Source organism: Barbatula barbatula (genome assembly GCF_947034865.1).
Source record: "Barbatula barbatula genome assembly, chromosome: 5".
Lineage (NCBI taxonomy): Eukaryota > Metazoa > Chordata > Actinopteri > Cypriniformes > Nemacheilidae > Barbatula > Barbatula barbatula.
Window position 1 is genome coordinate 993,815 of NC_136769.1, and position 72,089 is coordinate 1,065,903.

General features: G+C 43.6%; 2 protein-coding genes and 1 long non-coding RNA gene across 6 annotated transcripts; all 3 read left to right on the forward strand.

Moving 5' to 3' along the window:
• Positions 1–30,794: 30,794 nt before the first annotated feature.
• Positions 30,795–36,197, forward strand: LOC306894090 (uncharacterized protein). Of its 2 annotated transcripts, none has more exons than XM_079456332.1 (3): positions 30,795–30,916; positions 31,490–31,765; positions 34,659–36,197. In XM_079456332.1, exon 3 carries the CDS (start codon positions 34,661–34,663, stop codon positions 35,849–35,851), a length of 1,191 nt encoding a protein of 396 aa, XP_079312458.1. In that variant the 5' UTR covers positions 30,795–30,916; positions 31,490–31,765; positions 34,659–34,660; the 3' UTR covers positions 35,852–36,197. The 2 variants fall into 2 exon arrangements, with proteins under 2 accessions (XP_079312458.1, XP_079312459.1); XM_079456333.1 differs by having other exon boundaries at positions 31,557–31,765; positions 34,659–36,182.
• Positions 36,198–37,816: 1,619 nt separating this feature from the next.
• On the forward strand, positions 37,817–40,780 carry LOC306894860 (zinc finger MYM-type protein 1-like; the record flags this gene model as incomplete). Its single annotated transcript, XM_079457699.1, has 3 exons — positions 37,817–39,024; positions 39,614–39,722; positions 39,923–40,780. 3 exons carry the CDS (start codon positions 37,817–37,819, stop codon positions 40,448–40,450), a joined length of 1,845 nt encoding a protein of 614 aa, XP_079313825.1. The 3' UTR covers positions 40,451–40,780.
• A 22,059-nt stretch (positions 40,781–62,839) lies between these two features.
• LOC306893752 lies at positions 62,840–66,820 on the forward strand. 3 transcript variants are annotated; one of them, XR_013786619.1, is made up of 4 exons: positions 62,849–62,932; positions 63,573–63,781; positions 63,993–64,068; positions 64,954–66,820. It is a non-coding gene; the product is annotated as an uncharacterized lncRNA (long non-coding RNA). The 3 variants fall into 3 exon arrangements; XR_013786617.1 differs by lacking the exon at positions 63,993–64,068 and having other exon boundaries at positions 62,840–62,932; positions 64,954–66,816; XR_013786618.1 differs by lacking the exon at positions 63,993–64,068 and having other exon boundaries at positions 62,843–62,932; positions 63,506–63,781.
• The last annotated feature ends 5,269 nt before the right edge of the window (positions 66,821–72,089 follow it).

The window sequence follows — 72,089 nt, forward strand, 5'->3', positions numbered from 1 at the left end:
TGTCACCCGGTGTAATTTTGTGAAAAAAAAGGGTCAAAACATGCATCATGCAACAAGACAAAAGTAAAAGTACAACACTGCCCACCTCTGTATCAGCAGTTCTTTGTGCAGACTGTTCTGTGAGCCTTTCTGTAGACCTTTCTCTAGGTGTGGACTCCTGCAACTCATGTTGCAGACAGAAAGAATAGGTACACAAGTATATACAAATTATAGTTAAGTTATTTATGCACTTACAGGTTCTTCCTCCAAAGGACAGTCATCTGAGAGGATTTCTTCACAGGACGTGCAATGGAAATAAATGGGTATTACAATGTGTTGCACTCTTGGGGGGGGGAATAATGTCATTACAATTAACTACACTGTAAAAAAATAATGTGATCAATAACTCATGGCAACATATTTTATATGAACTAGAAGTTTATTAGTTTTCACTTTCACAAACATTTGAAATGACTGTACCAAATTCATTTAATGCAGCAACAAACCATTTTACAGTATACTAAGAGAAATAAAAGCTCATTTAGCCTAACAGTAATGTAGGTGTTGCTGCTACTGGTCCCTGGCTTTGGGTCTAAGGAAGAGCTGCCCCCAGGGATGCCCTCCACACTGGGTCGGTTTGAATTCAACCCAAGGGCCAGCCCTTCTGCTGGGGTATATTGTGGGGGTGCAGGACCACCACCTGTAATCTTTCAGCCTTTTTCTTGGTGGCTGTCATAAATAGACACATCATTTAACAGTGGCTTTTAAAATAAGGACTGTATAAGAAGTGTAGGCTACAATTTTGTAGAATATTCTTGTACTTTACTTTTACTTGTTCCCATTTTCTACTGGGTCCGTGGTGGCTCTGACATATGTAAATAAATATGTAAAATATGAAATAAATAAAAAATGCTAAAATAAATACTGTAGAAAGTGATAGAAACATCTGACATGGACACCACTTAAGCATTTAATTAGTTTGAATTTAACGTTCAAATTGGGCATAACCTTCCATTAAAAGCTCTTGTTCTGCTTGAGAGGAAAACTGGGCGTGTTCTTTAGCCATGCTGAACAGCCAATCACAGCGTTGCTGATCATTGTTTCTAGTATCGATACATATCCCCTTTTAAACCAACGCAAGAGCGCGCAATGATCTCAGATAACTCAATCCAGCGATACTAATCATAAACAACAGGTGTGTTCGAAGAACCCAATTAGCCGGATCATGATTAGCACGATGATGTCATCTTGGATGTGTCTTTTGATCTCGGATGTAATTAGCAACGTACGAAGAACGGGCCCCAGGGGCCCGTTCTTCGTACGTCGCTAACTCGGTTAGCTGGATTTGATTGTTGACGATTTGGCATGATCTTGGATTGTTCGGTTCTTGGACGCTCATCCTGGACTTGCTGTCATAGCAACAGGTCCGTAAGCTTGAACCTGCTCGGGAGCAGGCTAACTTCATGTAAACAGGATTAGATTGCGGCTTTATAAGCGGAGGAGATAGGTAAGTCTGTCGCAGCCATGTCTTGTCCATTTGTACGACAGCAACCTGTTGCGGAAGGTGCAAGAATAATTCGCAGAGCTTTTCGAATGAATAGACAGGATCATTTAGCGCAGCGCGATAGCGTCATTGTTGAGAGATACCGTTTTTCTCGTGAGGGTGTTATTTACATCATTCATTTGTTGGAACCACACATTACGTGTTTAACACGGAGGAGTCTGGCTTTAACAACAGCACAGACTGTGTGCATTCGCAAACTTTACCTGGCGCTCAAGCAGTTTTTAGGGGTTTTTGTGTTATTTCTAAGCCACTTAAAACCGCAGGATTTTTTAGCTATTGCAAGAACATTTATAATTGTTAATGACAATGCAATCATGACCATACCAATAAGTATGAATAACAGTATGTGTCCTTTAGGCTTCCCTAACGTGATTGGTGCCATAGACAGCACACATGTCCCCATCAAGGCCCCCCCAGGCAAAATATAATTTTATAATTATAAAATATAAATATAATGAGGGGGATTTTGTGAAGCGAAAGGGCGTTCATAGTGTAAATGTGCAGGTAAATTACAATTTATAATATTCCAGATTATTACATGGGAAAAAAAAGTAATGAAATCAAAAAGTATGCAGTTGACTGACTAAAATCTCTTCAATGGTGTGTGACTCAATGCTCCATGTCACCAATGTGGAAGCAAAATGGCCAGGATCAGTACATGACTCAAGAATTTTCAGAGAGTCACATTTATGCACATTATTTGAACGTGGTAAGGGAACAAACATTTCAAGCTCACAGTATTATACACAGTATTATGCTGAGCCTAACAGCACTGCATTTTTCCATTATACAGGGGATTGTGACGGGATCCTGCTTGGAGACAGGGGCTATGCCTGCAGGCAGTATTTTATAACGCCCTTCCGTGAGCCAAACCCTGGACCACAAACCCGTTACAATGCAGCTCTAGCCAGGACAAGCATTGAAATGACCTTTGGGCAACTAAAGGGAAGATTTCAGTGTCTGAAAAGTCTGAGGGTTGCACCTGACAGGGCCTGTGACATAATTGTTCCATATGCCATATTGTATAACATTGCCACCATCAGAAAGGAGAGGACCCCTGTGGTGGGGGTGCAGCCTGATGATGACCTCCGGCCAGTGCACTTGAACCAACCTAGTGGCAGAGCTGCACGGGACAGAATTGTGAATCACCATTTTTTTACTGAATAAAAGACTAGACAAATATGCTTAGTTTCTTGAGTTTTATTTAAAAGATTATTTATAAAGAAAAGCCAGCAAGTCATATTTTGCCTGCAATAAGAGATAGTTATGGAAAGTCAGCAATACTACTATGTGTGAAATAGTGTATTAGCACTTACTCTGAAGCAACTCTATCTCCAGTGAAATTTTTCTCTCTTTCAAGTTGTCGAATTCAATTTCTCCTCTAATTTCTCTTTTTTCACCTTAAAATACTCTATTTTTGGTTAAAGATGTCGTTTATATAGGGAACGGATGTCACCCGGTGTAATTTTGTGAAAAAAAGGGTCAAAACATGCCTCATGCAACAAAAGACAAAAGTAAAAGTACAACACTGCCCACCTCTGTATCAGTTCTTTGTGCAGACTGTTCTGTGAGCCTTTCTGTAGACCTTTCTCTAGGTGTGGACTCCTGCAACTCATGTTGCAGACAGAAAGAATAGGTACACAAGTATATACAAATTATAGTTAAGTTATTTATGCACTTACAGGTTCTTCCTCCAAAGGACAGTCATCTGAGAGGATTTCTTCACAGGACGTGCAATGGAAATAAATGGGTATTACAATGTGTTGCACTCTTGGGGGGGGGAATAATGTCATTACAATTAACTACACTGTAAAAAAATAATGTGATCAATAACTCATGGCAACATATTTTATATGAACAAAGTTTATTAGTTTTCACTTTCACAAACATTTGAAATGACTGTACCAAATTCATTTAATGCAGCAACAAACCATTTTACAGTATACTAAGAGAAATAAAAGCTCATTTAGCCTAACAGTAATGTAGGTGTTGCTGCTACTGGTCCCTGGCTTTGGGTATAAGGAAGAGCTGCCCCCAGGGATGCCCTCCACACTGGGTTGGTTTGAATTCAACCCAAGGGCCAGCTCTTCTGCTGGGGTATATTGTGGGGGTGCAGGACCACCACCTGTAATCTTTCAGCCTTTTACTTTGTGGCTGTCATAAATAGACACATCATTTAACAGTGGCTTTTTACATAAGGACTGTATAAGAAGTAAAGGCTACCATTTTGTAGAATATTCTTGTACTTCACATTTACTTGTTCCCATGTTCTAGTGGGTCCCGTGGTGGCTCTGACATAAGTAAATATGAAATAAATAATAAATGCAAAAATACATACTGTAGAAAGTGATAGAAACATCTGACATGGACACTATTTATGCATTTAATTTGTTTGAATTAAATGTTCAAATTGGGCATAACCTTCCATTAAAAGCTCTCGTTCTGCTTGAGAGGAAAACTGGGCGCGTTCTTTAGCCATGCTGAACAGCCAATCACAGCGTTGCTGATCATTGTTTCTACTATCGATACATATCCCCTTTTAAACCAACGCAAGAGCGCGCAATGATCTCAGATAACTCAATCCAGCGATACTAATCATAAACAACAGGTGTGTTCGAAGAACCCAATTAGCCGGATCATGATTAGCACGATGATGTCATCTTGGATGTGTCTTTTGATCTCGGATGTAATAAGCAACGTACGAAGAACGGGCCCCTGGATAAAGACTCATCTGAATCCTTCTCTAACATCTCCAGTTCACACCAACAGTGATTGACACCTTCAGTAAAGCTCCTCCTACATCAAACCACCAATAAATACCAGAAAGCAACAAGCAGAAGAATCACTTCAGGTGTAAGAACTGAAATCTTCACACAGTTGTTGGAGTTTGTGGAAGAGAAGCTTGAGAACACGAGAGATCCAGAACTACACACAACAGAAACTCAGAGGACTAAAGAACACAGAGGTTGGTTTCTGTTTTTAAATCTTTATTACAGATTGGATTTAAAATCTAGATAATAAATTTAGTGATTGTCGGTGGACAATAAATGCAGAAAATTAGCAATAAAATAAATTTCATTAATAATATGGCTGTGATGTCCTGTTGTTTATCTCGAGAAAGGGGGACCTCTAGTGGTGTCTCTCACGTAACGTTATGTTTATTTTTGTACTATCAGTCTTGCCGTAGTTCGGATATTTATGGTGAAGTAAACGTTACGCATTTTTTCTCTCTGGCCTGAAAAACGTTTGCCTGTAAGTACAAACTCAGAGTTATGTTGTTATTGAATATTAGTAATGCGAGTAATCCTCTGTTATTGAGTTTAAGTTAATTCTAAATATGTATTTTGATCGCGTATGCTACACGCTAGCATCGTAATGGAATTTCTCATAGAAGTTAGCCTTAAGCTAACGCATGTGTTCCTGAATGCTTTTATATATTTTATATTTCATGTTCGTCTGTATCTTAGTTAAATACTGAGATGTATTTTTAAAGGGCTTCCTGAGTAAAGTTTGAAAGGATACACAAGCTTCATTCTTTGTCTTGGGGAAACTGTTATCTGCCGAACTAATGTATCAGGCAAGACCACACACTCACACAGAAGCAGAATAATGGACATAGGTTGACCCCCCTTTCTGCTTTGTGTTTAAATAGCTTTTTTGACCCTTTTTTTACACATTTTCATCAGTCTATTGTTTTATTGTCCTATTGGAAAAAACATGAATGCATTTGTTCTTCTACCAGACCAGAACACGGACGTGATGATTTTAATTACAGGACATATAATTCAATGACACAACTTTTTTTTTAAATAAACATGAATTGGTTCTCTGGCTTGAACAAATAATATTTTAACATAGAAATAATAATTCTATTGCTTTTGTCTACTGGAAATCTCATTACCGTAAAGCGTCCCGCTACATCTGAGTGCATTTTATGTTGTAATTTAAACAGAGTAAAGTTATAATATTCTCTTAGGATGTGATCATCTTATATGGCAAACACTTTTATCCAAAGCAATACTCAGTGCACTGAATGACTGTGTTCCCTGAAAATGAAACCATGATCTTGTCTTCTGCTGTTGTTTTGTACAATTGTAAAACTGTGTTTAACAGATAGTTTTGTTCACTTCAGATATGATGGAAGAGAATAAGGACAGTCAAGATGAAGTAAAAGATGCTGATGAGAAACATCAACGTGCACAAAGATTCCAGAAAGTTTCACTGGAAGAAGCTCTGAGAACAGGAGACAAAAAGAGTGAAAAACAGCACATGAGAATTCACACTGGAGAGAAACCTCACGCATGTCTACAGTGTGGAAAGACTTTTACAGATACGAGTAACCTTAAGACACACATGAGAATTCACACCAGAGAGAAACCTCACGCATGTCTACAGTGTGGAAAGACTTTTACACAAACAGGTCACCTTCAGAGACACATGAGAATTCACACTGGAGAGAAACCTCACGCATGTCTACAGTGTGGAAAGACTTTTACACAAACAGGAAGCCTTAAGACACACATGAGAATTCACACTGGAGAGAAACGTCACGCATGTCTACAGTGTGGAAAGACTTTTACACAAACAGGTCACCTTCAGAGACACATGATAATTCACACTGGAGAGAAACCTCACGCATGTCTACAGTGTGGAAAGACTTTTACACAAACAGGAAGCCTTAAGACACACATGAGAATTCACACTGGAGAGAAACCTCACGCGTGTCTACAGTGTGGAAAGACTTTTACAAGAACAGGAACCCTTAAGACACACATGCAAATTCACACTGGAGAGAAACCTCACACATGTCTACAGTGTGGAAAGAGTTTTACAGTTTCAAGGGACCTTAAGACACACATGAGAATTCACACTGGAGAGAAACCTCATGTATGTCTACAGTGTGGAAAGAGTTTTACAAAAACAGGAAGCCTTAAGACACACATGAGAATTCACACTGGAGAGAAACCTCACACATGTCTACTGTGTGGAACGACTTTTACACAAACAGGAAGCCTTAAGAAACACATGAGAATTCACACTGGAGAGAAACCTCACGCATGTCTACAGTGTGGAAAGACTTTTAGAACAACAGGTCACCTTAAGACACACATGCAAATTCACATTGAAGAGAAACCTCATGTATGTCTACAGTGTGGAAAGAGTTTTACAGATACGAGTTACCTTAAGACACACATGAGAATTCACACTGGAGAGAAACCTCATGTATGTCTACAGTGTGGAAAGAGTTTTACAGTTTCAAGGGACCTTAAGACACACATGAGAATTCACACTGGAGAGAAACCTCATGTATGTCTACAGTGTGGAAATAGTTTTACAAAAACAGGAAGCCTTAAGACACACATGAGAATTCACACTGGAGAGAAACCTCATGCATGTCTACAGTGTGGAAAGACTTTTACACAAACAGGAAGCCTTAAGACACACATGAGATTTCACACTGGAGAGAAACCTCATGCATGTCTACAGTGTGGAAAGACTTTTAGAACAACAGGTCACCTTAAGACACACATGCAAATTCACACTGGAGAGAAACCTCATGTATGTCTACAGTGTGGAAAGAGTTTTACAAAAACAGGTGACCTAAAGATTCACATGAGAATTCACACTGGAGAAAAACCTCATGTATGTCTACAGTGTGGAAAGACTTTTACACAAACAGGAAGCCTTAAGACACACATGAGAATTCACACTGGAGAAAAACCTCACACATGTCTACAGTGTGGAAAGAGTTTTACAGATACGAGTAACCTAAAGATTCATATGAGAATTCACACCGGAGAAAAACCTCACACATGTCTACAGTGTGGAAAGAGTTTTACAGAAACGAGTAACCTTAAGAGACACATGCAAATTCACACTGGAGAGAAACCTCACGCATGTCTACAGTGTGGAAAGACTTTTACAGATTCGAGTAACCTTAAGAGACACATGAGGCTTCACACTCGAGCGGAACCCTTCAATGGATCACTGCAGTAAAACGTAGGGCTGTACGATGATGGAAAAATGATCATCACGATTATTTTGTCAGTTGAGAACTTTGGTTTTTAATTTCACTTGAGTGTTTATTAGGCCTATACTTTACAGCCAATGAAAATGTTATAATCTGCTGCCATTGAACTTCTTCAACATGGTATTTCAAACCACGCAAACAGTAATCTATAAAAATGTCGACACTGAAATGAAAATGTTGTGACCTTCGGAATGAAATCTTGCTGCTCCTTTTTTTAATTAACTCCTTATTATTGGTCACTCTTCATGTTTTTCTGTGTGTTTTGCAAGAGAGTATCAGCAACAAAAAGATCCTGGGCGTCCACATGAGATAAAAGTGGTTGATGATGACATTATTGAATTAGGATTCAAATCATTTGAAGTTAGTAGGATTAAAGTGGGAAGAAGTAAGAGATGAGCTTAATGTGCAGTCAAGTCAAGATCTAACATTTGTGGGTTGATAATATTAATTATGTTCATCCTTCAATGGAATGCGGGAAATCTAATTGCAAACGGACAAGATGAAAAAAAAATGTATAGGCACTAGAGAGGAAAAACCAGAAGTAGTATGTGTTCAAGAAACTTGGCTAAAGCCTAATTTGGATTTAGTTTTAAGTGGATATATAGAAATTAGACAAGACGGGAGAGAGGGTGGAGGTGTGTTAAACTTGTTAAACAGTGAACTCCTTAGAGTTATAAGCTTGGGAAATAAGCAAGAAATATATGGGAATAGAGGTTTGGGGAGGAAAATCTAAATTATCAATCATAAATTACTATAATTCATGTAAAAAGCTTGAATTGAAGAAACTTATAGATATAGGGGGACAGGATGAGAACAGTATTGTATGGTGTGGGGATTTTAATGCGCACAGCACATTGTGAGGATGTGGAAAAACTGATAATAATGGTTTAGTAGAAGAGTTATTGGAAGAAAGAGAATTGGTGTGTTAAACAATGGTAATACGACAAAGATTGATATTAGAACAGGGAAGGAATCAGTACTTGATCTGTGTTTGGAGAGTATAGAAAGATGGGACAATAGGGAGTGATCACTATCTGGTAATATGTAATGTCAATATCTCTGTAGTGGAAAAAATTGATGGAAGAGGAGGAAATTGGGTATTTGGAAAAGCTGATTGGGAAAAGTTTCAAGAAGAAAGTGAAAAATATTTCAGTCGAGTTGATAATATATATATATATATATAGAGAGAGAGAGATATATATTAAGTAATTAAGTAAAACAAGGAATATTATTAGCAGCAATAGATACTATGCCTAAAAGTAAAGGTATAAATAAAGCTTTCAAGTTATTGAAAATATCTCAATTTCCAGCACATGATACAATATAAACATGGACAGGCAGTTGGAAGAAGAACAATTATATTGGAGGGAGTTTTGTAGTTTCATTTTCTTTAAAGAAAGATCAATTCAAGTTAAAATATGAACAGATATTACAAATAAGCATAATGTAGAAAATGGAACACCACAAGGGAGTGTTATAAATCCTACACTTTTTTCTGTTATGATAAATGATATATTTAACAATGTACCTAATCCTTGTTTGCAGATGATGGCGTGCTTTGGAAACATGGGAAAAATGTGGAATATGTACTTACGAAAATACAGGAAGTAATACATCAGGTTGAAATGTGGGGAATGGAATGGGGTTTTAGATTTTCCTTCCAGAGAAAACCAAGATATTGAACTGAAATTATATAGTAATAATCTAGAAAGAGTTGAGAGTTTGGTAGGGGTGTGGTTTGATTCATGAATAACATGGAGATCACACATTAAAAAAATACTGAGGGGTTTTTTCCACAGGAAATGGGTATGTGTGTGTGTTAAGATCAGGTTACGCACAGAGCGTGTTGGAATGTGTGAGGGTATCATGTAGTGTCTTACAGATGGAAGGTGATTTGAAAAACAAGGCAGTGAGCTGGTTGGCTGAGACAGGACAAAGGACAGAAAGCGGATTGGACCCCAGCTGAAGAAGAGGCACACCAAAATATTATAAATATGCTGTGAAATTGTTTTTCTGTGTCGGTTGGGCCTTTAAGACATCAGTTCTTTTCTGAGATGTTATGTCTGAGGCAAATCCACCCATCAGCTGGTGTACACAGCTGATGTATTTTGTTTTAATCTTCTGATCAATAAACCTCAAGATTTTACTTTAACTGGCCTCCTCTCCAATTTTGAACGCGCAGAACATTGGACTAAATGTTCAACAAGGCACTGGAATTGAGATGATGTCTCGGAGCCATGAGAACATCAGCAGTTTGCTCATTACAGGTACAAGCAGGTGAAATGCCTTTGAGCCTTAAACGGAAGCAGCTGATTGTAAATTACTGGATTTAGTTTGAGGGAAAAATAGATCAAAAGATTGTTGCAAGACAATTGGGAAAGGGGAAAAAATGTAGTTTTGGTTGGAGGAGATGATGCTGCACATGATCTGGGAGTATATGGAAAGGAGTTTTGTAAAACTGTGATATGGCCCAGTATCCCTGTGTGGAAGTCTGATACTCCAAAAGTGGATTTGGAGGCATTACAGACCAAAATAGTAAATAATCAAGTTGATTTGGTAAGTGAATTTTATGGACATGTGAACCAAAAATACGTTCGTTTTAAACATGTTTTTGCAGATGGATCTAAAGATCCGACAACAGGAGTTACAGGTGCTGCAGTTGTAATTCCCAGCCAGAAGAGTGAGACGAGCAAGAGAACATCACAGATCACTTAAGTGTATATGCTGTTGAGATGTTTGCCATTTTGATGGAACTTTAATTTGCAGCGACTCTGTCTCTGTACTGTGAGCGGTATGGCTAAGAATCATCAGGAGGTTTTTTATGATATTATGTCGACCTATTTAAGAATAAAAAATAAAGGAGATGATGTTATATTTATGTGGGTCCCACATATGGGTATTATAGAAAATGAAAATGTAGACAAAATAGCTAAGAAAGCACTTCAGAAGGAAAGAATAGAAGCAGTTATGAGTCTTTGAAGATCCGAAGAAAAGAGTATGTGAGGGGGGAAATATTAAAGAATGGCAACAGAGGTGGGATCAAGAACAGAAAGGAAGACATTTATACTCAATTAAAAAAAGAGTTTGTACTGTGGAGAATAAAGTAGGAAACAAGAGAAGAGACTATTGTAACTAGAATAGGGCATAATAAATGAAATAGCACTCTTCATATAAAGGGGAAACATCCTACTGGGTTTTGTGTTCAGTGCCAAATACCTGAGACTGTAGAACATGTGCTTAATTGTTCAAAATATGGACTAAAGAGGGCAGATATGATAAAAGACACAGGAAAACTAGGACTAACAGGACATGGAGTAAAGAGTATAATGGACTGCAGTAGAAGTGAAATACTTGAGTTGCTTTCTGACCAAAACAGGATTAATGACAAGAATATGATGACTAAAGTATAAGGGAAATAACTAGAACCAGCAGATGGCAGTAATGCAACGTCAAGGATTCAAGCTGCCGTTAAAACCCGAAGAAGAAGAAGAAGAAGAAGAAGAAGAAGGAACAGCGGCTGTTGTATTGTGTTGTAGCGCAACTGAAGTCGGGTCCTATGGGCACAGATGAAAGGTATGGACCATATATACGCGTTAAAAACAAGCTGCTGTGGTGTCGATCATGTGTGATTCGAGTATGCGGAAGTAACGGCGTTTACAGGAGAAAAGTTCAGAGCTCGCGATCACTGCAGTTGAAGCTCTGAGAGGAACGGATGATTCATGCGCGTGCACGAATATTACATGTAATATTATAATTGAACGTTTTCGATGTCCCGCGGTACAGACCCGGAAGTGACGCTCCAGGCATTGGCATGTTCCGTGTCATGAGGTTTCCCTCTGTTATTTAAAGTATTTGACGTAAGGATTTTTAACGTCATCAACCCTGAACCCTGACCTCTATGACAAGAATAGACGCGAATATTGTGCTTCAAAAGAACGTTTGAATATCTGTGTGTGTCATTGAAACACGTCTGTTTAGCAAAGCAGTTCAAATCTAAGAGCAATAATACATTTGAATGTTATTTCTCATAAATATCTCGACTATACATTGTAATCTGGTGAATTAAAGTCTCAATGTCCTGCTGAAACAGCAACATCAGCAAAACCTTGTTTCCTTAAAGTAAATATACGTGTGTATGTGTGACAGTATCTTTTAAAATGGCGCCTCCGCTCCTGGATAAAGACTCATCTGAATCCTTCTCTAACATCTCCAGTTCACACCAACAGTGATTGACACCTTCAGTAAAGCTCCTCCTACATCAAACCACCAATAAATACCAGAAAGCAACAAGCAGAAGAATCACTTCAGGTGTAAGAACTGAAATCTTCACACAGTTGTTGGAGTTTGTGGAAGAGAAGCTTGAGAACACGAGAGATCCAGAACTACACACAACAGAAACTCAGAGGACTAAAGAACACAGAGGTTGGTTTCTGTTTTTAAATCTTTATTACAGATTGGATTTAAAATCTAGATAATAAATTTAGTGATTGTTGGTGGACAATAAATGCAGAAAATTAGCAATAAAATACACTTCATTAATAATATAGGTTATAGGTTGACCCCCCTTTCTGCTTTGTCGTTAAATAGCTTTTTTGACCTTTTTTACACATTTTCATCAGTCTATTTTTTATTGTCTTATTGGAAAAAACATGAATGCATTTGTTCTTCTACCAGACCAGAACACAGACGTGATGATTTTAATTACAGGACATATAATTCAATGACACAACTTTTTTTTTTAAATAAACATGAATTTGTTCTCTGGCTTGCACAAATAATATTTTAACATAGAAATAATAATTCTATTGCTTTTTTCTGCTGGAAATCTCATTACCGTAAAGCGTCCCGCTACATCTGAGTGCATTTTATGTTGTAATTTAAACCGAGTAAAGTTAAAATATTCTCTTAGGATGTGTTCATCTAAGTGGCGGTTCTACAGGGAGGCCTAGGGAGGCCCGTGCCTCTGTAGAAATGTCCCTGGCCACCCCCGTGCTGACCAAAAAATAAGTATCAATTAATTATCATTTTACATGCGAGCGCCAAAAGTGGAACTAATACGACTCAACGTTCTACACGGGTGAATTAAAGCGGCGCACCCAAACACTGTAGCCGCCTGCGGTCGGTGCTGCTCGGCTCAGCAACTACTCTTGGAGAGCGGAGCTACAATTTCTCCTGGTGCAAGGTAAGAAAAAACGATTTGATCTCATAAGTGACTTGTTGTTCTTGCACATAACCATGTTACTTTTGTTCCTTACATTGATAATAAAATCAAGTTTGTAAATGTCTGGTTTCGATATGTTTAGAAACATATTAATATCTAAGCAAACTTATCGAAGCAGAAGCGAATATCTAAATGTCAGTATCCTTGCTACTAGGTCTACACAATGCCCTCACGGAACAAAAATATATGGGAATATACTTCAAAATGTAATGCGACATATAACATAATGCATTTCCATATATGGGAAACTAGTGCTTATATTTTTCAATATATGCATTGACCATGAATGGCTAATACATATACAATATTAATAAATGAAGACAAAAATAGCATTACATGTTATATTTACAAAGTTGTATCCTTTATTGCACACATGTTCCCATAATAGGCAAAGAACTGTACTGCATGCCCCAAGTTATTTTTCTTATAGTTATCATGAAACGAGGAAGGGACATAGCATCCTTTTTGCTCCAGTAAACAAAAAAGTGAGAGAAACAAATCAAGGTGTTGAGGAGCAGGAAGAGGGAGAGCCAGATGAGTCAGTGGAGGTTGGAGAGAGAGCATGTGATTAAAGTAAGGGCTCTGACACAGAGGGTGATGAGCATGAAGAAGAGGGTGAGGAGGAAGAAAATATACAGGGACAGAGAGGGGAACAGCCAGAGGGACAGAAAATGGATCCATGTGGATCAAGTACTGCACCATCAGGTTTGTGATGAAGAAGGTCTTTAGTATTTGCAAAACAGTGCAATGATAATTTCATTGTTGGCCTACTGTGTGTCCTTAAAATTGTGCTTTCTGCTGTACATTCCTTTTTGTGACAATATGACTCTAATGTTTATTTTTTTAAGTAAATACGTGGCTTATAAATTGAAATACATGTCGATATAAATGCGTAAGTCATTAAATGTGTGTTTACTGTACATCTTTCTACAGATATCAGCAAGTCCAAGAATGATAGACCAGTACAGCCCATCTTGAATATATTCCCAACCACTTTGACGGGGGACAGAAAACAGAGCTCAGGCCAAACTGGTATAATTGATCCAGCATTGTTATGCCAAGTTAAGTGTGGACTCAACTGTCCACAATAGGAAATTGTTGTACCCTGAATGCATTTTTTATTTACTCTACCTCTTTTGCACCTGCACACACTCTTGCACTACTGTACAAAATAAATGTTTATATGATTGTAAAGTAAAATAAAGTTTGTAATCTTTAAATATCATTTGTTGCAATTTTTTTAATGTGCCCCTCTGGTTAAACACTGGCCCCTCCTTGGCCCCCCTAGTAAATTTTGTCTAGAACCGCCACTGGTTCATCTTATATGGCAAACACTTTTATCCAAAGCAATACTCAGTGCACTGAATGACTGTGTTCCCTGAAAATGAAACTGTGATCTTGTCTTGTGATGTTGTTTTGTACAATTGTAAAACTGTGTTTAACAGATAATTTGTTCACTTCAGATATGATGGAAGTGAATAAGGACAGTCAAGATGAAGTAAAAGATGCTGATGAGAAACATCAACGTGCACAAAGATTCCAGAAAGTTTCACTGGAAGAAGCTCTGAGAACAGGAGACAAAAAGAGTGAAAAACAGCACATGAGAATTCACACTGGAGAGAAACCTCACGCATGTCTACAGTGTGGAAAGAGTTTTACAAACACAAGTGGCCTTAAGATTCACATGAGAATTCACACCGGAGAGAAACCTCACGCATGTCTACAGTGTGGAAAGAGTTTTACAAACACAAGTGGCCTAAAGATTCACATGAGAATTCACACTGGAGAGAAACCTCACGCATGTCTACAGTGTGGAAAGACTTTTACAAACACAAGTGGCCTTAAGATTCACATGAGAATTCACACTGGAGAGAAACCTCACGCATGTCTACAGTGTGGAAAGAGTTTTACAAACACAAGTGGCCTAAAGATTCACATGAGAATTCACACTGGAGAGAAACCTCACGCATGTCTACAGTGTGGAAAGACTTTTACACAAACAGGAAACCTTAAGTCACACATGATAATTCACACTGGAGAAAGCCCTCACACATGTCTACAGTGTGGAAAGACTTTTACAAACACAAGTAACCTTAAGATTCACATGAGAAGTCACACTGGAGAGAAACCTCATGTATGTCTACAGTGTGGAAACAGTTTTACAAAAACGAGTAGCCTTAAGAGACACATGAGAATTCACACTGGAGAAAAACCTCACGCGTGTCTACAGTGTGGAAAGAGTTTTACAGTCTCGAGTCACCTTAAGACACACATGAGAATTCACACTGGAGAGAAACCTCACGCATGTCTACAGTGTGGAAAGAGATTTGCAGTCTCGAGTAGCCTTAAGACACACATGAGAATTCACACTGGAGAAAAACCTCATGCATGTCTACAGTGTGGAAAGAGTTTTACAGACACAAGTAACCTTAAGAAACACATGAGAATTCATACTGGAGAGAAACTTCATGTATGTCTACAGTGTGGAAAGAGTTTTACAGTCTCGAGTCACCTTAAGACACACATGAGAATTCACACTGGAGAGAAACCTCACGCATGTCTACAGTGTGGAAAGAGATTTGCAGTCTCGAGTAGCCTTAAGACACACATGAGAATTCACACTGGAGAAAAACCTCACGCATGTCTACAGTGTGGAAAGAGTTTTACAGACACAAGTAGCCTTAAGACACACATGAGATTTCACACTGGAGAAAAACTTCATGTATGTCTACAGTGTGGAAAGAGTTTTACAGACACAAGTAGCCTTAAGACACACATGAGATTTCACACTGGAGAGAAACCTCACGCATGTCTACAGTGTGGAAAGACTTTTACATATACGAGTAACCTTAAGACACACATGAGAATTCACACTGGAGAGAAACCTCACGCATGTCTACAGTGTGGAAAGACTTTTACAGGCACAAGTGACCTTAAGAAACACATCAGAATTCACACTGGAGAGAAACCTCATTCATGTCTACAGTGTGGAAAGACTTTTACACAAACAGGAAGCCTTAAGACACACATGAGAATTCACACTGGAGGGAAACCTCACGCATGTCTACAGTGTGGAAAGACTTTTACACAAACAGGAAGCCTTAAGACACACATGAGAATTCACACTGGAGAAAAACCTCACGCATGTCTACAGTGTGGAAAGAGTTTTACAGACACAAGTAGCCTTAAGACACACATGAGATTTCATACCGGAGAGAAACCTCATGTATGTCTACAGTGTGGAAAGACTTTTAGAAAAATAGGTAACCTTAAGACAAACATGATAATTCAAACTGGAGAGAAACCTCACACATGTCTACAGTGTGGAAAGAGTTTTACAGTCTCGAGTAACCTTAAGAAACACATGAGAATTCACACTGGAGAGAAACCTCATGTATGTCTACAGTGTGGAAAGAGTTTTACAGAAACGAGTAACCTTAAGAGACACATGAGAATTCACACTGGAGAGAAACCTCACGCATGTCTACAGTGTGGAAAGACTTTTACAGTCTCGAGTCACCTTAAGAAACACATGAGGCTTCACACTCGAGCGGAACCCTTCAATGGATCAGTGCAGTAAAATGTAGGGCTGTACGATGATGGTAAAATGATCATCGTGATTATTTTGTCAGTTGAGAACTTTGGTTTTTAATCTCACTTGAGTGTTTATTAGGCCAATACTTTACAGCCAATGAAAATTTTATAATCTGCTGCCATTGAACTTCTTCAACATGGTATTTCAAACCACGCAAACAATAATCTATAAAAATGTCGAAACAGAAATGAAAATGTTGTGACCTTCAGAATGAAACCTTGCTGCTCCTTTTTTCATATAAATCCTTATTATTGGTCACTCTTCATGTTTGTCTGTGTGTTTTGCAAGAGAGTATTAAAATAGTACTAATGCTGTGAAAAAATGTTGTGCTCTTTTAGTTCCTGTTAAGTGGCCATTTACAACCATTACAAGATACAACCATGATTTTCTGACGCTATCGGGAGTTTAGTGTTTGCTTTCAAAACATTATTGTCATCACGATTGTGCTAAATTAACTGCACATTTAATACACAGCTCGTTGGAATGCTTGATTCTGATTGGCCAGTCGCAACATTTGCAGGTTGGTTATTCCCAAATAACAACCGCTCAAATGACTGATAACACAATGTAATAACATATATTACATGATATTTACAACTTATTAAACCAAATTGCCCGTTCATGACATATGAACGTCCTTTCTGACCAAACCGAAAGAAAACGGCTCAACATCTGTAATCTGAATGAATTTCTTTCTATATCACCTTCAAACCGTCGGTAGAGACTGTCTCCAAACCCACCTTTATAGTTTGGTACAAAAAGAGGTTCTGGTGACCTATCTATTTAATTTTGTTATAATTCAGCTGTTAGGGGGTGAACTCATCTGTTTCCATTATATTAAGCCTTAAAGTGCTGCATAATTAAGGGCATGGTCACATTTACATTACCAATTTACAAGTAGTCAACATTTTGTCATCACGCTAAACAGTACCGTTAGTTTTCAAGGCCATGCTACTTAGAGGATTAAAGCTGTAGTAAGCAAAGGAGAGAATGAACAATAGGATTTTTATAGACACAAGACAAAGACTTGGTTATTGTTTAGTCAAATAAATGCCCTTTTCCAACTCCATTTCCCATAATCCTCGGACTAATCACCACCAGGTGTTTCCGATTCCACTCCCTATATAATCTGGTTCCAGACTTTCAAACAATGTAAAGTCTTGTAAAGCCTCTCTGACATTTCAGAGTGGTCACTGTGTTCGTCCCTGTTGTTTTTGATCTCGGATTGTTTAAACCGACTGTGATGACCTGGGACCCGTTTCAATAAGGAGGTTCAAGCAACAATGAGTTAAAATATGAACTCTGAGTTGATTTACTCAGATAATCGCTACTCTGAGTTTTCTGTTTCAGAACAGCTGGTTTCAATGAGTTCAATCCACTCTGAGTAAGTTCACTCTAGGTTACGCGTGTTCACCGCGGCTTTAAAAAGCCATCATCAATTGAGTGAAGATAACACGATTCACCATGGCAACGCCACGTGACAAAAAGCGCTATATATACATTTACATGTAAGATATACATATATCAGGGGCGTTTCCTCCGAGGAGGCAAGGGAGTGGGTGCCTCCCCTCCTCCTCGAAAATAATCGAATGGGAATATTATTAACTGTTCAGAAATAAAATAGGACAGCTGATAGAATGTATTAAGCGAAATATGAGATCAATCAGCGTATAAAACAGTGTGAAACAGCGACCCCGCTCGAAAGAAATCCAAAGGTAGGCAGCGTTTCTCTTGCCTCCTGTAAGCTCACTGACTTTACATATACCCCCTAAAGCGTGCCGTGAGTTTGAGTGGGGGTAATTGAAAAGAATGGAGAAAAGTCACGTGAGAGGAGGCAATGCCTCCAACGGGCTATGATTGGATTAACTCATCAGCGACATCCCGCCTTCCTGCTCGTCTTCGTCATTCATTTTAAACTGCGGGCGCTAAATTAGATTGAACGTTAATTAAATAGTTTTATTAGTTGTATTAATCGGAGTTTAGGATTCGTTTAGCAGATGGCAGAGGCAGAGGAGTTATCGATTGTTGACAGAATATTACGTGGTTCAGATTTGTTCAAAAACGTTTGCTTGTGATCAGGCTTGCTCAGGATAAGAGCAAGTTTAAAGTAAGTCACATCTATTTGATTTGATCTCTTAAATGCTTTGAATATTTCTGGGACTGCTAATAATTAAATTGATGCTATTGGTAATGATCAGGGCCAGACGGAATGCGCGCGTCCGCGGGTACCCGTGGATATTTCCGCGGAAGAGTAAGCATCAAGTACTCTGCTGTTTAGTGTTTCAATCTGATGATTTTATGGCGTGATCGATTCCAAAGACACCCACAGTCTACTTCTCAAGCGAATCTAATAGATCGTAATCGTTTCTAAAATAGGCTAAAGAACAAACGAATATTACCTCACGCAAAGCAAAAGTAAAAACCACTTATGAAGCAGCCTGTCTATATAAATGTCCACACGATATGATGTTTTATTAACAAAGTTCGGGAGGAACCTAAGCATATAAATCAGCCCGATGTTCCATCAGCAGTAATCACCTATCAGCCGAGCACGCTATCTCTACTTAATTATCTAGGCTGGTTCACCATCAGCAATCACCTATCAGCCGAGCACGTAATCTCTACTTAATGATCTAGGCTGGTTCACCATCAGCAATCACCGTATCTACCCTATCAGCTCCTGCAAGCTCTATCATAAATAGACAAACAATCTTACCTGTTGCATCTTGTCAGATAAGCATCGTCAAGTTTCGCCACTATGTCAGAGTCTCCCGTGGTCTCTAAAGTAGCAAACGTTCCAGATCCTTCGGTGCCATCATGCGCACCCCAGCTTTCCAGCTCAGGGTCGGATTATACGGACTATTTCCAAGCTTCGCCGCGGGGCCGCCATCCCCGCCGCTCTGAGCGGCGTGCATCTAAGAGGAAGGGTTCGTCATCGCTCCCACCGGCACGATCTCCACCTCATTCACCGGCGTCATCATACGCCTCTGCGCTCCCCAAGATATCTGCATGCAGCAAGTGGACGATCCAGAGCCTTCGTCTGGCCCTTGCCAACGCGGACGTCCCATTCAGCAGGCGGATGTCGAAACTAGAGCTCTACACCCTTTACGTGTCGTCCCAGGCTGACGTCCCCTCGATGAGGTTGGCACGATCGGCTGTCAATAACGAGCCAGGCTCGGCTCGGGGTCCCGTCTATTCCAGGCACGGGCAATCTACCTCCGCGGCTCGGCTAGGCCTCCCTCACTCGAGCCGACGCAGCAAGCCTTCGGCAAGTCTTGGAAGCGTTCAGGTCATGCTAGAAGCCACGGATATCCCGATCGAGCACCTCCGGCAGCCCGCGGCATATCAGCTCAACGCGTGGGACAGCACAGCGACGGTAGATGACCGCCCCGTACAGGCTGGCCGGCAACTCTCAGGAGCCCTGGCTCACCCATACGTCTCAGGCGTGAGGCTGCCTCCGGTGGGAATACAACCGCTGGTCTCTGGACCACTATTCTTTGGCGCCGTCGCTAGCGCAAGCTTGTCTCCGTTACACATACAAACGCCCGACATTAGATTCGCCTTGCCCGCCCCGGGCTCTTGGCTCCCCAATGCGAGCCTGCCTCCGCTGGGGACACAAGCGCTGGTCTCCGGACCGCAGTTCTTCGCTTCCGCCGCTAGCGCGAGCATGTCTCCGTTAGATGCACAAGCGGACGCCATTAGATTCGCCTTGCCCGCCCCGGGCTCTTGGCTCCCCAGTGCGAGGCTGCCTCCGCTGGGGACACAAGCTCTGGTCTCCGGACCGCAGTTCTTCGCTTCCGCCGCTAGCGCGAGCATGTCTCCGTTAGATGCACAAGCGGACGCCATTAGATTCGCCTTGCCCGCCCCGGGCTCTTGGCTCCCCAGTGCGAGGCTGCCTCCGCTGGGGACACAAGCGCTGGTCTCCGTACCACAATTCCTTGACACCGCTACCACCGCTACCCCGAGCCTATCTCTGTTAGACGCACAAGCGGCCGCCACTAGATTCGCTTTTCCCGCCCCTGGATCTTGGCCCGCGGCGCCGGAATTGACTTCTGGGGTGAGGCTGCCTCCGTTAGAGTCACAGGCCTCAGTCCCTGGGCCTCATATCTCCGGCGCCGCTGCCAACGCTAGCACGAGCTTGTCGCCGCACAACGCGCAAACGACTGCCATTCTCTCTCTTCAACAGGCACGCCCCACGTTTTCATTGGCCACAGCCGCTGCCGGAGCCGTTTTCACGATGCCAGCGCCTCCACACGTGCATGTGATGGAACCTCCACCAGTCTCCAGCAACATCAGAGCGCAGATTTTGGCAGAAGTCCAGGCTGCTGGCGCTCGAAGCGGACCCCAGGCCTATTCCTGTACAACCTTATCCGGAGTTGATCTTCCAGTGAATCACCCACTGCAAACGCTTCTCGATGCCTCTCTTAATTCCATAACTAAGGCAGTTTCCCCCAGGACCCTGCAATCATACCTCACGGCGTGGAGAAGCTTCAGATCATTTCACCAGGCTTTCAGCATTCCCTTCCCAGAATTTTCTCTCCTCACAATTACCTCATACATCTCATTTCTCAACACCGCAAAAAACCTTCAGGCCAGCTCCATCAGAGGTTACCTCAGCGGACTCCAGTTCTTCCATAAATTGATTTTCAACTCCCGGTCACCGGCCATAGCAAGCTCCCAAACATCAATGGTTATCCAAGGCATACGAAGATCCCAACCCGCCCGTCAGGACGCTAGGAGGCCCATTACCTTGGAGATTCTCACCAAATGCATCTCCACCCTCCGCAAGGGATATCACTCCACACATGTTGCCCGCACACTTGACGCCATGTTCACATTGGCGTTCTTCGGCTTTCTACGATGCTCAGAGATCACCACCACATCCAAATTCGACCCTTCAGTTCACCCCACCATGAATGACCTCCAGGTGCTGGATTCGGAGACGATTTCTTACTCGATTAAGCAAAGTAAGACTGACCAGACCAGGAGAGGTCATTTCGTCTACGTGTTCAACATCAATTCACCGATTCAGCCATATCGAACCCTCCTAGCCTACCTTCGCTACAGACAACCCCGGTCAGCGGCCTTATCGGATCCCCTCTTCGTCGACGACTCTAATCGCCCGGCCTCACGCTTCTGGTTTCAGAAGCACCTCAAAGCCGTCCTGCTCCAATCTGGCATCCCAGCAGACAACTTTTCCGGTCACTCCTTCCGCATAGGCGCAGCTACCACAGCCGCCCAAAAGGGCCTATCCCAGCCGCAGATCCAAGCCCTAGGCCGTTGGTCATCAGAGGCTTTTAGAAGCTACATCCGGACAGACTTGTCGCTCCTCAGGGAAGCCCAGCAAACACTCCTTGCCCGTATCATCTGATAGTCTCGGATGTTAGTTCAAACCTCAGCCACTTTGACTCATGATTCCTTGAAGATCGCATCACCTTCGGACCAATCGACTCAAGCAGGCGTCGCATTCACAAGTTACCAGTTGTCCAGCTTTGACACCCGGGAACACCTTCGGAGGAGATGGTTCTCACATCTGGGGCTCGGCTGAGCCAGTCTTCTTTGCTGAAGGCGGCACCACAATACAGTTTGTTAACAAGGCAGCCAGCGCTTCCATCTCACGACGTTGTTCTCAAAGTCTCGAAGACTGCACCACTCGCCCAACCGGCCCCGCAGGGGTCCTAGCCTCCAACAAGTGCTCCGTAGCAGTAGGCACCACCAGCAATGAAGCCAGTATCGCAGCAGCGACCGCCCCCGCAGGGGCCCGAGCTTCCAACAAGTGGTCTGTAGCAGCAGGAACCACCAGCAATGAAGCCAGTATCGCAGCAGCGACCGCCCCCGCAGGGGCCCGAGCTTCCAACAAGTGGTCTGTAGCAGCAGGAACCACCAGCAATGAAGCCAGTATCGCAGCAGCGACCGCCCCCGCAGGGGCCCGAGCTTCCAACAAGTGTTCTGTAGCAGCAGGCACCACCAGCAATGAAGCCAGTATCGCAGCAGCGACCGCCCCCGCAGGGGCCCGAGCTTCCAACAAGTGCTCTGTAGCAGCAGGCACCACCATCAATGAAGCCAGTATCGCAGCAGCGACCGCCCCCGCAGGGGCCCGAGCTTCCAACAAGTGCTCTGTAGCAGCAGGCACCACCAGCAATGAAGCCAGTATCGCAGCAGCGACCGCCCCCGCAGGGGCCCGAGCTTCCAACAAGTGTTCTGTAGCAGCAGGCACCACCAGCAATGAAGCCAGTATCGCAGCAGCGACCGCCCCCGCAGGGGCCCGAGCTTCCAACAAGTGCTCTGTAGCAGCAGGCACCACCAGCAATGAAGCCAGTATCGCAGCAGCGACCGCCCCCGCAGGGGCCCGAGCTTCCAACAAGTGGTCTGTAGCAGCAGGAACCACCAGCAATGAAGCCAGTATCGCAGCAGCGACCGCCCCCGCAGGGGCCCGAGCTTCCAACAAGTGTTCTGTAGCAGCAGGCACCACCAGCAATGAAGCCAGTATCGCAGCAGCGACCAGCGACCGCCCCCGCAGGGGCCCGAGCTTCCAACAAGTGCTCTGTAGCAGCAGGCACCACCAGCAATGAAGCCAGTATCGCAGCAGCGACCGCCCCCGCAGGGGCCCGAGCTTCCAACAAGTGCTCTGTAGCAGCAGGCACCACCAGCAATGAAGCCAGTATCGCAGCAGCGACCGCCCCCGCAGGGGCCCGAGCTTCCAACAAGTGGTCTGTAGCAGCAGGCACCACCAGCAATGAAGCCAGTATCGCAGCAGCGACCGCCCCCGCAGGGGCCCGAGCTTCCAACAAGTGCTCTGTAGCAGCAGGCACCACCAGCAATGAAGCCAGTATCGCAGCAGCGACCGCCCCCGCAGGGGCCCGAGCTTCCAACAAGTGTTCTGTAGCAGCAGGCACCACCAGCAATGAAGCCAGTATCGCAGCAGCGACCGCCCCCGCAGGGGCCCGAGCTTCCAACAAGTGCTCTGTAGCAGCAGGCACCACCAGCAATGAAGCCAGTATCGCAGCAGCGACCGCCCCCGCAGGGGCCCGAGCTTCCAACAAGTGTTCTGTAGCAGCAGGCACCACCAGCGTGCATTGGTCACGCAACGCGCATTGGTCGCACAAGGGTCACACTCGTGCATTGGTCACGCAACGCGCATTGGTCGCACAAGGGTCACACTCGTGCATTGGTCACGAAACGCGCATTGGTCGCACAAGGGTCACACTCGTGCATTGGTCACGAAACGCGCATTGGTCGCACAAGGGTCACACTCGTGCATTGGTCACGCAACGGGCATTGGTAGCACAAGGGTCACACTCGTGCATTGGTCACGCAACGGGCATTGGTCGCACAAGGGTTCCCAGTCACACTCGTGCATTGGTCACGCAAGCGCATTGGTCGCACAAGGGTCGACCGCCCCCGCAGGGGCCCCGAGCTTCCAACAAGTGCTCTGTAGCAGCAGACACTACTAGCAATGAGGTAAGTATCACAGCAGCATCTGCCCCGCAGGGGCCCGAGCTTCCAACAAGTGCTCTGTAGCAGCAGACACTACTAGCAATGAGGTTAGTATCACAGCAGCAACTGCCCCCGCAGGGGCCCGAGCTTCCAACAAGTGCTCTGTAGCAGCAGACACTACTAGCAATGAGGTCAGTATCACAGCAGCAACTGCCCCCGCAGGGGCCCGAGCTTCCAACAAAGCTCTGTAGCAGCAGACACTACTAGCCATGAGGTCAGTATTGCAGCAGCGATAGCCCTAACAGGCCCTCATCCTTTCGTTTATTAAAATTCAGGTTGTACCTCCGTAACGCACAGCATGGCATTTGGGGGAGTGTATGCGTACTTCGGCGGTTGTCCAGCTTTATTTGCATTTGGGGGGTGTGTTCTGGGCTCGAGCCGGTTCCGAGCCCGGAGCACTTGCTCTGAGCAGGGTAGAGTGCTCCGGGTTCGGATAGATCCGGCGGGCTCGGAGCCCACTCCCTGCACAACACGCCAAATACGCATAACCTTCATTCCCATGCTTTACCATCTATCCCAACAAGGAGCTGTTTATTAGCGAGGGCGAACTCGTGAAATGATGTTTTATTAACAAAGTTCGGGAGGAACCTAAGCATATAAATCAGCCCGATGTTCCATCAGCAGTAATCACCTATCAGCCGAGCACGCTATCTCTACTTAATTATCTAGGCTGGTTCACCATCAGCAATCACCTATCAGCCGAGCACGCTATCTCTACTTAATTATCTAGGCTGGTTCACCATCAGCAATCACCTATCAGCCGAGCACGTAATCTCTACTTAATGATCTAGGCTGGTTCACCATCAGCAATCACCGTATCTACCCTATCAGCTCCTGCAAGCTCTATCATAAATAGACAAACAATCTTACCTGTTGCATCTTGTCAGATAAGCATCCCTCCTCCACCCCAGCTCCTCTCATTTTTCTAAAGTCCCGCAGGACCCCCGGGGGGGTGTGTTCTGGGCTCGAGCCGGTTCCGAGCCCGGAGCACTTGCTCTGAGCAGGGTAGAGTGCTCCGGGTTCGGATAGATCCGGCGGGCTCGGAGCCCACTCCCTGCACAACACGCCAAATACGCATAACCTTCATTCCCATGCTTTACCATCTATCCCAACAAGGAGCTGTTTATTAGCGAGGGCGAACTCGTGAAATGGTTGTCGTGTTCGTATTGCATCACATGTTTTTGTTGATAAAAGCAAGCTTAGCCTACACATTACACTTGGGTTTAAGAAGCGCTGCGTAATCAGACGCAGCAAACTCACACACAATAATGCAATGAGCGAACAAGTTTGTTAAAGCGCTTATGTTTTTTTCCACATTAATTCCTTTCTTCTTCATCTCATGTGCTGAGACAGTAACACTGAAAGATCCATTAAAGTAGTCAAAAACACGACTGAGATCGTCAGAGTTTAAAGCTGCGAACAGCATTTACATGTATGATCATCATTATAAAAATATGTCATTCTGCATGTTAAATGTATATTATAAATAAACAAGCTTGTCTATATTCTATTATGGTGTTTATAAAACATGTTGATAAAGTTTTTATTTAGGTTTAATTGCAATTTTGACAGCTGATTTGTAAATGCTTTTATTTTGTAAAGTTTAAAGGCCCATTCTCTCAAATCTTTTAACAATTTTATTTTAAAACCTTTTTTCAACTTATAACATATTTCAAACAATATAAAAACTATTCGGCAGATTAAGAAAAAAATTCTGCGCAGAATTAACAAAGAAAGTCTGCAGATTCCGTCTGGCCCTGGTAATGATGTAATTCTTATATAGGAAATATAGTACCAGAGGAAGATGAAGGTGGTGTTGATGTACCTTTTCCCAAAGCAGGGAAAATATAAAACTACAAAAATCAGAAGTACATACTGTAATGAACTTGTAGTAATTAAAAGGAATTTTTCACACATAAACACTGAAATGACTGACAAACGCACTTGTTAATAGTAGCCTACAGAGATGAACAAAAATTACATGGGTAGAAATCTGCCTCCTCATTTTTTAAGTCCACCGCACACCACTGACATATATATATATACACATACCTACGATTTTTGTCATGTAGGTGCAATCCTTCTGCAATAAAAAGAACATGGCAGCAGCTGAAAATGAAATATATAAACATCATTCAGTCCGGTGAGTTTAAATGTTCTTGCTAGTAGGATGCCTGACTGGGAAATGTTTGATATATTTAATAAACTGGCCTTTAAAGTTATGAGGACATGAGAACCGAGCACTGTGGCTATAGAAGACAAAAAACTGGCCATGCTCGCCCCTGCTCCAGCTGTGTAACGGAGGCCAGCTAGTGAAGAGTTGTGCAGTGTGTAAGCCTCAATCCCCGACCAACAGAGACGCTCTAGCGACAGACACAACAGGGACTGCGGTCTTTAGACTCGTCGTTAGAGCGCTCGTCTCTCATTCTGACCGACGTCGGTTCGAAGACTGCGCGAGAGGGACGGGTTACATGTGCACCCAATCACATTGGGAAATCCTAAAGGGTATTTAAATTATTAGCTTACTTCCAGAGTGGGCAGCAAACGCACACTATTTGATCAGCTTATTCAGAGAGACGTTCACCATTCACCTGTAGTCCTATGAAATGCTTTGATGGCTCTCAAAGGAAACTTAACACAAATGTATAAAAAGTGCTTGAGAGCGATGCACACTTTTCTTACTGCTCTGCATACAGTTGCCTTGCTAACGTGTTCTGTATCCCCCGTGTTATATAGAAAGCTTCCATTAGCAAAGATACATAAGGCCATACAGAGAATCTGCTCAGATGTAAGAGTGCGGCCACGACGAGTGAGGTTTGTTTTCTATGCATGAAACAGATTGTAAATATATTTAATGGACTGTAAAGAAAAACGGTATCGCTCAAATAAAAAATCCTCCGGTTAGACATTTAATGTCTGTGTTACGAACTTGTGCGTGATTAATGAAAACGAATGAAAAAACTATGGTTTCTCACTCTAAGTATAAGCAGTGGCGGCTCCAGACAATTTTGATTGGGGGGTCAATGGGGGGTTCTGGTCATTTAAAGGGGGGTCTCATGAAAACCAACAGAAAATACAGTGGACACGGGTAATAACTGCATATTAATGCTACTAAACAAATAAAACAACACAGCATATCAACTACTTTGTTTTTAATTAATTAATCAATTGTAGTTTGCAAACAATATGCTCGAACTTTAATTGTCATATCCACACCCAGTGCCGCTGCTAGCCATATTAGTACCCTAAGCATAATTCCATTATGATGACCCCCCCACCCTGAAATTTGCCAGTTTAACTTTTTATTACCAAACATATAACTCAATACCAATAACACAATAGCAGCATCGCAGTATAAAACCTAGGAACACAAAATAGAGAAAGTAAAATCTTCACAGCTTTGCTGACTTTGTAAACATATGTAGAATAGCCAACACACACCACACATTTGAAAGTGCAAACTTTTCTTCAGTAAACTGAATTTGTAGCAGCACATCCACATTTCCCGAATTTAAGTTAATTATACATGGACATACCTGCATGTGATTTTCTTCTTTCTTTTCTCTGATCTTGACTCCTAATGTCTTTTCGGGGCCATTTCCAAATAAGTTGCCTAGGCTACCGTCTGTCAAACTGCGTCAGGCGCACGCGCGGTCAACCGGCGCTGCCGCGCGGACCGTACATGGGCGGGTGGTGATATGCGATTGTTCGGCCGTTTTCTTTTACATATACATGGCTGAAATGTGCCTGCCTAATAGTTTTTCTATAGCCTTATGAAATAATATTAGATTTAAAAAAAAAAAATTCACTACGCTATTTTTGGTGCCGCCTCAGCACTTGGTGCCTTACGCACAGCGCGTGGGAGCGGCGGCGCTGGCCACACTCATGACAGAAGACATATTTACTATCCAAAAGAACGACGCGGGTATGATTTTAGTTGAGGCTGGCTTGGTTACTCGTCTGGGCCATGGATTAAATCCCCAGTTAAATCCTCTCTGCCATCAGGATTCCCACCATCCGTGCCCGCTGTAGCGCTCGATGAGGCGCCATTTCTTTCCATCTGCTCACCTGTCTCTTCCGCCCTTTTAGATATGACAAAGCGATCCATTTTTAGCTTCAAGATATTAGATTAGATTCAACTTTATTGTCATTACACATATACAAGTACAGTGTAACGAAATGTAGTTTAGGTCTAACCAGAAGTGCAGTTAGCAAGTGCAGGATATACCGTTAGAATAAATACAGAATACAATATGAGAGAATATAGTACAGTGGGCATGGATTATAAAAATATTTTGCAGTAGGAATGTTCTATGAAAATATGACAGAAGGTATATACTATGAACAATATAGACAGATGGCTATATACTATGAACATTAATGTACAGGTGGATATGAACAGATAATAATTTAGACTAAAATAGTGCAAGTGACTTAGGTATGCATAAATTATTGACATTGGCTATTAAAGTTGCAGTGCAATATGTGAGTTAATGCAGTTACATTTACATTTACATTTATTCATTTGGCAGACGCTTTTATCCAAAGCGACTTACAAGTAGTTTTATACAGTGGAACATTACTGCAGAGCAATCAGGGGTAAGGTGTCTTGCTCAAGGGCACTTCAGTCATGACCTGCTGGCACTGAGATTAGAACCGGCAACCTTCTGATCACAAGCCCAACTCTCTAACCATTAGGCCACAACTGACCCACTGGGCGCAGTTGTTGAAGTTGCAGTGCAGTGGATGAGTTAATGCAGTTAATAGGTTACAGAGCAGTAGATTAGTTAATGCAGTTATTGAAGTTACAGTGCAATAGATGAGTGGATGCAGTTAATAGAATTACAGTGCAGTAGATAGGTTTGTGCAGTTATGAAAGTGGTCCATTAGTGCAAATGAGCATTCAGTATAGTATGTCTGGTGTGCAAGTGAGCAGTATAGAGTGCAAATGATGCTGTGTGTGTGTAAACAGTCCGGTAGAGCAGATAACATGAAGTACTGGTGTGTACAGTTCAGTCAGGCATGGCAGCCCTGTAGTGGAATGTAAACGATGTTATAGCAGCATTAAAGTTAAAGGTATGAGGGGTAGTGGAATCAGTGGGGAGCAGAGTTCAATAATGAAACAGCTCTGGGAAAAAAGCTGTTTCTTAGTCTGCTGGTTCGGAGGCACCGGAAGCGCCTACCGGAAGGCAGGACAGTAAACAGTCTATGAGCGGGGTGAGAGGAGTCCTTGAGAATGCTGCAAACTCGATGCAGAAAGAAGAGACGCTGGTGAGCCTTCTTGACCAGGCATGAGGTGTTGGTGGTCCAGGACAGGTCCTCCGAAATATGAGTCCCCAGGAATTTAAAACTGGAAACACGTTCAACAGCCATCCCATTAATGTGGATTGGGTTATGTGTGCCTCCTTTCACCTTCCTAAAGTCCACGATGATCTCCTTTGTCTTGGAGGGTGTTAAGGAGCAGGTTGTTGTCTGAGCACCATGTGGCCAGGTGCCGGACCTCCTCCCTGTATGCAGTCTCATCGTTTTTGCTGATGAGACCAATCACCGTTGTATCGTCTGCAAACTTGATGGAGTTAGAGCCGTTCACAGGCCTGCAGTCGAGTGTGAAAAGGGAGTAGAGAAAGAGGCTCAGTATGCAGCCCTGTGGTACACCAGTGTTGAGGGTGATGGTGGCGGAGCAGATGTGGCCTATTTGTCAAAAGCTGAGGCCTGTTCCTCAAGAAATCCATAATCCAGTTGCAGGTAGAGTTGTTAATGCCTAGGTTTCCAAGTTAGATGATTAGCTTGGAAGGGATGACGATATTGAATGCAGAGCTGAAGTCTACAAACAGCATGCGTGCACAAGTGTCCTTATTGTCCAGATGTGTGAGCACGGAGTGCAGCGCCATAGACACTGCATCATCTGTGCTCCTATTGCTATGGTAAATGAAATGGTGGTTTCCCATACCGGGAGTCGAACCCAGGCCACCTGGGTGAAAACCAGGAATCCTAACCGCTAGACAGTTCATCTTATTAAGCTTAATTGTCAAACTGTGCATAAACACGCTATGTGTTAACAGCTGTCATTATTCCAGACCGATAGTTCCCATTTTCACCTCCTTCATTATGCTGATATCTTCAACTCTCATGGAAATGTCCTCACAAAACAAATGTGAGATAAATGCAGAATCAGTATTTGTCATTTAAAACGCACCATTCAATTACATGAAAAGGTAAACCTCAGTTTTTGTGCTCATTCTGATGACTTGAAATAGGTTTGTGTTTAGTTGTAATTGGTGGAATCTGGAAATTACTGAATTGAGTTGTTAAACTGAGTTATTTTGAATAAAATCGATTTTTATGGTGAACCGAACAGAACTGATTCATTCTGAGATCAGTTTTTAATCGAATTGAAAACTTGTTGGTTCAAATTGAATAAACTACCTAAAGATTCATTACAGTCAATCCCTGCGTTCAATGACAGTTAAAGTTAGAAATAAACACTAAGCATAATGCAGTTGAATGTTTAAACCGATATAGGCTAATATGTTTTGGGTGTTTAACAATGGATGTTCATGTTTCTAATCAAATAAAAGCTTTACATTCACTCTTCTAACGAAACAACTGGATTTCTTCGGGTCTATGTAAAGTCCTCCTTCCGAAACGCTCTGATTGGTAAAGCTGACGAGGTCTTATGTCTAAAATAGACTTGAAATATAAAGCGTTTTTATATAAAGTCAAACACCCCAAAACATACTCAAAGCTTCAAAATCAGCGAAATCATTTCTCCTTTAAAACGTAGATGCGGATTCATTCGCAGAGTTATTACTTACCAGGACTCACCAGTGCAGATTCGACACACCGCCATATTCCCGCCCACGTTCTCTGGTTTGTTACATAGATTTGAGTGAAGTCACATTCAGCCAATCACAAGTGAGTGTTAACCTACGAGGCGAATCTGTTTGTTCAAACTAATGAGCGGGAACAGCGGCTGTTGTATTGTGTTGTAGCGCAACTGAAGTCGGGTCCTATGGGCACAGATGAAAGGTATGGACCATATATACGCGTTAAAAACAAGCTGCTGGGGTGTTGATCATGTGTGATTCGAGTATGAGGAAGTAACGGCGTTTACAGGAGAAAAGTTCAGAGCTCGCGATCACTGCAGTTGAAGCTCTGAGAGGAACGGATGATTCATGCGCGTGCACGAATATTACATGTAATATTATAATTGAACGTTTTCGATGTCCCGCGGAACAGACCCGGAAGTGACGCTCCAGGCATTGGCATGTTCCGTGTCATGAGGTTTCCCTCTGTTATTTAAAGTATTTGACGTAAGGATTTTTAACGTCATCAACCCTGAACCCTGACCTCTATGACAAGAATAGACGCGAATATTGTGCTTCAAAAGAACGTTTGAATATCTGTGTGTGTCATTGAAACACGTCTGTTTAGCACAGCAGTTCAAATCTAAGAGCAATAATACATTTGAATGTTATTTCTCATAAATATCTCGACTATACATTGTAATCTGGTGAATTAAAGTCTCAATGTCCTGCTGAAACAGCAACATCAGCAAAACCTTGTTTCCTTAAAGTAAATATACGTGTGTATGTGTGACAGTATCTTTTAAAATGGCGCCTCCGCTCCTGGATAAAGACTCATCTGAATCCTTCTCTAACATCTCCAGTTCACACCAACAGTGATTGACACCTTCAGTAAAGCTCCTCCTACATCAAACCACCAATAAATACCAGAAAGCAACAAGCAGAAGAATCACTTCAGGTGTAAGAACTGAAATCTTCACACAGTTGTTGGAGTTTGTGGAAGAGAAGCTTGAGAACACGAGAGATCCAGAACTACACACAACAGAAACTCAGAGGACTAAAGAACACAGAGGTTGGTTTCTGTTTTTAAATCTTTATTACAGATTGGATTTAAAATCTACATAATAAATTTAGTGATTGTTGGTGGACAATAAATGCAGAAAATTAGCAATAAAATACATTTCATTAATAATATAGGTTGTAGGTTGACCCCCCTTTCTGCTTTGTTTATAAATAGCTTTTTTGACCCTTTCTTTACACATTTTCATCAGTCTATTTTTTATTGTCTTTGTCACGAAACTGCTCCGAGACTTGGAGGTTAGATCCAAATGCAGCTTTTATTTAAAGGGGTAATCCAAAGGCGTAATCCAAATAACGGGCAGGGGTCATACACAGGCAGGCAGTTCAAACAAAGCAACAAAAAACAAAGAAACAAACAAACACAAGCAGGGACCAGGGGCCTGTACCATGAATGTAGCTGAACAAACTCAGGGTTACAGGATTAGTTTTGGGTTGACAAAACCAAACCAACGTGATCAAGCTTTGTTGGTACCATGAAGCAGCTCGTGGAGTTTCTTTGTCAACTCAAGCTTTGATCCTGAAGCTAAGATTAGTTTGCGCGCGCGCACATGAACGAGTGACGTCAGCATGGCTAAACCAATCGCATTATAAATGAATAAAGCGATTTCCACAATATGAACACAAAGTTGAATTTCAGCCATGGAGTGATATGTTTCTGCTGTCTACGCAAGAGAGATGTGTTTCAGAAACACTGCTGATTGAGTTAATGTTAAATTAAATGACTATAGTACACACATTTACTGTAGTGCTGTAGGGCAAACAGGATCCGTGGGGTCCTCGGTGGAACTACAAGGGGTCTGTGTCCTTGCGGGCAACTTTTTTTTATGTAAGGCATGCGTACAGAAATATTACAACAAAGTTCATTGAAGCTCCTGCATATTGCAATTTTAACCTGCGTGCGGACAAAAAACATCCATTCAGGCAGCAGAAGCAGTGAACCTTACATCTGCTTCATCATTTCCCTTCAGAGTACACATGAGAGGAGTCGCGTGCAAATAAAGTTCATTCTCATATATTTCTGAACTTACAAATTTGTTAAAGCTGTAAACGGCTATTTTGACAGGCAAATGACACCACACCGCTTCTGCATTGTAAACTCTGACATCTTACATGTTTAAAATCAATGAAACATGCACCGTGTACTGATGGGCATGTCAAACAAGTTGCCCAAAAAATAACGCGGACTGATTGCATGTTGGTCTCCTTTTAGTCTGATATTATGCTCTGCAGAAAAAAACTCGTTTATTTTTTTGCAGAGAGACAACGGAGCTCAGAATTATAAAATAGCGGTGTGTTCTGCAACACAGAGAAGCGGAAGAAAATATAAGAATTACACTTAATAAAACGGCCTGCTTTTACAACAGAATACATAAGCCTTTACATTTAATAGACTTTGCGCCATTAACCAGGGTCAGTCTTTTCATTGAAGCCTTAATAAAAACTACGGTTCAGGACAAAGAAAAATGTTCTTATACAGTGAAACTGAAAGTGTTCCTAGATGTTCTGCACCACAGACAAGAATGTAAAAAATCCAATGCAAATACATGTGAGACAATAAAAGTGGAATATAAGTAAGTTAGGGAATTTCATATGAGTGTAAGGGAAAGCCAGCAAATCTGTAAAATCAGATTTTACCTTTATAGTTGTAGTGATAGTCATTACGGTAATCATTGCATGTTATGTACTGCCCGCTTAAGACGGGGACTACGGTAGTAGTACGGGGTTCATCCGTAATGCCATGGCCTGTGAAATGTTAATAAAGACGACTACGAGTTAACACAGACGTGCGTGTGTATGGTCCTTATTCCTACGAGTGCCATCCTAACATTACAATAGTAACCAATATTTTATTTTATATGTTTATTTTATTAAACAGTATAAAAAATAACTAGCCATTCTAACACGCACTGTGAGTCAGTTACGTCACCTATATGTTTCTTTGCTCACAGCTGATTGGTCAAACTTCAGTCTGAGATCTTGAATCCAGAACATAATCTGCCCCGGAGCAGGTTAGCCATGCAGCGTAAGATACCATGGCAACGAACACCGATTAAAGCCGAGCTACTCTCATGGTACCTAAAACCCAGGGTTGGCACAAACTAAACTGAAACATAGCTGGCTAGCCACCTAAACCAGCTTCATGGTACAGGCCCCAGAGGCAAAAGCGTAAACAGGGAACCAGGCAAGAAAGCCAAAGACCAAAATACAATAAACCAGGGAAACGCTCGGAAATGCAGTGAGACACAAACAAAACTTCGCAGTGTGTGAATGAGTGAACAAGGTATAAATAGACTGAGATTAATGGGGTGATGAGACACAGGTGAATGCAATCAGTGATGATGAGTCCGGGAAGTGCGTTATGGGAGATGTAGTTTTGTGAGTGAATGATAAGTTTGATGTGGAGTGCCCTCTGGTGGTTCTCAAGGGCACTCCAGCTGGTGACCGTTACAGTCTTATTGGAAAAACACATGAATGCATTTGTTCTTCTACCAGACCAGAACACAGACGTGATGATTATAATTACAGGACATATAATTCAATGACACAACTTATTTTTTTTAAATAAACATGAATTTGTTCTCTGGCTTGCACAAATAATATTTTAACATAGAAATAATAATTCTATTGCTTTTTTCTGCTGGAAATCTCATTACCGTAAAGCGTCCCGCTACATCTGAGTGCATTTTATGTTGTAATTTAAACCGAGTAAAGTTAAAATATTCTCTTAGGATGTGTTCATCTTACATGGCAAACACTTTTATCCAAAGCAATACTCAGTGCACTGAATGACTGTGTTCGCTGAAAATGAAACCATGATCTTGTCTTGTGATGTTGTTTTGTACAATTGTAAAACTGTGTTTAACAGATAGTTTTGTTCACTTCAGATATGATGGAAGAGAATAAGGACAGTCAAGATGAAGTGAAAGATGCTGATCAGAAACATCAACGTGCACAAAGATTCCAGAAAGTTTCACTGGAAGAAGCTCTGAGAACAGGAGACAAAAAGAGTGAAAAACAGCACATGAGAATTCACACCAGAGAGAAACATCACACATGTCTACAGTGTGGAAAGAGTTTTACATGCACAAGTGACCTTAAGAAACACATGAGAATTCACACTGGAGAGAAACCTCACGCATGTCTACAGTGTGGAAAGACTTTTACACAAACAGGAAACCTTCAGATACACATGAGAATTCACACTGGAGAGAAACCTCACACATGTCTACAGTGTGGAAAGAGTTTTACACAGACAGGTCACCTAAAGATTCACATGAGAATTCACACTGGAGAGAAACCTCATGTATGTCTACAGTGTGGAAAGAGTTTTACAGAAACAGGAAAACTTCAGACACACATGAGAATTCACACGGGAGAGAAACCTCACGTTTGTCTACAGTGTGGAAAGACTTTTACACAAACAGGAAGCCTTCAGACACACATGAGAATTCACACTGGAGAGAAACCTCACGCATGTCTACAGTGTGGAAAGAGTTTTACACAGACAGGTCACCTAAAGATTCACATGAGAATTCACACTGGAGAGAAACCTCACGCATGTCTACAGTGTGGAAAGAGTTTTACAGAAACAGGAAAACTTCAGACACACATGAGAATTCACACTGGAGAGAAACCTCACGTATGTCTACAGTGTGGAAAGACTTTTACACAAACAGGAAGCCTTCAGACACACATGAGAATTCACACTGGAGAGAAACCTCACGCATGTCTACAGTGTGGAAAGACTTTTACACAAACAGGAAACCTTCAGACACACATGAGAATTCACACTGGAGAGAAACTTCACGCATGTCTACAGTGTGGAAAGAGTTTTACACAAACAGGAAACCTTCAGATACACATGAGAATTCACACTGGAGAGAAACCTCATGTATGTCTACAGTGTGGAAAGAGTTTTACAGAAACAGGTCACCTTAAGAGACACATGAGAATTCACACTGGAGAGAAACCTCACGTATGTCTACAGTGTGGAAAGACTTTTACAGATCCGAGTAGCCTTAAGAGACACACGAGGCTTCACACTCGAGCGGAACCCTCCAATGGATCACTGCAGTAAACCGTAGGCCTGTACGATGATGGTAAAATGATCATCACGATTATTTTGTCAGTTGAGAACTTTGGTTTTTAATCTCACTTGAGTGTTTATTAGGCCTAAACTTTACAGCCAATGAAAATGTTATAATCTGCTGCCATTGAACTTCTTCAACATGGTATTTCAAACCACGCAAACAATAATCTATAAAAATGTCGAAACAGAAATGAAAATGTTGTGACCTTCGGAATGAAACCTTGCTGCTCCTTTTTTCATATAAATCCTTATTATTGGTCACTCTTAATGTTTGTCTGTGTGTTTTGCAAGAGAGTATTAAAATAGTACAAATGCTGTGAAAAAATGTCGTGCTCTTTTATTTCTCTTTTAAGTGGCCATTTACAACCATTACAAGCAGGGCTGGGGCGATTTTTTTCGATAAATTCGAGTTTACGTTTTAACACGATTTAATTTTTGTTAAATCGAGACATCGAGATTTAAAAAAAAAAAGTTTATCATGCACATCCAATTAGATACGTTTGAAATACTTGTCAATACCACTTGATGGCGCGCTTGAACGCGTCTCAACCGCTCATTCAGTGAGAAATCAGTAACGTAGAAGTTAACGGCTAACATCATGGAGACGCCTGGCTCTTCGCATCAGGATGATCTTGTATCAAAGAAAGGTAGTAATGTTACTTCAGTGATTTGGAAATGGTTTGGATTTGAGAGGGCAGACGTCAAACAAACTTTCGTCAAATGCAAGACATGTCGAAAGTCAGTTGCAATCGGCAGTGGCAGCACAACTAATTTGTTTCAGCATTTGCGACAGAGACATTAGGCTGAATGGCTCGAATGCACAAAATTAAGAGATGAAAACAACACTGTCAGCCATCCAAAGACGACAGATACACATCGAAATGCACAACGCCAGGTTTCATTAGCGGCATCATTTTCCAATGCCATTCAATATGATAGAAAGTCACACCGATGGCAAGAAATAACAAATGCTGTGGCATTTCATATTGCAAAGGACATGGTTCCCATGCACACCGTGGAAAGGCAAAGGTTCATAAATATGCTACACGCCGTTGATCCAAGATACAAGTTACCAAGCCGCAAACATTTTACAGAAGCCGCAATTCCCCGAATGTACACTGAAACACGCGAAAAAGTGTCGGAACAGCTTTATAGCGCATCTTTTTTTTCCACGACGACTGACCTGTGGAGTAGTCGTACTCTCAGTGGCGGCCGGCCAATAGAGGGCGCTAGGGCGCCGCCCCCCCTTAAGCCACAAAAAAAAAAATTAAAACAATTAAAACAAAAATAGTAATAATAATGAGAAAAACATCAGTATGTCAATATTTGTGTGTTTTAAATATGGAATGCACCCAGTAATACATGTAAAATATGATACAAAATCATATTTGCAACCTTTCCTCTGCCTGTCTGACCGCTTCATCAGCTCTGGGGCGATAGAGAAAGCGCCCCAAGGAGGCGGGTCTATGTAGCAGTTAAGCCAATTGCTAATTTAAGGTATGAATGTATGACATAAAATTTAGCCAATCAGCGTTCTTAAATAGAATCCAAGAAGGGCGATAATTTTATCGCCCCAAGCCCTGATAAAATAAGGACTGGGCTCGCCTCTAGGGGCGCCATTTTTACTAAACGACAATGGCGAGCGCGGACGTTACTCCTCCAAGACCCAACCCTAACTCGGTGAAATCTCTCCTCCAAGATCCGTTTGAGAGGAGAACTTTGTCGGAGAAAGTTCGGGTGAAAGAGCTGGGCCCAGAACAAGCTGACCTCTCAATTAAACAGCAGGCTAGCGAAAAAGGGAAGCAGTATATGCGCGGCTTCTCCCGTAGCTGGTACACCAGGAAGGCTTGGCTAGCTGGGTGCACCCATGCTAATGCTTTATTTTGCTTTCCGTGCTTGCTTTTTAAAACGACGGGGACAGATCCAGCATGGACAGTTACCGGAGTGAGGGATATGAAGCACCTGTCAGAGAAGGTAAAGAAACACGAGAACACCAGGGCACATATGGATAACTCTGTAAAGCTAGCCATATTAGGAAGGGTGAACATTGCTACGCAGCTGGATGACGGCCACAGAATTGCGGTGAGAAAACATAATGAGGAGGTGGATAAAAACAGGCACATTTTATCCAAAATTATCGATTGTGTGAAGTTTTGTGGTGCTTTTGAGTTGGCCTTGCGTGGGCATGAGGAGACTGACTCCTCGGACAACCCCGGCATTTTCCGGGGCTTGGTGGATTTTGTTGCCTCCCTTGACAGTGTGCTGGAGGAGCACCTGAAGACAGCTACTGTTTTTAAGGGCACGTCAAAGACGATACAGAACGAGCTGTTGGACTGCATGCTGTCAGTGCTTAAGGATTACATCCTGGAGGAAGTAAAGAGTGCTGATTTTATCGCAATTCAAGCCGACGAGACGACTGACGTTTCCACCCACTGCCAGCTGGTGCTGGTGCTACGCTACATCGATGCTAACAGTAACATCCAAGAGCGGTTTTTCGAGTTCATTACGATCCAGAACGCAACCGCCGACACCATCGCTACAGCGCTGCTGGAGAGGCTCAGCACCATACTCTCACATGGACAAAAGGCCAAACTTATTGCCCAGGCTTACGACGGAGCAAGTGTGATGAGGGGAGCCACCGGCGGAGTGCAGCGTAAAATAGTGGATGTGTACGAAAATGCGCACTACGTCCACTGCTATGCACATCAGCTGAACCTCATCATGCAGCAGGCTACTTCAGGCATCCCCAGGATCGGCACTTTCTTTTCCGACCTTGCAGGATTTTCTGCTTTCTTCTCCAGGTCTCCCAAGCGAACCACCGTGCTTGACCAAGTGGTTGCGCATAGACTCCCCAGAGCCTCTACAACACGGTGGAACTTCCACAGTCGCGCTGTAAACACTGTGTACGAGCACAAGGAAGACCTCCTATCGTGTTTCCAGACCATCAGAGACTCTGGGAACTTTGACCCCCCGACTGTCAGAGAGGCTGGGGGCTTTGTGAGGATGCTCGAAGACGAGGCTTTCTGTTTTTTCCTGGCACTGTTCCACAAGATCATGCCAAATGTGGACATGCTTTTCAGCCAGCTGCAGAAGAGGAACATCGACCCTGTCTTCATTAAAGCACTTGTCCAGAGGTTCACAGACAGCATGCTAACAATCAGGTAAATAACTATATTTACTATTGGCTGTTTCTAATTGTTGTTAGAAAGATGAATAGCTCACTTCCAACAGTGCAAAAGCCTAAATGTGTCTTGTCATCAAAGTGAGTGATTATCATAGAGCACATCACAATTATATTTGTTTTAGGATTTTAAAAGGAAAGATAATACACAATCAGACTTTGATAATAATGCAGGAAAGTATTACACCGTTTGTAATAACAGACTTATTCAGGTGTCCACCAGGTCAGTTTCTAGAAGAGGCCTAGTTGTTATTGAAGATTCAAGATTAACTTTATTGTCATTCAGACTATTACTTACATAGGACAAGTGCACAGCAGAACAAAATTATGTTTGCATCCCTTAAAAATGGCTTAAAAACGTAATAACATAAGTTAATTATGTACATCACAGGTTAAAAGCAGTTACTAGACAGTTTGTGTGTGTCATACACACACACACAAATATATATATATATATATATATATATATATATATAGTCGCTGGTTATGTCTGTGTGTTGAGGGGGGGTTACAGTGAGTTAAGAAGTCTGATGGCAAGTTATCAAATTAAACTTTACTTTTTGACCCAGGGCCTCCGTTCCCTCTTTGTGTGGGGACAGCGCATCTGACGAGCAGCAGCATCCCATAAAGCGACGGAGGATGCTGGGACCAGGAGAACAACAGAGGTTGGCTACAGAGGTAAGTTGTGATGTAATTGTCAGTGTTTTCCCTAGAACTTTTTTTCAGGCCTGGTAGTATGTAGCCAAAACCAAAAACCCTGAACAATCAGCACCTTAGTAATCATATACTTGACTTGGACATAGGCATGTGTTCAGTCAGGATCACTTGCATCAAAATAGCTTTATTGCAAATTAAAGCTGAGGATGTATCTTTTACAGGTATGTGATACCATCCTGATTCATGCCAAGGAGAGGTTCTCCTTCACCCAGCACCTCATCAGCGCAACACTGTTGCACGGAGAGTTGTTCACACAACACAGTGTGAAGTTTCCCGATACAGCGCTTGAAACAACTGTGGAGGCATACCCCATGTTGGACAAGGCCAAGCTTAAAACTGAACTGTCCCTCATCTATGAGAACAGTGAGTTCAAGGCTTGTAGTGGTGCAGTGCCCCTGTTCCAGTTCTTCATGGAGAACAACCTTCAGAGCACTTTCACAGAGACTGTCAGCCTCCTGAAGATCCTCATCACCACACCCATGACAACAGCTGAGTCAGAAAGGTGCTTCTCTACACTGAAGAGGATCAAGACCTTCCTGAGAAACAGCATGACACAGGATCGCCTGAATGCTCTGGCTATGCTCTCCATGGAGAAGAAACTTGTCAGGGACATTCCTGACTTTAATAAAAGGGTCATTGAGAGGTTTGCCACTCAGAAGGACAGACGGGCAAAATTCCTGTACAAATAAGATGACACACACACACACACACACACACACACGTTTCTTTGTATATAGTTGACCTTAGCATAAAAATCATTCAGTTATATATGGTACTCTAAAAAATGTTAATAGTGTGTTTGCTAATATTACTGTATATATGTTTTGTATCAATTAATTGTTGCAGTTCTGGAGCACATTAACAATTAGTTACATTTAGTTTGATCATAAAATACTTTATGCTATTCTTCCAGTCAAAGGTTTGAGTTCAGCCACTTGATATCCATTTCTATATGTAGAAATAGTCAATTGTTTACAAGTTCAGTTTAAATGCAAATAAAAGGCTTGTGTTTGTGCATCATGATGTTTATGTTTTTGTGTACGAATGCCTCAACTTTTTAATATTGGCATTAAATAATTACTGACTATTTCACTGAGCACTGCTGTCCTGCAGTTTGTGTTAAATTTTATTGCGATGGTTACGGAAACAAAAAAGTATGGCACAGCCCCACCGAGAATATTTTTCACCAGCCGCCACTGCGTACTCTTCTGCCATACATGAGCCTCACTTTTTTTAATTAAACTATAGTTGCTTTTATTATTCAATCATATATTTTGCAAAGTTGTACTTCTACACCTTCTTGACCACTGTAAAGTTAACTGAAAAAACAACTAGGCACAATACAGAAATGTTTTAAAATACAAAAACTTTCCTTATTTATGTTTTTTTTCTAAATTACTAATAAAGAGAATGTTATTTCAGTACTTTATTGTTGTAGTTATGTTTTAAGTTGACTAGTTAAGCAAAAACGAAAAAATCTAAATCGTGAATCGGTCAAATGTTCAGAAAAAATCTAGATTAGATTTTTTTGCTAAATCGCCCAGCCCTAATTACAAGATACAACCATGATTTTCTGACGCTATCGGGAGTTTAGTGTTTGCTTTTAAAACACTATTGTCACCACGATTGTGCTAAATTAACTGCACATTTAATACACAGCTCGTTGGAATGCTTGATTCTGATTGGCCAGTCGCAACATTTGCAGGTTGGTTATTCCCAAATAACAACCGCTCAAATGACTGATAACACAATGTAATAACATATATTACATGATATTTACAACTTATTAAACCAAATTGCCTGTTCATGACATATGAACGTCCTTTCTGACCAAACCGAAAGAAAACGGCTCAACATCTGTAATCTGAATGAATTTCTTTCGATATCACCTTCAAACCGTCGCTAGAGACCGTATCCAAACCCACCTTTATAGTTTGGTACAAAAAGAGGTTCTGGTGACCTTTCTATTTAATTTTGTTATAATTCAGCTGTTAGGGGGTGAACTCATCTGTTTCCATTATATTAAGCCTTAAAGTGCTGCATAATTAAGGGCATGGTCACATTTACATTACCAATTTACAAGTAGTCAACATTTTGTCATCACGCTAAATGATGTTTTATTAACAAAGTTCGGGAGGAACCTAAGCATATAAATCAGCCCGATGTTCCATCAGCAGCAATCACCTATCAGCCGAGCACGCAATCTCTAATAATGATCTAGGCTGGTTCACCATCAGCAATCACCGTATCTACCCTATCAGCTCCTGCAAGCTCTATAATAAATAGACAAACAATATTACCTGTTGCATCTTGCCAGATAAGCATCGTCAAGTTTCGCCACTATGTCAGAGTCTCCCGTGGTCTCTAAAGTAGCAAACGTTCCAGATCCTTCAGTGCCATCATGCGCACCACTGCTTTCCAGCTCAGGGTCGGATTATACGGACTATTCCCAAGCTTTCTTCGCGGGGCCGCCATCCCCGCCGCTCTGAGCGGCATGCATCTAAAAGGAAGGGTTCGTCATCGCTCCCACCGGCACGATCGCCACCTCATTCACCGGAGTCATCATACGCCTCTGCGCTCCCCAAGATATCTGCATGCAGCAAGTGGACGATCCAGAGCCTTCGTCTGGCCCTTGCCAACGCGGACGTCCCATTCAGCAGGCGGATGTCGAAACTAGAGCTCTACACCCTCTACGTGTCGTCCCAGGCTGACGTCCCCTCGATGAGGTTGGCACGATCGGCTGTCAATAACGAGCCAGGCTCGGCTCGGGGTCCCGTCCATTCCAGGCATGGGCAATCTACCTCCGCGGCTCGGCATGGCCTCCCTCACTCAAGCCGACGCAGCAAGCCTTCGGCAAGTCTTGGAAGCGCTCAGGTCATGCTAGAAGCCACGGATATCCCGATCGAGCACCTCCGTCCAGGCTGGCCGGCAACTCTCAGGAGCCCTGGCTCACCCATACGTCTCAGGCGTGAGGCTGCCTCCGGTGGGGATACAACCGCTGGTCTCTGGACCACAATTCTTTGGCGCCGCCGCTAGCGCAAGCATGTCTCCGTTACACGCACAAACGCCCGACATTAGATTCGCCTTGCCCGCCCCGGGCTCTTGGCTCCCCAGTGCGAGGCTGCCTCCGCTGGGGACACAAGCGCTGGTCTCCGTACCACAATTCCTTGACACTTCTGCCACCGCTACCACAAGCCTATCTCCGTTAGACGCACAAGCGGCCGCCATTAGATTCGCTTTTCCCGCCCCTGGATCTTGGCCCGCGGCGCCGGAATTGATTTCTAGCGTGAGGCTGCCTCCGTTAGAGTCACAGGCCTCAGTCCCTGGGCCTCATATCTTCGGCGCCACTGCCAACGCTAGCACGAGCTTGTCGCCGCACAACGCGTAAACGGCTGCCATTCTCTCTCTTCAACAGACACGCCCCACGTTTTCATTGGCCACAGCCGCTGCGATGCCAGCGCCTCCACACGCGCATGTGATGGAACCTCCACCAGTCTCCAGCAACATCAGAGCGCAGATTTTGGCAGAAGTCCAGGCTGCTGGCGCTCGAAGCGGACCCCAGGCCTATTCCTGTACAACCTTATCCGGAGTTGATCTTCCAGTGAATCACCCACTGCAAACGTCTCTCGATGCCTCTCTCAAAGTTGAATCTAATCTAATCTCAATTCCATAACTAAGGCAGTTTCCCCCAGGACCCTGCAATCATACCTCACGGCGTGGAGAAGCTTCAGATCGTTTCACCAGGCTTTCAGCATTCCCTTCCCAGAATGTTCTCTCCTCACAATTACCTCATACATCTCATTTCTCAACACTGCAAAAAACCTTCAGGCCAGCTCCATCAGAGGTTACCTCAGCGGACTCCAGTTCTTCCATAAATTGATTTTCAACTCCCCGTCACCGGCCATAGCAAACTCCCAAACATCAATGGTTATCCAAGGCATACGAAGATCCCAACCCGCCCGTCAGGACGCTAGGAGGCACATTACCTTGGAGATTCTCACCAAATGCATCTCCATCCTCCGCAAGGGATATCACTCCACACATGTTGCCCGCACACTTGACGCCATGTTCACATTGGCGTTGTTCGGCTTTCTACGATGCTCAGAGATCACCACCACATCCAAATTCAACCCTTTAGTTGACCCCACCATGAATGACCTCCAGGTGCTGGATTCGGAGACGATTTCTTACTCGATTAAGCAAAGTAAGACTGACCAGACCAGGAGAGGCCATTTCGTCTACGTTTACAACATCAATTCACCGATTCAGCCGTATCGAACCCTCCTAGCCTACCTTCGCTACAGACAACCCCGGTCAGCGGCCTTATCGGATCCCCTCTTCATCGACTGGTTTCAGAAGCACCTCAAAGCCGTCCTGCTCCAATCTGGCATCCCAGCAGACAACTTTTCCGGTCACTCCTTCCGCATAGGCGCAGCTACCACAGCCGCCCAAAAGGGCCTATCCCAGCCGCAGATCCAAGCCCTAGGCCGATGGTCATCTGAGGCTTTTATAAGCTTCATCCGGACAGACCTGTCGCTCCTCAGGGAAGCCCAGCAAACACTCCTTTCCCGTATCATCTGATAGTCTCGGATGTTAGTTCAAACCTCAGCCAGTTTGACGCATGACTCCCTGAAGATCGCATCACCTTCGGACCAATCGACTCAAGCAGGTGTCGCAGTTGTCCAGCTTTGTCACCCGGGAACGCCTTCGGAGGAGATGGTTCTCACATCTGGGGCTCGGCTGAGCCAGTCTTCTTTGCTGAAGGCGGCACCACAATACAGTTTGTTAACAAGGCAGCCAGCGCTTCCATCTCACGACGTTGTTCTCAAAGTCTCGAAGACTGCACCACTCGCCATGGAGACAGTACCGCAGCAGCAACCGGCCCCCGCAGGGGCCCGAGCTTCCAACAAGTGCTCTGTAGCAGCAGGCACCACCAGCAATGAAGCCAGTATCGCAGCAGCGACCGCCCCCTGCAGGGGCCCGAGCTTCCAACAATCCCTCTTCCACCCCAGCTCATCTCATTTTCTCTAAAGTCCCGCAGGACCCTCAGGGGGGGGGTGTGTTCTGGGCTCGAGCCGGTTTCGAAACCGGAGCACTTGCTCTGAGCAGGGTAGAGTGCTCCGGGTTCGGATAGATCCGGCGAGCTCGGAGACCACTCCCTGTACAACACACCAAATACGCATAACCTGCATTCCCATGCTTTACCATCTATCCCAACAAGGAGCTGTTTATTGGCGAGGGCGAACTCGTGAAACAGTACCGTTAGTTTTCAAGGCCATGCTACTTAGAGGATTAAAGCTGTAGTAAGCAAAGGAGAGAATGAATCAACGTAAAGTCTTGTTAAGCCTGTCTGACATTTCAGAGTGGTCCCTGTTGTTTTTGATCTCGGATTGCTTAAACCGACTGTGATGATCTGCCCTGACCTCTGCTTGTTAGTGTTTTTGGATATCCCCTGACATACCTGGCGCTGTTCTCTGACCTCTGCCCGTTTGACCATTCTTTATAATAAAATACTGCATATGGATCCGAACGTCTCTGACTCCACATTACAGATAGACATCATTCAATGTTTATGTAAGCACACTCCTGCTAAAATCAAGCGGAATGATCTTTACATTATTTACAATAAATTGATAGAGAAATTGAAAATTACTCCAGCCATGGGTTTATTAAATTAATGTGAATGTATTTATATCTCATGGGAACCTATATTTATATTTTTGGGCTCCCTCCTTGTACAGTGCAATTAGGAAGTGGAGGATACAGTGGATAAATACAGAATACAATATTAGGGAAATATTATACAGTGGGCATTGACAAATACAAATACTTAACAGTAGGTATGCACTATGAACAATATATACAGATGACTATATACTATGAACATTAATGTACAGGTGGCTTTGAACAGATATAATTTATACTAAACAATAGCGCAAGTGACTTAAGTGTGCATAAGTTATAGACATTAGCTATTAAAGTTGCAGTGCAATAGGTGAGTGCAATAGACGAGACAAGTTATAGTGCAATAGAGGAGTAGATGCAGTTAATAATGTTATAGTGCAGTAGATAAGTTAGTGCAGTTACTGAAGTTACAGTGCAGTAGATAAGTGAATGCAGTTATTGAAGTTACAGTGCAGTAGATAAGTTAGTGCAGTTACTGAAGTTACAGTGCAGTAGATAAGTTAATGCAGTTATTGAAGTTACAGTGCAGTAGATAAGTGAATGCAGTTATTGAAGTTACAGTGCAGTAGATAAGTGAATGCAGTTATTGAAGTTACAGTGAAGTAGATAAGTTAGTGCAGTTACTGAAGTTACAGTGCAGTAGATAAGTTAATGCAGTTATTGAAGTTATAGCAGTATAGAGTGCAAATGATGCTGTGTGTATGTAAACAGTCCGGTAGAGCAGATAACATGAAGTACTGGTGTGTACAGTTCAGTCATGCATGGCAGCCCTGTAGTGCAATGTAAACAATGTTATAGCAGCATTTAAGTTAAAGGTATGAGGGGTAGTGGAATCAGTGGGGAGCAGAGTTCAATAATGAAACCGCTCTGGGAAAAAGGCTGTTTCTTAGTCTGCTGGTTCGGAGGCACCGGAAGCGCCTACCGGAAGGCAGGACAGTAAACAGTCTACGAGCGGAGTGAGAGGAGTCCTTGAGAATGCTGCAAGCTCGACACAGAAAGAAGGGACACAGGTGAGCCTTCTTGAGGTGTTGGTGGTCCAGGACAGGTCCTCCGAAATATGAGTCCCCAGGAACTTAAAACTGGAAACACGTTCAACAGACATCCCATTAATGTGGATGGGGTCGTGTGTGTGCCTCCTTTCACCTTCCTGAAGTCCACGATGATCTCCTTTGTCTTGGAGGGTGTTAAGGAGCAGGTTGTTGTCTGAGCACCATGTGACCAGGTGCCGGACCTCCTCCCTGTATGCAGTCTCATCGTTGTTGCTGATGAGACCAATTACTGTTGTATCGTCTGCAAACTTGATGGAGTTAGATCCGTTCACAGGCCTGCAGTCGAGTGTAAAAAGGGAGTAGAGAAAGGGGCTCAGTATGCAGCCCTGTGGTACACCAGTGTTGAGGGTGATGGTGGCGGAGCAGATGTGGCCTATTTGTCAAAAGCTGAGGCCTGTTCCTCAAGAAATCCATAATCCAGTTGCAGGTAGAGTTGTTAATGCCTAGGTTTCCAAGTTAGATGATTAGCTTGGAAGGGATGACGATATTGAATGCAGAGCTGAAGTCTACAAACAGCATGCGTGCATAAGTGTCCTTATGGTCCAGATGTGTGAGCACGTAGTGCAGCGCCATAGACACTGCATCATCTGTGCTCCTATTGCTATGGTAAATGAAAATGGTGGTTTCCCATTCCGGGAGGCGAACCCAGGCCACCTGGGTGAAAACCAGGAATCCTAACCGCTAGACAGTTCATCTTATTAAGCTAAATTGTCAAACTGTGCATAAACACGCTATGTGTTAACAGCTGTCATTATTCCAGACCCATAGTTCTCATTTCACCTCCTTCATTATGCTGATATCTTCAACTCTCATGCAAATGTCCTCACAAAACAGATGTGAGATAAATGCAGAATTAGTATTTGTCATTTAAAACGCACCATTCAATTACATGAAAAGGTAAACCTCAGTTTTTGTGCTCATTCTGATGACTTGAAATAGGTTTGTGCTTAGTTGTAATTGGTGAAATCTGGAAATTACTGAATTGAGTTGTTAAACTGAGTTATTTTGAATGAAATCGATTTTTATTGTGAATCGAACAGAACTGATTCATTCTGAGATCAGTTTTTAATCGAATTGAAAACTTGTTGGTTCAAATTGAATAAACTACATAAAGATTCATTACAGTCAATCCCTGCGTTCAATGACAGTTAAAGTTAGAAATAAACACTAAGCATAATGCAGTTGAATGTTTAAACCGATATAGGCTAATATGTTTTGGGTGTTTAACAATGGATGTTCATGTTTCTAATCAAATAAAAGCTTTACATTCACTCTTCTAACGAAACAACTGGATTTCTTCTTGTCTATGTAAAGTCCTCCTTCCGAAACGCTCTGATTGGTTAAGCTGACGAGGTCTTATGTCTAAAATAGACTTGAAATATAAAGCGTTTTTATATAAAGTCAAACACCCCAAAACATACTCAAAGCTTCAAAAACAGCGAAATAATTTCTCCTTTAAAACGTAGATGCGGATTCATTCGCAGAGTAATTACTTACCAGGACTCACCAGTGCAGATTCGACACACCGCCATATTCCCGCCCACGTTCTCTGGTTTGTTACATAGATTTGAGTGAAGTCACATTCAGCCAATCACAAGTGAGTGTTAACCTACGAGGCGAATCTGTTTGTTCAAACTAATGAGCGGGAACAGCGGCTGTTGTATTGTGTTGTAGCGCAACTGAAGTCGGGTCCTATGGGCACAGATGAAAGGTATGGACCATATATACGCGTTAAAAACAAGCTGCTGTGGTGTCGATCATGTGTGATTCGAGTATGCGGAAGTAACGGCGTTTACAGGAGAAAAGTTCAGAGCTCGCGATCACTGCAGTTGAAGCTCTGAGAGGAACGGATGATTCATGCGCGTGCACGAATATTACATGTAATATTATAATTGAACGTTTTCGATGTCCCGCGGTACAGACCCGGAAGTGACGCTCCAGGCATTGGCATGTCCCGTGTCATGAGGTTTCCCTCTGTTATTTAAAGTATTTGACGTAAGGATTTTTAACGTCATCAACCCTGAACCCTGACCTCTGTGACAAGAATAGACGCGAATATTGTGCTTCAAAAGAACGTTTGAATATCTGTGTGTGTCATTGAAACACGTCTGTTTAGCACAGCAGTTCAAATCTAAGAGCAATAATACATTTGAATGTTATTTCTCATAAATATCTCGACTATACATTGTAATCTGGTGAATTAAAGTCTCAATGTCCTGCTGAAACAGCAACATCAGCAAAACCTTGTTTCCTTAAAGTAAATATACGTGTGTATGTGTGACAGTATCTTTTAAAATGGCGCCTCCGCTCCTGGATAAAGACTCATCTGAATCCTTCTCTAACATCTCCAGTTCACACCAACAGTGATTGACACCTTCAGTAAAGCTCCTCCTACATCAAACCACCAATAAATACCAGAAAGCAACAAGCAGAAGAATCACTTCAGGTGTAAGAACTGAAATCTTCACACAGTTGTTGGAGTTTGTGGAAGAGAAGCTTGAGAACACGAGAGATCCAGAACTACACACAACAGAAACTCAGAGGACTAAAGAACACAGAGGTTGGTTTCTGTTTTGAAATCTTTATTACAGATTGGATTTAAAATATAGATAATAAATTTAGTGATTGTCGGTGGACAATAAATGCAGAAAATTAGCAATAAAATACATTTCATTAATAATATAGGTTGTAGGTTGACCCCCCTTTCTGCTTTGTCTTTAAATAGCTTTTTTGACCTTTTTTACACATTTTCATCAGTCTATTTTTTTATTGTCTTATTGGAAAAAAGCATGAATGCATTTGTTCTTCTACCAGACCAGAACACAGACGTGATGATTTTAATTACACGACATATAATTCAATGACACATTTTTTTTTTTAAATAAACATGAATTTGTTCTCTGGCTTACACAAATAATATTTTAACATAGAAATAATAATTCTATTGCTTTTTTCTGCTGGAAATCTCATTACCGTAAAGCGTCCCGCTACATCTGAGTGCATTTTATGTTGTAATTTAAACAGAGTAAAGTTAAAATATTCTCTTAGGATGTGTTCATCTCAGTGGCTGTTCTACACGGAGGCCTAGGGAGGCCCGTGCCTCTGTAGAAATGTCCCTGGCCACCCCCGTGCTGACCAAAAAATAAGTGTAAATTAATTATCATTTTACATGCGAGCGCCAAAAGCGGAACTAATACGACTCAACGTTCTACACGGGGGAATTAAAGCGGCGCACCCAAACACTGTAGCCGCCTGCGGTCGGTGCTGCTCGGCTCAGCAACTACTCTTGGAGAGCGGAGCTACAATTTTTCCTGGTGCAAGGTAAGAAAAAACTATTTGATCTCATAAGTGACTTTTTGTTCTTGCACATAACCATGTTACTTTTGTTCCTTACATTGATAATAAAATCTTTAAGTTTGTAAATGTCTGGTTCCCCTTCAGTCGGTCTCTCGACGTTGTGAGAGACTGACTGGGGTTTGATCTTGAGAACCTACCTTCTCTGAGATAATTAATTATAAAACGCCAATGGGCTTGGCGAATGGCACGCGCACGCCAGTCTCCGCCCCGTGCATACGGGTATAAAGGAAGATGGCGGCGGTCATTCACTCATCCTTTGTTCTTTGGAACCTGTGTGTTTGCTGATGCTACACGCGATACTCGACTTCGAGAAAACTTTTAACCTGCTGGATTTATGACGCGGAGCAGCGGACTTCTCCTTTCGGTGGACTTCCCCTGGGCGTTTCGGCAGAAGGCTACAGACCTTAAGAGGTAAGTCCCTCCGGCTACGAGCATGTCTCGTAGCTGTATCCTTGGGTGCGACAGACTCATCCCGGAGTCTGACGGCCATGATTCCTGTGTCACTTGCTTGGGGCTCAAGCATGCTGAGGCAGGTTTCACTGATGCAATGTCCCGTGTGTGCGGACATAGCAATCAGGGTGTTGCGGTCACGGTTGGCTACGTTCTTTCGAGCGCTGCCACCACCCCGTCTGTTTCCCAGGCGTGTTCAGCTGCCGTTTCGGCGAGGTTGACCGCTTTGGCGAGCGGCGGGGGTGATTTAGGGACGCCGATAGATGTTGCTCCGTCAGCTTCACGCTCGCGGACCATCTATACCCCTTCACGCTCACCTGGTTCGTCCCCTACGAGCGGCAGACGGCCGTCTCATAGTGGTAAGACTTCGCACACGGATGATGACGCTATCTCTATCGCTGCGTCGGACAGCTGCCTGCTGGCATCGGATGCGGAAGACTCCTCTGATCTCCTGTCGTCAGGCAGTCGAGCTCCGGAGGAGACTGACGGTGAGATGTCGGCCATGCTTTCCCGGGCAGCCGCGTGCATCGGGTTGCAGGGTGTAACAACATCCTCCTCGGAACGCTCGCGGCTAGATGCGCGGTTTCGGGGGCGTGGTCAAAAGCCACGCCTGCTCCGTTACCATTCTTCCCGGAGGTGCATGACGAGCTCGCCAAGTCCTGGAATGCGCCCCTTTCGGCGCGTTTCAGGCCGGAGGGCTCTGTGGCTGTGACTTCCCTGGTTGGTGGGGCGGCTAGAGGCTATGTTGATGTTCCCCGCGTGGAGCGTGCAGTCGCGGGCCACTTGTGCCCGCAGACAGCTGCCACTTGGGGGGCTCAACCTAGACTCCCGTCCAGAGCATGTAAGCTCTCTTCGACACTCGTCGAAGGCTTGCAGTGCTGCTGGACGAACCGCCTCCGCTCTCCACGCCATGGCGGTCCTCCGGGTTTTTCAGGCTAAAGTCCTGAAGGAGTTGGACGGCGGGAAGTCCGACCCAACTGGTATGAGTGAGCTGCGTACTGCCACAGACCTCGCGCTACGAGCGACGAAGGCCACGGCACGTGCCCTAGGTCGGCCGATGTCCACAATGGTGGTCCAAGAGAGGCATCTGTGGCTTAGTCTTGCGCGGGTGAGCGGCGCCCAGAACGCCCGTTCTGGATGCGCCCATCTCGCAAGCAGGGCTGCTTGGTGATACCGTGGCATACTGAGGCGATCTAACAGATCCTAACAGATCCTACCACGCCGCAACGTGCCCACCAACAGGTCGGCATGGTCTCGGGCACAGCCTGGTTCCCAGCAGCCCTGCCCTCCCGCGGCTGCCCTCTGGTTGAGGAACCTCCCAGAGGACGACCCACCAGAGACGTAGCCCCCGCGGAAGAGGGCATCTGTTCCCCGTCAGCAGCCCGCCAAGAGGTCCTTTAAGCGGCCCTGACGGGACGAACCAGGGGAGATTTTACTGGGCCCGAATCCCGGCCTTTCCAACGCCGGATCGGAGAAGGACGCTGCCGGCGCCCACATACTCACAAAGAGACAAATCTCCCCTGGGTTTTCCTCCACAACACTCTCGTCCAGACGGTGTATTGGATGGATAGGGCCGCCGACCGCAATCTCCCCCGGACATTGCGTCAGGCCGCCTGAAGCAGGTAAACATACAGAGCCGTCAACCTCCCGGGGGGTCCCCCCCTGTGCGAGGTGACCGTACTGTCAGCCACCGAACCAGCCTCCCCCGGCAAGGTGAAGCAGATTGTCCCTCTGGTCCCGTTGTCGCGGTTCTTGGGCGCTTGGTAGCGCACCAGCCCGTCACACTGGAAAGAGAGGACAGTCCGTCTCGGTTACTCGATCCAATTCGCCAGGCGCCCCCCCAAGTTTCGGGGCATTCTTTACACCTCGGGGCGAGGAGAGAATGCTTCCGTACTTCGGCAGGAGGTCGCCGCCCTTCTGGCGAAGGGTGCGGTCGAACCCGTCCCTATAACCGAGATGTCGTCCGGGTTTTACAGCCAGTACTTCATCATGCCCAAAAGGGCGGGGGGCTGCGGCCCATTTTGGATCTGCGGCGCCTGAACAAGCACCTGCACAAGCTGCCGTTCAGAATGCTGACGCAGAGGCGCATCCTGGGCTTGGTATGTCACCAGGATTGGTTCGTGGCGATCGACCTGAAGGACGCGTACTTTCACGTCTCTATTCTCCCCCGACACCGGCCGTTCCTACGGTTCGCGTTCGAGGGAAGGGCGTATCAGTATAGGGTCCTGCCATTCGGTCTGGCCTTTTTCCAAACTAGTGGAGGCTGCCTTAGCTCCTGTAAGGGAGCAAGGCGTGCGAGTGCTAAACTATCTGGACGACTGGCTTATCTTGGCACACTCGCGAGATGTGTTGTGCACGCACAGGGACCTTGTGCTTCGGCACCTAGACCGTCTAGGCATCCGGGTCAACCAGGAGAAGAGCAAGCTCTCCCCGGCGCAGAGCACCTCTTACCTCGGTATGGAACTAGACTCTGTCCGTATGTCAGCACGTCTCACCAACGAGCGTGCACAGTCAGTGCTGCGCTGTCTGAGGTTGATCAGTCAGAATCCCTCGACGCCTCTGAAGAATTTTCAGAGGCTCCTGGGGCACATGGTGTCCTCGACGGGGGTAATCCCTCTCGGGTTGATGCACATGCGGCTGCTTCAGCACTGACTACAGAGTCGGGTTCCCTGGACGGCGTGGCACGCCGGCACCAGGCGGATTACGGTAACGCCTCAGTGCCTTCGCACTCTCTTACCCTAGTCAGACTTGACCTTTTCTCCGAGCTGGGGTTCCGCTCGGACAGGTTGAGGCGTGTCGTGGTAACGACAGACGCCTCCCTGCAAGGGTGGGGTGCGGTGTGCAATTGGGCACGCAGTATCGGGTCGGTGGACGGGTCCCTGACTGCGTTGGCATATCAACTGCCTAGAGTTGTTGGCAGTCCTTCTGGCACTGAGGAGGACAGCACGACTGCCGTGGCGTACATCAATCGCAAGGCGGCATACGCTCACCGCAGTTATCACAACTCGCCCGACGCCTCCTCCTTTGGAGTCAGCAGGTGAAATCCCTGCGGGCCACGTTTCTTCCGGGCAACCTGAACCAGACAGCCGATGCGCTCTCTCGACAGTGTACTCCCCGCGGAGAGTGGCGACTCCATCCCCGTGCAGCCTGGCTTATGTGGGAAGCGGTTCGGCAGGCACAGGTGGACCTGTTGCCTCCCCGGACTCCACCCATTACCCGCTATGGTATTCCCAGACCGAGGGTCCCCTCGGCACGGATGTCCTAGCACACAGCTGGCCGCGGGACAAGCGGAAGTACGCCTTCCCCCCAGTGAGCCTCCTTGCACAGGTCCTGTGCAAGGTCAGGGAAAAGGGGCATCAGGTTCTGGTGAGTGGTGCCATACTGGCCCAACCAGACCTGGCTCTCGGATCTGGTAGATCTGACGACGGCCCCCCCTGGCCCATTCCCCTGACGAAGGACCTTCCGTTGCAGGGGAAGGGCACGTTGTGGCACCCCAACGCAGGCCTCTGGAACCTCCATGCCTGGCCCCTGGACGGGACGAGGGCTTGCCGTTAGCGGTCCGGGAGACTGTCTTACAGGCTAGAGCCCCGCCTCTAGGCGGTTATACGCTTATAAGTGCCGCCAAATTGTCCTGGTGTTCTCCCCGGGAGGAGAACCCGCGGAGTTGCCTGATCGGATCAGTGCTGACCCGCAGGTAAGTATCCCCGTCAGCACAACCTGGTCACCAGGTTCCTCAGGAGCGCGAGAAGGGTGTGTCCACCTTGGCCGCGCTCCGTACCCTCTTGGGACCCTAATGTGGTCTTACAGGGCCTTGGTACGGCCCTGGTGAGCCCCTAAGAATTGCCAATCTTCCTCAGTTGGATGAAAGATGCACTCTTTGTGGCGCTCACCTCCATCAAGAGGGTGGGGGACCTACAGGCATTCTCTGTGTCCCAAAGGTGCCTGGAACTCGGGATTGGTAATTCTCACGTGGTCCTGAGATCCTATCCCGACGACGTGCCCAAGCTTCCCACTACTCCCTTCCGGGACCAGGTGGTGAACCTGCAGGCGCTCCCCTCCGGAGAGGAAGACCCAACCTTTTTATGTGTTGTGTCCAGTACGCGCGCTGCGCCTCGGTCTGGACCGCACACAGAGCCTCAGAAGCTCTGAGCAGCTCTTTGTCTGTTCTGGGAGACGGCACCCGGGGGGGGGCTGTCTCAAAACAGAGGTGGCGCACTGGGTACCAATCCCAGGATCGCCGTGCCCGCTGGCAGTGAGAGCCCACTCCACTCGTGGGCACTGGCACAGGGCGCCTCTCTGGCAGACATTTGTAGAACTTCGGGTTGGGCTACGCCCAGTACCTTCACGAGATTTTACAATCTCCACGTGGAACCAGTTGCAGCAAATGCCCTTAAATGCCGCCAACGTTTAGGGTGGGCTCCTGGTTTGGGCGTACGCCTGTGAAAGCGCCTTCTCATCTCACCAGGTGAGACTAGTGCGCTATTGTAGCCTACCTACTTTCCCCTCTCGGGCGAAGTATAGGCATTCCATCCATCACTAAGCATTGCACTTGGTAACAGACTGAGCAGAGCCGTCTGTTAGAACCAGGTCCGTTATAGGTAGAGTCATCCCTGCTCAGGCAGACCCCTGTATTAGGACTAGTGCCCCATACGTAGTGACTCCCCTCTGGGTCGTCTCGTGTGTTGAATTCCTCACTCAGGATTTCCCGATTGGTGAATCTGTGACCTCCCCGCCGGTGGTAATCCCACCTGGATTGTCCCCCTATTCGGGCTAACACCTTTCCGCATGTTGTTCTCCCCGCCGGGGAGACCATGTCATGTATCCACATGTACCTCCCCTCCGGGTAGGATGTGGCCTCCGTAACACACTCTTCTAAGAGGAGAGCAGTGTTTCCCCAGTGTTCGGCTCCGGACAGCTCCTCGCTACTAGAGGCGTACGCCACTGTCCGTGAGGCCGTCAGTAAAGGCTTCTCAGTATGACCAATACTATATGACTGGAAGATTACGTCTCGCGGTAGCACTCTTGTGACTCGCTAGCCCAGTCAGGGTCGCTCCGCTAGAGGTCGTGATATCGGTGCAAGCGCTGTGGCGTTTAAGATTGATCCCCATTCAGTCTCTCACAACGTCGAGAGACCGACTGAAGGGGAATGTCTCGGTTACGTCTGTAACCTCGGTTCCCTGATGAGACGTTGTGACTTCATGCCACAACGCTGCACCGAATCACTGCAGTGAACGGGAGTGCCCTCTCAGGTTCCTCAGTACAAAGGGTGAGGGAATGACCGCCGCCATCTTCCTTTATACCCGTATGCACGGGGCGGAGACTGGCGTGCGCGTGCCATTCGCCAAGCCCATTGGCGTTTTATAATTAATTATCTCGGAGAAGGTAGGTTCTCAAGATCAAACCCCAGTAAGTCTCTCACAACGTCTCGTTCCCTCCATCAGGGAACCGAGGTTACAGACGTAACAGAGACGTTTCAATATGTTTAGAAACTTATTAATATCTAAGCAAACTTATCGAAGCAGAAGCGAATATCTAAATGTCAGTATCCTTGCTACTAGGTCTACACAATGCCCTCACGGAACAAAAATATATGGGAATATACTTCAAAATGTAATGCGACATATTACATAATGCATTTCCATATATGGGAAACTAGTGCTTATATTTTTCAATATATGCATTGACCATGAATGGCTAATAAATATACAATATTAATAAATGAAGACAAAAATAGCATTACATGTTATATTTACAAAGTTGTATCCTTTATTGTGTACATATATTGCACACATGTTCCCATAATAGGCAAAGAAATGTACTGCATGCCCCAAGTTATTTTTCTTATAGTTCCTTTTTGCCCCAGTAAACAAAAAAGTGAGAGAAACAAATCAAGGTGTTGAGGAGCAGGAAGAGGGAGAGCCAGATGAGTCAGTGGAGGTTGGAGAGAGAGCATGTGATTAAAGTAAGGGCTCTGACACAGAGAGGGACATTCCAGAGGGTGAGGAGCATAAAGAAGAGGGTGAGGAGGAAGAAAATATACAGGGACAGAGAGGGGAACAGCCAGAGGGACAGAAAATGGATCCATGTGGATCAAGTACTGCACCATCAGGTTTGTGATGAAGAAGGTCTTTAGTATTTGCAAAACAGTGCAATGATAATTTCATTGTTGGCCTACTGTGTGTCCTTAAAATTGTGCTTTCTGCTGTACATTCCTTTTTGTGACAATATGACTCTAATGTTTATTTTTTTAAGTAAATACTTGGCTTATAAATTGAAATACATGTCGATATAAATGCGTAAGTCATTAAATGTGTGTTTACTGTACATCTTTCTACAGATATCAGCAAGTCCAAGAATGATAGACCAGTACAGCCCATCTTGAATATATTCCCAACCACTTTGACGGGGGACAGAAAACAGAGCTCAGGCCAAACTGGTATAATTGATCCAGCATTGTTATGCCAAGTTAAGTGTGGACTCAACTGTCCACAATAGGAAATTGTTGTACCCTGAATGCCTTTTTTATTTTTTATGGCCCTACCTCTTTTGCACCTGCACACACTCTTGCACTACTGTACAATCATATAAACATTTATTTTGTAAAGTAAAATAAAGTTTGTAATCTTTAAATATCATTTGTTGCAATTTTTTAATGTGCCCCTCTGGTTAAACACTGGCCCCTCCTTTGCCCCCCTAGTAAATTTTGTCTAGAACCGCCACTGGTTCGTCTTAAATGGCAAACACTTTTATCCAAAGCAATACTCAGTGCACTGAATGACTGTGTTCGCTGAAAATGAAACCATGATCTTGTCTTGTGATGTTGTTTTGTACAATTGTAAAACTGTGTTTAACAGATAGTTTTGTTCACTTCAGATATGATGGAATTGAATAAGGACAGTCAAGATGAAGTAAAAGATGCTGATCAGAAACATCAACGTGCACAAAGATTCCAGAAAGTTTCACTGGAAGAAGCTCTGAGAACAGGAGACAAAAAGAGTGAAAAACAGCACATGAGAATTCACACCAGAGAGAAACCTCACGCATGTCTACAGTGTGGAAAGACTTTTACAGATACGAGTAACTTTAAGACACACATGAGAATTCACACCAGAGAGAAACCTCACGCATGTCTACAGTGTGGAAAGAGTTTTACAAGCACAAGTGGCCTTAAGATTCACATGAGAATTCACACCGGAGAGAAACCTCACGCATGTCTACAGTGTGGAAAGACTTTTACACAAACAGGAAGCCTTAAGTCACACATGATAATTCACACTGGAGAGAAACCTCACGCATGTCTACAGTGTGGAAAGACTTTTACACAAACAGGAAACCTTCAGACACACATGAGAATTCACACTGGAGAGAAACCTCACGCATGTCTACAGTGTGGAAAGACTTTTACACAAACAGGAAGCCTTAAGTCACACATGATAATTCACACTGGAGAAAGCCCTCACACATGTCTACAGTGTGGAAAGAGTTTTACAGGCACAAGTAACCTTAAGATTCACATGAGAAGTCACACTGGAGAGAAACCTCATGTATGTCTACAGTGTGGAAACAGTTTTACAAAAACGAGTAGCCTTAAGAGACACATGAGAATTCACACTGGAGAAAAACCTCACGCATGTCTACAGTGTGGAAAGAGATTTGCAGTCTCGAGTCACCTTAAGACACACATGAGAATTCACACTGGAGAGAAACCTCACACATGTCTACAGTGTGGAAAGAGATTTGCAGTCTCGAGTAGCCTTAAGACACACATGAGAATTCACACTGGAGAGAAACCTCACGCATGTCTACAGTGTGGAAAGAGTTTTACAGACACAAGTAACCTTAAGAAACACATGAGAATTCACACTGGAGAGAAACCTCATGTATGTCTACAGTGTGGAAAGAGTTTTACAGATACGAGTTACCTTAAGACACACATGAGAATTCACACTGGAGAGAAACCTCATGTATGTCTACAGTGTGGAAAGAGTTTTACAGTTTCAAGGGACCTTAAGACACACATGAGAATTCACACTGGAGAGAAACCTCATGTATGTCTACAGTGTGGAAATAGTTTTACAAAAACAGGAAGCCTTAAGACACACATGAGAATTCACACTGGAGAGAAACCTCATGCATGTCTACAGTGTGGAAAGACTTTTACACAAACAGGGAGCCTTAAGACACACATGAGATTTCACACTGGAGAGAAACCTCATGCATGTCTACAGTGTGGAAAGACTTTTAGAACAACAGGTCACCTTAAGACACACATGCAAATTCACACTGGAGAGAAACCTCATGTATGTCTACAGTGTGGAAAGAGTTTTACAAAAACAGGTGACCTAAAGATTCACATGAGAATTCACACTGGAGAAAAACCTCATGTATGTCTACAGTGTGGAAAGACTTTTACACAAACAGGAAGCCTTAAGACACACATGAGAATTCACACTGGAGAAAAACCTCACACATGTCTACAGTGTGGAAAGAGTTTTACAGATACGAGTAACCTAAAGATTCATATGAGAATTCACACCGGAGAAAAACCTCACACATGTCTACAGTGTGGAAAGAGTTTTACAGAAACGAGTAACCTTAAGAGACACATGCAAATTCACACTGGAGAGAAACCTCACGCATGTCTACAGTGTGGAAAGACTTTTACAGATTCGAGTAACCTTAAGAGACACATGAGGCTTCACACTCGAGCGGAATCCTTCAATGGATCACTGCAGTAAAACGTAGGGCTGTACGATGATGGAAAAATGATCATCACGATTATTTTGTCAGTTGAGAACTTTGGTTTTTAATTTCACTTGAGAGTGTTTATTAGGCCTATACTTTACAGCCAATGAAAATGTTATAATCTGCTGCCATTGAACTTCTTCAACATGGTATTTCAAACCACGCAAACAGTAATCTATAAAAATGTCGACACTGAAATGAAAATGTTGTGACCTTCGGAATGAAATCTTGCTGCTCCTTTTTTTAATTAACTCCTTATTATTGGTCACTCTTCATGTTTTTCTGTGTGTTTTGCAAGAGAGTATCAGCAACAAAAAGATCCTGGGCGTCCACATGAGATAAAAGTGGTTGATGATGACATTATTGAATTAGGATTCAAATCATTTGAAGTTAGTAGGATTAAAGTGGGAAGAAGTAAGAGATGAGCTTAATGTGCAGTCAAGTCAAGATCTAACATTTGTGGGTTGATAATATTAATTATGTTCATCCTTCAATGGAATGCGGGAAATCTAATTGCAAACGGACAAGATGAAAAAAAAATGTATAGGCACTAGAGAGGAAAAACCAGAAGTAGTATGTGTTCAAGAAACTTGGCTAAAGCCTAATTTGGATTTAGTTTTAAGTGGATATATAGAAATTAGACAAGACGGGAGAGAGGGTGGAGGTGTGTTAAACTTGTTAAACAGTGAACTCCTTAGAGTTATAAGCTTGGGAAATAAGCAAGAAATATATGGGAATAGAGGTTTGGGGAGGAAAATCTAAATTATCAATCATAAATTACTATAATTCATGTAAAAAGCTTGAATTGAAGAAACTTATAGATATAGGGGGACAGGATGAGAACAGTATTGTATGGTGTGGGGATTTTAATGCGCACAGCACATTGTGAGGATGTGGAAAAACTGATAATAATGGTTTAGTAGAAGAGTTATTGGAAGAAAGAGAATTGGTGTGTCAAACAATGGTAATACGACAAAGATTGATATTAGAACAGGGAAGGAATCAGTACTTGATCTGTGTTTGGAGAGTATAGAAAGATGGGACAATAGGGAGTGATCACTATCTGGTAATATGTAATGTCAATATCTCTGTAGTGGAAAAAATTGACGGAAGAGGAGGAAATTGGGTATTTGGAAAAGCTGATTGGGAAAAGTTTCAAGAAGAAAGTGAAAAATATTTCAGTCGAGTTGATAATATATATATATATATATATATAGAGAGAGAGATATATATTAAGTAATTAAGTAAAACAAGGAATATTATTAGCAGCAATAGATACTATGCCTAAAAGTAAAGGTATAAATAAAGCTTTCAAGTTATTGAAAATATCTCAATTTCCAGCACATGATACAATATAAACATGGACAGGCAGTTGGAAGAAGAACAATTATATTGGAGGGAGTTTTGTAGTTTCATTTTCTTTAAAGAAAGATCAATTCAAGTTAAAATATGAACAGATATTACAAATAAGCATAATGTAGAAAATGGAACACCACAAGGGAGTGTTATAAATCCTACACTTTTTTCTGTTATGATAAATGATATATTTAACAATGTACCTAATCCTTGTTTGCAGATGATGGGGTGCTTTGGAAACATGGGAAAAATGTGGAATATGTACTTACGAAAATACAGGAAGTAATACATCAGGTTGAAATGTGGGGAATGGAATGGGGTTTTAGATTTTCTGATTTTCTTTCCAGAGAAAACCAAGATATTGAACTGAAATTATATAGTAATAATCTAGAAAGAGTTGAGAGTTTGGTAGGGGTGTGGTTTGATTCATGAATAACATGGAGATCACACATTAAAAAAATAAATAAACATTATGAGGTGTCTTACAGGAGTGGAGTGGGGAGCAGATTTTAAGTCATTAAAATGGATATATATCTCACTAATAAGATCTAGGTTGGATTATGGGAGTCAGGCATTTGGATCAGCAGCAAAATCAGTATTAGCGAGGTTGGTCCATATTCAGGCTGAAGGATTTTTTATGATGGTTTAAACGTGCCTTTACATTTAATATGCTTCATAATTTCATTATTCATTACTAACTGTGCATAACATGTTTAAAATATAACCAAGAATTTAAGGCTGATACTGAGGGTTTTTTTCCACAGGAAATGGGTATGTGTGTGTGTTAAGATCAGGTTACGCACAGAGCGTGTTGGAATGTGTGAGGGTATCATGTAATGTCTTACAGATGGAAGGTGATTTGAAAAACAAGGCAGTGAGCTGGTTGGCTGAGACAGGACAAAGGACAGAAAGCGGATTGGACCCCAGCTGAAGAAGAGGCACACCAAAATATTATAAATATGCTGTGAAATTGTTTTTCTGTGTCGGTTGGGCCTTTAAGACATCAGTTCTTTTCTGAGATGTTATGTCTGAGGCAAATCCACCCATCAGCTGGTGTACACAGCTGATGTATTTTGTTTTAATCTTCTGATCAATAAACCTCAAGATTTTACTTTAACTGGCCTCCTCTCCAATTTTGAACGCGCAGAACATTGACCTAAATGTTCAACAAGGCACAGGAATTGAGATGATGTCTCGGAGCCATGAGAACATCAGCAGTTTGCTCATTACAGGTACAAGCAGGTGAAATGCCTTTGAGCCTTAAACGGAAGCAGCTGATTGTAAATTACTGGATTAGTTTGAGGGAAAAATAGATCAAAAGATTGTTGCAAGACAATTGGGAAAGGGGAAAAAATGTAGTTTTGGTTGGAGGAGATGATGCTGCACATGATCTGGGAGTATATGGAAAGGAGTTTTGTAAAACTGTTATGGCCCAGTATCCCTGTGTGGAAGTCTGATACTCCAAAAGTGGATTTGGAGGCATTACAGACCAAAATAGTAAATAATCAAGTTGATTTGGTGAGTGAATTTTATGGACATGTGAACCAAAAATACGTTAGTTTTAAACATGTTTTTGCAGATGGATCTAAAGATCCGACAACAGGAGTTACAGGTGCTGCAGTTGTTATTCCCAGCGAGAAGAGTGAGACGAGCAAGAGAACATCACAGATCACTTAAGTGTATATGCTGTTGAGATGTTTGCCATTTTGATGGAACTTTAATTTGCAGCGACTCTGTCTCTGTACTGTGAGCGGTATGGCTAAGAATCATCAGGAGGTTTTTTATGATATTATGTCGACCTATTTAAGAATAAAAAATAAAGGAGATGATGTTATGTGGGTCCCACATATGGGTATTATAGAAAATGAAAATGTAGACAAAATAGCTAAGAAAGCACTTCAGAAGGAAAGAATAGAAGCAGTTATGAGTCTTTGAAGATCCGAAGAAAAGAGTATGTGAGGGGGGAAATATTAAAGAATGGCAACAGAGGTGGGATCAAGAACAGAAAGGAAGACATTTATACTCAATTAAAAAAAGAGTTTGTACTGTGGAGAATAAAGTAGGAAACAAGAGAAGAGACTATTGTAACCAGAATAGGGCAGAATAAATGAAATAGCACTCTTCATATAAAGGGGAAACATCCTACTGGGTTTTGTGATCAGTGCCAAATACCTGAGACTGTAGAACATGTGCTTAATTGTTCAAAATATGGACTAAAGAGGGCAGATATGATCAAAAACACAGGAAAACTAGGACTAACAGGACATGGAGAAAAGAGTATAATGGACTGCAGTAGAAGTGAAATACTTGAGTTGCTTTCTGACCAAAACAGGATTAATGACAAGAATATGATGACTAAAGTATAAGGGAAATAACTAGAACCAGCAGATGGCAGTAATGCAACGTCAAGGATTCAAGCTGCCGTTAAAACCCGAAGAAGAAGAAGAAGAAGAAGAAGAAGAAGGAACAGCGGCTGTTGTATTGTGTTGTAGCGCAACTGAAGTCGGGTCCTATGGGCACAGATGAAAGGTATGGACCATATATACGCGTTAAAAACAAGCTGCTGTGGTGTCGATCATGTGTGATTCGAGTATGCGGAAGTAACGGCGTTTACAGGAGAAAAGTTCAGAGCTCGCGATCACTGCAGTTGAAGCTCTGAGAGGAACGGATGATTCATGCGCGTGCACGAATATTACATGTAATATTATAATTGAACGTTTTCGATGTCCCGCGGAACAGACCCGGAAGTGACGCTCCAGGCATTGGCATGTTCCGTGTCATGAGGTTTCCCTCTGTTATTTAAAGTATTTGACGTAAGGATTTTTAACGTCATCAACCCTGAACCCTGACCTCTATGACAAGAATAGACGCGAATATTGTGCTTCAAAAGAACGTTTGAATATCTGTGTGTGTCATTGAAACACGTCTGTTTAGCACAGCAGTTCAAATCTAAGAGCAATAATACATTTGGATGTTATTTCTCATAAATATCTCGACTATACATTGTAATCTGGTGAATTAAAGTCTCAATGTCCTGCTGAAACAGCAACATCAGCAAAACCTTGTTTCCTTAAAGTAAATATACGTGTGTATGTGTGACAGTATCTTTTAAAATGGCGCCTCCGCTCCTGGATAAAGACTCATCTGAATCCTTCTCTAACATCTCCAGTTCACACCAACAGTGATTGACACCTTCAGTAAAGCTCCTCCTACATCAAACCACCAATAAATACCAGAAAGCAACAAGCAGAAGAATCACTTCAGGTGTAAGAACTGAAATCTTCACACAGTTGTTGGAGTTTGTGGAAGAGAAGCTTGAGAACACGAGAGATCCAGAACTACACACAACAGAAACTCAGAGGACTAAAGAACACAGAGGTTGGTTTCTGTTTTTAAATCTTTATTACAGATTGGATTTAAAATCTACATAATAAATTTAGTGATTGTCGGTGGACAATAAATGCAGAAAATTAGCAATAAAATACATTTCATTAATAATATGGCTGTGATGTCCTGTTGTTTATCTCGAGAAAGGGGGACCTCTAGTGGTGTCTCTCACGTAACGTTATGTTTATTTTTGTACTATCAGTCTTGCCGTAGTTCGGATATTTATGGTGAAGTAAACGTTACGCATTTTTTCTCTCTGGCCTGAAAAACGTTTGCCTGTAAGTACAAACTCAGAGTTATGTTGTTATTGAATACTAGTAATGCAAGTAATCCTCTGTTATTGAGTTTAAGTTAATTCTAAATATGTATTTTGATCGCGTATGCTACACGCTAGCATCGTAATGGAATTTCTCATAGAAGTTAGCCTTAAGCTAACGCATGTGTTCCTGAATGCTTTTATATATTTTATATTTCATGTTCGTCTGTATCTTAGTTAAATACTGAGATGTATTTTTAAAGGGCTTCCTGAGTAAAGTTTGAAAGGATACACAAGCTTCATTCTTTGTCTTGGGGAAACTGTTATCTATCTGCCGAACTAATGTATCAGGCAAGACCACACACTCACACAGAAGCAGAATAATGGACATAGGTTGACCCCCCTTTCTGCTTTGTCTTTAAATAGCTTTTTTGACCCTTTCTTTACACATTTTCATCAGTCTATTTTTTTATTGTCTTATTGGAAAAAAACATGAATGCATTTGTTCTTCTACCAGACCAGAACACAGACGTGATGATTTTAATTACAGGACATATAATTCAATGAGACAACTTTTTTTTTAAATAAACATGAATTTGTTCTCAGGCTTACACAAATAATATTTTAACATAGAAATAATAATTCTATTGCTTTTGTCTACTGGAAATCTCATTACCGTAAAGCGTCCCGCTACATCTGAGTGCATTTTATGTTGTAATTTAAACCGAGTAAAGTTAAAATATTCTCTTAGGATGTGTTCATCTTATATGGCAAACACTTTTATCCAAAGCAATAGTCAGTGCACTGAATGACTGTGTTCGCTGAAAATGAAACCATGATCTTGTCTTCTGCTGTTGTTTTATACAATTGTAAAACTGTGTTTAACAGATAGTTTTGTTCACTTCAGATATGATGGAAGTGAATAAGGACAGTCAAGATGAAGTAAAAGATGCTGATCAGAAACATCAACGTGCACAAAGATTCCAGAAAGTTTCACTGGAAGAAGATCTGAGAACAGCAGACAAAAAGAGTGAAAAACAGCACATGAGAATTCACACTGGAGAGAAACCTCACGCATGTCTACAGTGTGGAAAGACTTTTACACAAACAGGTCACCTAAAGACACACATGAGAATTCACACCAGAGAGAAACCTCATGTATGTCTACAGTGTGGAAAGAGTTTTACAGATACGAGTAACCTTAAGACACATATGAGAATTCACACTGGAGAGAAACCTCATGTATGTCTACAGTGTGGAAAGAGTTTTACAGATACTAGTAACCTTCAGACACACATGAGAATTCACACTGGAGAGAAACCTCACGCATGTCTACAGTGTGGAAAGAGTTTTACACGAACAGGTCACCTTAAGATACACATGAGAATTCACACTGGAGAGAAACCTCATGTATGTCTACAGTGTGGAAAGAGTTTTACACAAACAGGTCCCCTTCAGACACACATGAGAATTCACACCAGAGAGAAACCTCATGTATGTCTACAGTGTGGAAAGAGTTTTACAGATACGAGTAACCTTAAGACACATATGAGAATTCACACTGGAGAGAAACCTCATGTATGTCTACAGTGTGGAAAGAGTTTTACACGAACAGGTCACCTAAAGATTCACATGAGAATTCACACTGGAGAGAAACCTCATGTATGTCTACAGTGTGGAAAGAGTTTTACAGAAACAGGAAAACTTCAGACACACATGAGAATTCACACTGGAGAGAAACCTCACGTTTGTCTACAGTGTGGAAAGAGTTTTACACAAACAGGTCCCCTTCAGAGACACATGAGAATTCACACTGGAGAGAAACCTCACGCATGTCTACAGTGTGGAAAGACTTTTACACAAACAGGAAACCTTCAGGCACACATGAGAATTCACACTGGAGAGAAACCTCACGCATGTCTACAGTGTGGAAAGACTTTTACAGAAACAGGAAACCTTCAGACACACATGAGAATTCACACTGGAGAGAAACCTCATGCATGTCTACAGTGTGGAAAGACTTTTACACAAACAGGTCCCCTTCAGACACACATGAGAATTCACACCAGAGAGAAACCTCACACATGTCTACAGTGTGGAAAGACTTTTACACAAACAGGAAACCTTCAGACACACATGAGAATTCACACTGGAGAGAAACCTCACGCATGTCTACAGTGTGGAAAGACTTTTACAGTCTCGAGTTACCTTAAGAAACACATGAGAATTCACACTGGAGAGAAACCTCACGCATGTCTACAGTGTGGAAAGACTTTTACAGAAACAGGAAACCTTCAGACACACATGAGAATTCACACTGGAGAGAAACCTCACGCATGTCTACAGTGTGGAAAGACTTTTACAGATCCGAGTAGCCTTAAGAGACACACGAGGCTTCACACTCGAGCGGAACCCTCCAATGGATCAGTGCAGTAAAACGTAGGGCTGTACGATGATGGTAAAATGATCATCGCGATTATTTTGTCAGTTGAGAACTTTGGTTTTTAATTTCACTTGAGAGTGTTTATTAGGCCAATACTTTACAGCCAGTGAAAATGTTATAATCTGCTGCCATTGAACTTCTTCAACATGGTATTTCAAACCACGCAAACAATAATCTATAAAAATGTCGAAACAGAAATGAAAATGTTGTGACCTTCGGAATGAAACCTTGCTGCTCCTTTTTTTTTATATAAATCCTTATTATTGGTCACTCTTCATGTTTGTCTGTGTGTTTTGCAACAGAGTATTAAAAAAAAATGTCGTGCTCTTTTATTTCTCTTTTAAGTGGCCATTTACAACCATTACTAGTAGGGCTGGGGCGATTTTTTTCGATAAATTCGAGTTTACATTTTAACACGATTTAATTTTTGTTAAATCGAGACATCGAGATTTTAAAAAAAAGTTTATCATGCACATCCAATTAGATACGTTTGAAATACTTGTCAATACCACTTGATGGCGCGCTTGAACGCGTCTCAACCGCTCATTCAGTGAGAAATCAGTAACGTAGAAGTTAACGGCTAACATCATGGAGACGCCTGGCTCTTCGCATCAGGATGATCTTGTATCAAAGAAAGGTAGTAATGTTACTTCAGTGATTTGGAAATGGTTTGGATTTGAGAGGGCAGAAGTCAAACAAACTTTCGTCAAATGCAAGATATGTCGAAAGTCAGTTGCAACCGGCAGTGGCAGCACAACTAATTTGTTTCAGCATTTGCGACAGAGACATTAGGCTGAATGGCTCGAATGCACAAAATTAAGACATGAAAACAACACAGTCAGCCATCCAAAGACGACAGATACACATCGAAATGCACAACGCCAGGTTTCATTAGCGGCATCATTTTCCAAAGCCATTCCATATGATAGAAAGTCACACCGATGGCAAGAAATAACAAATGCTGTGGCATTTCATATTGCAAAGGACATGGTTCCCATGCACACCGTGGAAAGGCAAAGGTTCATAAATATGCTACACGCCGTTGATCCGAGATACAAGTTACCAAGCCGCAAACATTTTACAGAAGCCGCAATTCCCCGAATGTACACTGAAACACGCGAAAAAGTGTCGGAACAGCTTTATAGCGCATCTTTTTTTTTCCACGACGACTGACCTGTGGAGTAGTCGTACTCTTCTGCCATACATGAGCCTCACTTTTTTTAATTAAACTATAGTTGCTTTTATTATTCAATCATATATTTTGCAAAGTTGTACTTCTACACCTTCTTGACCACTGTAAAGTACACTGAAAAAACAACTAGGCACAATACAGAAATGTTTTAAAATACAAAAACTTTCCTTATTTATGTTTTTTTTCTAAATTACGAATAAAGAGAATGTTATTTCAGTACTTTATTGTTGTAGTTATGTTTTAAGTTGACTAGTTAAGCAAAAACGAAAAAATCGAAATCGTGAATCGGTCAAATGTTCAGAAAAATCTAGATTAGATTTTTTTGCTAAATCGCCCAGCCCTAATTACAAGATACAACCATGATTTTCTGACGCTATCGGGAGTTTAGTGTTTGCTTTTAAAACATTATTGTCACCACGATTGTGCTAAATTAACTGCACATTTAATACACAGCTCGTTGGAATGCTTGATTCTGATTGGCCAGTCGCGAGATTTGCAGGTTGGTTATTCCCAAATAACAACGGCTCAAATGACTGATAACACAATGTAATAACATATATTACATGATATTTACAACTTATTAAACCAAATTGCCTGTTCATGACATAAGAACGTCCTTTCTGACCAAACCGAAAGAAAACGGCTCAACATCTGTAATCTGAATGAATTTCTTTCTATATCACCTTCAAACCGTCGCTAGAGACTGTCTCCAAACCCACCTTTATAGTTTGGTACAAAAAGAGGTTCTGGTGACCTATCTATTTAATTTTGTTATAATTCAGCTGTTAGGGGGTGAACTCATCTGTTTCCATTATATTAAGCCTTAAAGTGCTGCATAATTAAGGGCATGGTCACATTTACATTACCAACTTACAAGTAGTCAACATTTTGTCATCACGCTAAATGATGTTTTATTAACAAAGTTCGGGAGGAACCTAAGCATATAAATCAGCCCGATGTTCCATCAGCAGCAATCACCTATCAGCCGAGCACGCTATCTCTACTTAATGATCTAGGCTGGTTCACCATCAGCAATCACCGTATCTACCCTATCAGCTCCTGCAAGCTCTATAATAAATAGACAAACAATATTACCTGTTGCATCTTGCCAGATAAGCATCGTCAAGTTTCGCCACTATGTCAGAGTCTCCCGTGGTCTCTAAAGTAGCAAACGTTCCAGATCCTTCAGTGCCATCATGCGCACCACTGCTTTCCAGCTCAGGGTCGGATTATACGGACTATTCCCAAACTTTCTTCGCGGGGCCGCCATCCCCGCCGCTCTGAGCGGCATGCATCTAAAAGGAAGGGTTTGTCATTGCTCCCACCGGCACGATCGCCACCTCATTCACCGGAGTCATCATACGCCTCTGCGCTCCCCAAGATATCTGCATGCAGCAAGTGGACGATCCAGAGCCTTCGTCTGGCCCTTGCCAACGCGGACGTCCCATTCAGCAGGCGGATGTCGAAACTAGAGCTCTACACCCTCTACGTGTCGTCCCAGGCTGACGTCCCCTCGATGAGGTTGGCACGATCGGCTGTCAATAACGAGCCAGGCTCGGCTCGGGGTCCCGTCCATTCCAGGCACGGGCAATCTACCTCCGTGGCTCGGCATGGCCTCCCTCACTCAAGCCGACGCAGCAAGCCTTCGGCAAGTCTTGGAAGCGCTCAGGTCATGCTAGAAGCCACGGATATCCCGATCGAGCACCTCCGTCCAGGCTGGCCGGCAACTCTCAGGAGCCCTGGCTCACCCATACGTCTCAGGCGTGAGGCTGCCTCCGGTGGGGATAAAACCGCTGGTCTCTGGACCACAATTCTTTGGCGCCGCCGCTAGCGCAAGCATGTCTCCGTTACACGCACAAACGCCCGACATTAGATTCGCCTTGCCCGCCCCGGGCTCTTGGCTCCCCAGTGCGAGGCTGCCTCCGCTGGGGACACAAGCGCTGGTCTCCGTACCACAATTCCTTGACACTGCTGCCACCGCTACCACAAGCCTATCTCCGTTAGACGCACAAGCGGCCGCCATTAGATTCGCTTTTCCCGCCCCTGGATCTTGGCCCGCGGCGCCGGAATTGATTTCTAGCGTGAGGCTGCCTCCGTTAGAGTCACAGGCCTCAGTCCCTGGGCCTCATATCTTCGGCGCCACTGCCAACGCTAGCACGAGCTTGTCGCCGCACAACGCGTAAACGGCTGCCATTCTCTCTCTTCAACAGACACGCCCCACGTTTTCATTGGCCACAGCCGCTGCGATGCCAGCGCCTCCACACGCGCATGTGATGGAACCTCCACCAGTCTCCAGCAACATCAGAGCGCAGATTTTGGCAGAAGTCCAGGCTGCTGGCGCTCGAAGCGGACCCCAGGCCTATTCCTGTACAACCTTATCCGGAGTTGATCTTCCAGTGAATCACCCACTGCAAACGCCTCTCGATGCCTCTCTCAAAGTTGAATCTAATCTAATCTCAATTCAATAACTAAGGCAGTTTCCCCCAGGACCCTGCAATCATACCTCACGGCGTGGAGAAGCTTCAGATCGTTTCACCAGGCTTTCAGCATTCCCTTCCCAGAATGTTCTCTCCTCACACTTACCTCATACATCTCATTTCTCAACACTGCAAAAAACCTTCAGGCCAGCTCCATCAGAGGTTACCTCAGCGGACTCCAGTTCTTCCATAAATTGATTTTCAACTCCCCGTCACCGGCCATAGCAAACTCCCAAACATCAATGGTTATCCAAGGCATACGAAGATCCCAACCCGCCCGTCAGGACGCTAGGAGGCACATTACCTTGGAGATTCTCACCAAATGCATCTCCATCCTCCGCAAGGGATATCACTCCACACATGTTGCCCGCACACTTGACGCCATGTTCACATTGGCGTTGTTCGGCTTTCTGCGATGCTCAGAGATCACCACCACATCCAAATTCAACCCTTTAGTTCACCCCACCATGAATGACCTCCAGGTGCTGGATTCGGAGACGATTTCTTACTCGATTAAGCAAAGTAAGACTGACCAGACCAGGAGAGGCCATTTCGTCTACGTTTTCAACATCAATTCACCGATTCAGCCGTATCGAACCCTCCTAGCCTACCTTCGCTACAGACAACCCCGGTCAGCGGCCTTATCGGATCCCCTCTTCATCGACTGGTTTCAGAAGCACCTCAAAGCCGTCCTGCTCCAATCTGGCATCCCAGCAGACAACTTTTCCGGTCACTCCTTCCGCATAGGCGCAGCTACCACAGCCGCCCAAAAGGTCCTATCCCAGCCGCAGATCCAAGCCATAGGCCGATGGTCATCTGAGGCTTTTAGAAGCTTCGTCCGGACAGACCTGTCGCTCCTCAGGGAAGCCCAGCAAACACTCCTTTCCCGTATCATCTGATAGTCTCGGATGTTAGTTCAAACCTCAGCCACTTTGACGCATGACTCCCTGAAGATCGCATCACCTTCGGACCAATCGACTCAAGCAGGTGTCGCGGTTGTCCAGCTTTGTCACCCGGGAACGCCTTCGGAGGAGATGGTTCTCACATCTGGGGCTCGGCTGAGCCAGTCTTCTTTGCTGAAGGCGGCACCACAATACAGTTTGTTAACAAGGCAGCCAGCGCTTCCATCTCACGACGTTGTTCTCAAAGTCTCGAAGACTGCACCACTCGCCATGGAGACAGTACCGCAGCAGCAACCGGCCCCCGCAGGGGCCCGAGCTTCCAACAAGTGCTCTGTAGCAGCAGGCACCACCAGCAATGAAGCCAGTATCGCAGCAGCGACCGCCCCCGCAGGGGCCCGAGCTTCCAACTATCCCTCTTCCACCACAGCTCATCTCATTTTCTCTAAAGTCCCGCAGGACCCTCGGGGGGGGGGGGGTGTGTTCTGGGCTCGAGCCGGTTTCGAAACCGGAGCACTTGCTCTGAGCAGGGTAGAGTGCTACGGGTTCGGATAGATCCGGCGAGCTCGGAGCCCACTCCCTGTACAACACACCAAATACGCATAACCTGCATTCCCATTGCTTTACCATCTATCCCAACAAGGAGCTGTTTATTGGCGAGGGCGAACTCGTGAAACAGTACCGTTAGTTTTCAAGGCCATGCTACTTAGAGGATTAAAGCTGAAGTAAGCAAAGGAGAGAATGAATCAACGTAAAGTCTTGTTAAGCCTGTCTGACATTTCAGAGTGGTCCCTGTTGTTTTTGATCTCAGATTGCTTAAACCGACTGTGATGACCTGCCCTGACCTCTGCTTGTTAGTGTTTTTGGATATCCCCTGACATACCTGGCGCTGTTCTCTGACCTCTGCCCGTTTGACCATTCTTTATAATAAAATACTGCATATGGATCCGAACGTCTCTGACTCCACATTACAGATAGACATCATTCAATGTTTATGTAAGCACACTCCTGCTAAACTCAAGCGGAATGATC

Bases quoted from the DNA above. Each gene is read 5' to 3' on its own strand.
- LOC306894090 (XM_079456332.1), top strand. From the start codon at position 34,661: ATGATGGAAGAGAATAAGGACAGTCAAGATGAAGTGAAAGATGCTGAT.